The sequence below is a fragment of the Ranitomeya imitator genome, chromosome 3 (genome assembly GCF_032444005.1).
Source record: "Ranitomeya imitator isolate aRanImi1 chromosome 3, aRanImi1.pri, whole genome shotgun sequence".
NCBI classification, from domain to species: Eukaryota; Metazoa; Chordata; class Amphibia; order Anura; family Dendrobatidae; genus Ranitomeya; species Ranitomeya imitator.
This window is the reverse complement of record NC_091284.1, coordinates 233,309,214-233,381,302: the sequence shown is the minus strand read 5'-3', so window position 1 is coordinate 233,381,302 and position 72,089 is coordinate 233,309,214. Positions and strand designations below refer to the sequence as shown.

Genomic DNA, 72,089 nt, shown 5'->3' with positions numbered 1-72,089 from the left:
ATGAGGGGCAGACGCAGTTAGTAGGCCCAAAAAAGTCAGTAGGCTAAATCCAGTTCAAAACTGGTAACAGGAGTAAACTGGCGGCATTGCTTTGTTCAGTGGAGGACAGCTGTATTGTGTGGCACAGAAAGACTTAGTGGACCTAAAATAAAAAAGTAGGCAAAATGCAGTTCAAAATTTGTTAAAGGAGTACACAGGCGGCATTGTTTTGTTCAGCGAAGGACAATTGTAATGAGGGGCAGGCGCAGTTAGTAGGCCCAAAAAAGTCAGTAGGCTAAATCCAGTTCAAAACTGGTAACAGGAGTACACAGGCGGCATAGCTTTGTGCAGTGGAGGACAACTGTAAGGAGTGGCGCAGACAGACACAGGTAGTAGGCCCAAAAGAAAAAGTAGGCTAAATGCAGTTCAAAATTTGCACAGGAGTACACAGGCAGCATTGTTTTGTTCGGTGGAGAACAACTGGAAGGAGTGGCTGACACAGTTAGTAGGCCAAAATAATAAAGTGGGCTAAATGTCTGCTAAAACAATGTTCCTAAATAAACAGGTGGCATAGCTAGGTACAGGGGTGGGCTCCTCTGCTGAGTAGCAGACAGTGGTAGTTCACGGACAGTATTAACTGGTCTAAATGGAGGGCAGGGCCCCTGTATATTTTTACTATCATATATCATTTCAACAAATTTGTATTGGCAGTGCCATTGAAGGATTTAACAGCACAGACTAAACAGTGGTGGAGCAGTGAGAGGTAAGTTTTGCAAGTGGTAGAGCACTGTTTGAGCTGGGGTAGAACACTCTCTCGTGAGCAGCGGTACTGGCACAGGGCCCCTTATATTACGATGGTGTATCTGACGTTGGGTGTGCACCACCACCTTCAGAGACACTGAACACTGCACACCCACCTCTACAGGCAAACGGCACTCACACGGGTGCTTGCGCCAAGTGGTGACCACGGCATTATGGGGGGAGTCAGACCATTTAGAGAGGTATAAAAATGGCCTATGGTGGACATTCAGCTGTGGCAAATGGAGGAATTGTAGCAGTCCTTAAGAGGAGGGCAAAAGCAAGACATTTTTCAGGCAAACTACATGTCAGCAGGGGAAGGTGGGGCAAAATAATTTGAAATCCATGATTGGTTCATTTTAATGAAGGTTAGATCATCAACATTTCGGGTAGCCAGACGAGTCCTTTTTTCGGTCAGTATTGAACCAGCAGCACTGAAGACTCTTTCTGATAGCACACTAGCAGCTAGGCAAGCGAGCTCCTGTAATGCATATTCTGCCAATTCAGGCCAGGTGTCTATTTTAGATGCCCAGTAATCAAAGGTGAATGACCTGTGAGGGAGAACATCGATAAGGGAGGAAAAATAGTTCGTAACCATACTGGACAAATGCAGTCTCCTGTCACTTTGAATCGATGCTGCAGTACCTGTCGTGTCTGCGGTCATTGCAAAATCACTCCACAACCTGGTCATAAAACCCCACTGTCCAAAGCCACTTCTGATTTGTGCACCTCTAACACCTCTGCCAATTCTCCCCCTACATCTCGTGTGAGAACCATCACTGCCGCTGTGTGCTGGGAATGCCTGAACCAAACGGTCTACAAGAGTTGCTTGTTTGGTTGCCAATATTTGCTCAAGGTTCTCATGTGGCATGATATTTTGTAATTTTCCTTTATATCATGATCCAGGAGGCAGGCCAACCAGTAATCGTCATCGGTCATCATTTTGATAATGCGGGGGTCCCTTTTTAGGATACGCAAGGCATACTCAGCCATGTGGGCCAATGTTCCAGGTGTTAATTCACTGCTTGTGCTGGGTTGAGGAGCACTTTCTTGCAAATCAACATCACTTGTGTACCGCAAAAAGTCTGTACTGACCTTGCAACGCCACCAGTTTCTATTGCCCCCTGAGAATCATCCTCATCCCACAAATATTCCTCCCCATCATCGTCCTCCTAATCCTCCTCTTCATCCACCACCTCGTCCAGGAGAGTTCCCTGAGCAGACAATGGCTGACCGTCATCAAGGCTTCCCCCCTCCTCGGCTGCGGACGCCTGCTCCTTAATGTACATCAAACTTTGCATCAGCAAATGCATTAGGGGGATGCTCATGCTTATGATGGCGTCGTCTGCACTTACCAGCCGTGTGTTAGGAGTCGAGTTTCCTCTGCTGCACAGGGAGAATCTCGATCCGTGTCTGCTGCGGTCTCCCATTCTGCTTCGGCCGCAGTGGGCTCTGCTCAGCGGAGGCGTCGCTCCCAGCGTCTTCCTGGGACTGATTCTGTGCAAAGGGTTACTGCTGCCTTTTCTGGCTCTCCTGTTGTACCCTGCACTGATCTGCGGCGAGCGGGCTTCTCTGGGACTAAGTCCTTATTTGCACACACTGAGCATGCCCAGGGCAAGATCTCCCGTTGGAGATCGAGGGTCACATGCTCAGGTACTGCAGCACATCCCATTGGTCCTTTTGGCAGGTCCTGAAAGGGCAAAACTTCTGTAGCTGTTTCCTGTGCTGCAGCTATATAAACTGCACATGACCGCACGGCCATGCGCTAGTATTGTCTTGATATTATGTGTGTGTGTAGATGGATGTATGTCGATGGATGAAAGCTCCTAAGTATCCCACCCTAGAGTTGTTGACTGCTCGCGGATGATGGTAGCTATCTAGCGCCCGACTAGCCATCTGCATGTAACACACATCACAGCGTCCTGTTGCTGTGCCTGCCAGTACGGCGCCGTGCGCTTCCTCTGCGCTTTCCTTACACAAGCCTGGGTGGTTAGTGGCGTCCGTCAGTGCGGCACCGCACGCATTCTCGTGCCTATAGATTATATTGTATAAGTTTCCTTACACACCCAGTTGCGGTGTTGTGCCAGCAAGTGTCTAATCGGACTTCAATCCTGTGTAGGGGTTGAGTTCGCTGACTTCTTGCTCGCGCTCTATGTGCGGTACTGCGGTCCTGTGACGCAACAGGATCGCTTCCTTCACGCAGGGTGAAGTTAACCCATGTGTGTATACTTAGTACCGCCATATAGTCCGTCTTACTAGCAGCAGGGTCTTTTACCTGCACGGTGGACCTCGGACTGCGAACGCACCTAGTTTCATATTATCTATACTTGGTGCGTTCCGCCGGTCCTTAACATAATACTAGCGCCAAGGTCTGGCTAGTAATGACGGACGATCAGCGTTTACAGCGGTACATCCAGCAGCTGGAGGGAAGGTTGGCGGCTCTTGAGCATTCAACCTCAGCTGTGGATGTTACTGCTGTCGCTGTTCAGGCTGCAAGTGTGGCTGCAGCTACCTTGTCCACTGCCGCCCCTGTACCGACGCTATCTCGCCTCCCGCTACAAGAGAAATTTTCTGGTGACAGTAAGTCCTGTAGGGGTTTCGTGAGTCAGTGCTCAATACATCTCGAGCTTCTGGCCTCTCGTTTCCCTACAGAGCGGGCTAAGGTGGGCTTTATCGTATCTTTACTGTCGGACAGGGCGTTGCAGTGGGCTACGCCGCTGTGGGAGCGTGGCGATCATGTGGTGCAGAGTGCTCCGTTATTCCTGAGCACTCTGAAACAGGTCTTTTTAGGACCTCGTGTCACCCATGATACGGCGCTCCAACTGTTGGCATTGACTCAGGGCTCGTCCTTGGTCAGCCATTTTGCCGTCCGCTTCCGCACTCTAGCATCTGAGCTGGAGTGGTCGGATAAACCTCTTATTCCAAAATTTTGGAGGGGGCTGGCTGACCACGTTAAGGACGCCCTGGCCACTAGGGAGATTCCTGCCACACTGGAAGAATTAATAACAGTGTCTACTCGTATTGACCTCCGTTTTCACGAGCGGAGGTTAGAGCGAGCCCAGTGTAGGCAGAGGTTTCGGCTGGCTCCCACCTTCGCCAAACCTTTGGAATCTCCAGTCCAGGCTCCTGAGTCCCATGAACCTAAGGTAGTGTCTCGAGCGGGATCTAAGTCCCGGACCGCTCGTGCACTCCAGGTTTGCCATGTTTGCCAACAGTCAGGACATCTTGCCACCAGATGTCACCAGCGGTTGAGGAAACGTCAACGTCTAGTGGTAGTAGGTGGAGGTGCACTAGAAATGGCGACGTTTGCCTCCAAATTGTCCTTTAAGGGGACAATAACTTTTGGCTCATCCTCCCACTCGGTAGAGCTCTGCGTGGATTCTGGGGCGGAAGGCAATTTCATGTCTTCTGCCGTCGCCCAGCGTCACGCAATACCCCTGGTTATGCTGTCTCAACCAGTAACGGTACGAGTGGTGAATGGGTCGACACTCCCCGCACAGATAACACATCAGACCATCCCTTTTACTCTGTCCATGTCACCATCCCATCAGGAGATTATATCTCTGCTCATCATTCCCGAGGGGATTGATGAGGTCCTGTTGGGGATACCTTGGTTACGGTTCCACTCTCCTCACATCGAGTGGTCCTCAGGCAGAATTCTGGGATGGGGTGAATCATGTGGGGGTAGGTGTTACCGAGAGTGTGTTCAGGTTGCTACTACTGAGGTACCTGCAGATCTTTCCTCTCTCCTCAAGCAATACTGGTCTTATGCAGACGTGTTCTTTAAAAAGGCGGCGGAGACCCTTCCGCCCCATCGCCCTTATGACTGTCCTATCGATCTCTTGCCTGGTGCAGAGCCTCCCCGGGGTCGAGTTTATCCATTATCTCTCCCGGAGACGGAGGCCATGTCTCAGTACATTCAAGAGAATCTGGCAAGAGGGTTCATCAGGAAGTCAGTGTCACCTGCTGGGGCAGGGTTCTTCTTCGTGCAGAAGAAGAATGGGGAACTATGTCCATGCATAGACTACAGGGGTCTTAACGCTATCACCGTTAAGAACAAGTATCCTTTGCCCTTGATATCCGAGCTCTTTGATAGGCTTCGGGGAGCTAGAGTGTTTACTAAATTAGATCTGCGGGGTGCTTACAACCTGATTCGCATCCATGAGGGGGACGAATGGAAAACGGCGTTTAACACCAGAGATGGGCATTATGAGTATCTGGTGATGCCCTTCGGGCTCTGTAATGCCCCAGCCGTTTTCCAAGACTTTGTCAACGACATCTTCCGGGATATGCTTTCCACCTCGGTTGTAGTCTATTTGGATGATATTCTCATCTTTTCTCCAGATATTGACTCCCACCGGATAGATGTTGGCAGAGTCTTCAACCTCTTACGGGCAAACTCTCTCTATGCAAAGTTGGAGAAGTGTATGTTTGAGCAGGAGTCTTTACCGTTCCTGGGCTATATCATCTCCGCCCAGGGATTGGCTATGGATCCTGCCAAACTACAGGCTGTGATGGACTGGCAAGAGCCCCATTCTCTTAAGGCGGTGCAGCGCTTTATGGGGTTCATTAATTATTACCGCCAGTTCATTCCCCACTTCTCAACTCTGGTAGCTCCCTTGGTGGCCCTCACCAAGAAGGGAGCGAATCCCAAATTGTGGTCGGAAGAGGTCTCCAAGGCCTTCCCTTCTGTTAAGTCTCATTTTGCTAGCGCTCCCATCTTACATCGCCCCGATGTGGATAAGCCATTCCTAATGGAGGTGGATGCCTCATCGGTTGGTGCTGGAGCAGTCCTCTATCAAAAGGACACTCAAGGTCGTAAGCATCCATGCTTCTTCTTCTCTAAGACCTTCACATCAGCGGAGAGAAATTACTCCATCGGGGATAGGGAGTTGCTAGCAATGAAGTTGGCCTTTTCAGAGTGGAGACATCTTCTGGAAGGTGCACGGTTTCCCTTCCAGGTTTTCACGGACCACAAAAATTTGGTGTATTTACACACAGCCCAGCGGCTGAATTCTCGTCAGGCCAGATGGTCCTTATTTTTCTCCCAGTTCCATTTTACTCTGCATTATCTCGCCGGGGAGAAGAATATTCGTGCCAACGCTCTCTCTCGCTCCCTTATGTCAACTGAGGAGGAGGAAGAGGAGCATCGGCTTATTGTCCCTTCTGAGAGCCTGAGAACCGTCGCGCCGGTTTTGCTAGAGTCTGTGCCTCAGGGCAAGACATTTGTGCCCATTAATTTGCGACCGGAGGTTCTCTCTTGGGCTCATTCGTCCAGGGTGGGTGGACACTTTGGGACAAAAAGGACATCTGAGCTACTGGCGAGGACGTACTGGTGGCCGCATATGGTCCGGGATGTCAGGGATTATATTCTGGCGTGTGTCTCCTGTGCCAAAAATAAATATCCGCGTCAAAGGCCAGCTGGGTTGCTCTATCCCTTGCCGGTGGCAGATAGACCCTGGGAGATGGTCGGGATGGACTTTGTCGTGGGTTTACCCAAGTTTCGCGGCTGTACCATCATTTGGGTCATCACCGATCATTTCTCAAAAATGGTGCATTTGGTGCCGCTACCACGGTTACCTTCTGCATGGGCCTTGGCAGCGTTGTTCATTAAACACATCTTCCGCCTACATGGTATGCCTGACAAAATTGTCAGTGACCGGGGTCCCCAGTTTGCGTCTCGGTTCTGGAGAGAGCTTTGTCGTCTTCTCAGTATCGAGTTGAATCTCTCTTCCGCTTATCATCCCAAGACGAATGGGTTGGTAGAGAGGGCCAACCAGACCTTGGTCACATACCTGCGACATTTTGTTTCAGCCAGGCAGGATGACTGGGCATCCTTGCTATCATGGGCAGAGTTTGCGCTGAACAACGCTGTAGCTGACTCCACTGGACAAACCCCATTCCTTCTCAACTATGGTCAGCATCCACGGGTACCTGTGCCTATGCCCGTGTCTTCCGCAGACTCCAGGGTGGCAGACTGGGCTGTGGAGGCACGGGATATTTGAGACCGCACTCAGGATGCCATTCGGGCCTCTAAGCAGGGAATGAGGTCCTCCGCTGATGCTCATCGGCGCCCCGCTCCGACCTTTGCTCCTGGCGACTTGGTGTGGCTCTCCGCCCGTAACATCAGGCTGCGAGTTGAGTCCACTAAGTTTGCTCCTCGCTACTTGGGCCCCTTCAAGGTCCTCGAACAGGTTAATCCTGTGGTCTACCGTCTGGCCCTTCCTCCACGCCTTGGTATCACCGACACCTTTCATGTGTCCCTCCTTAAGCCCGTATACATGTCCCGGTTTTCTGAGTCATCTGCCGAGACATCGGGTTCGTCTACGGACGATTTCGAGGTGAACGCTATCTTGGGGTGCAAGGTGGTACGTGGCAAAAAAATTTTTTGGGTGGACTGGAAGGGTTACGGTCCTGAGGATAGGTCCTGGGAGCCTGCTGAGCACATTCGGGCTCCGCAGCTTATTGCTGCCTTCGAACGTAGCGAGGCCCAAGGGGGGGGGGGCCCTAGGAGGGGGGGTAATGTTAGGAGTCGAGTTTCCTCTGCTGCACAGGGGGAATCTCGATCCGTGTCTGCTGCGGTCTCCCATTCTGCTTCGGCCGCAGTGGGCTCTGCTCAGCGGAGGCGTCGCTCCCAGCGTCTTGCTGGGACTGATTCTGTGCAAAGGGTTACTGCTGCCTTTTCTGGCTCTCCTGTTGTACCCTGCACTGATCTGCGGCGAGCGGGCTTCTCTGGGACTAAGTCCTTATTTGCACACACTGAGCATGCCCAGGGCAAGATCTCCCGTTGGAGATCGAGGGTCACATGCTCGGGTACTGCAGCACATCCCATTGGTCCTTTTGGCAGGTCCTGAAAGGGCAAAACTTCTGTAGCTGTTTCCTGTGCTGCAGCTATATAAACTGCGCATGACCGCACGGCCATGCGCTAGTATTGTCTTGATATTATGTGTGTGTGTAGATGGATGTATGTCGATGGATGAAAGCTCCTAAGTATCCCTCCCTAGAGTTGTTGACTGCTCGCGGATGATGGTAGCTATCTAGCGCCCGACTAGCCATCTGCATGTAACACACATCACAGCGTCCTGTTGCTGTGCCCGCCAGTACGGCGCCGTGCGCTTCCTCTGCGCTTTCCTTACCCAAGCCTGGGTGGTTAGTGGCGTCCGTCAGTGCGGCACCGCACGCACTCTCGTGCCTATAGATTCTATTGTATAAGTTTCCTTACACACCCAGTTGCGGTGTTGTGCCAGCAAGTGTCTAATCGGACTTCAATCCTGTGTAGGGGTTGAGTTCGCTGACTTCTTGCTCGCGCTCTATGTGTGGTACTGCGGTCCTGTGACGCAACAGGATCGCTTCCTTCACGCAGGGTGAAGTTAACCCATGTGTGTATAATTAGTACCGCCATATAGTCCGTCTTACTAGCAGCAGGGTCTTTTACCTGCACGGTGGACCTCGGACTGCGAACGCACCTAGTTTCATATTATCTATACTTGGTGCGTTCCGCCGGTCCTTAACACCGTGTGCATTCCTCAAAACACTGAAGGACTTAACAGAGGTCTTGTAGCTTCGACCACTGCACACCAGACAACTCCATGTCTGCCATCCAACTGCCTGCCCGTGTATGTGTATCCTCCCACAAATACATTACAGCACGCCTCTGTTCGCACAGCCTCTGAAGCATATGCAGTGTTGAGTTCCACCTTGTTGCAACGTCGATTATTAGGCGGTGCTGGGGAAGATTCTGCGATCGCTGATGGTTCAGCATACGGCTGGAGTGTACGGGCGACCGGCGGATGTACGAGTAAAGTCTTCGCACCTTCAGGAGCAGGGCTGGTAACCCCGGATAATTTTTCAAGAAGCACTGCATCACCAGGTTCAAGGTGTGAGCCAGGCAAGGTATGTGTTTCAGTTCTGAAAGGCTATGGCAGTCATAAAATTCCTTCCATTGTCACTGACTACCTTGCCTGCATCAAGATGTACACTGCCCAGCCATGACTGAGTTTCTTGCTGCAAGTACTCGGCCAGACCTTCTGCGGTGTGTCTGTTGTCGCCCAAACACTTCATTTCCAACACAACCTGCTGACGCCTACCACTCGCTGTTCCATAATGGGACACCTCATGTGCAACACTGGCAGCTGCGGATGGAGTTTTCGTGTGACTGCGCTCTGTGGACGAGCTTTTGCTTTTGGAGGAGGAGGAAGCGGGGCAAATGCCTACAGCCAACTGTTTCCTAGACCGTGGGCTAGGCAGAACTGTCCTACTATGGCTGTCCCCTGTGGACCCTGCATCCACCACATTAACCCAGTGTGCTGTGATGGACACGTAATGTCCCTGGCCATGCCTACTGGTCCATGCATCTGTTGTGAGGTGCACCTTTCTACTGACTAATTGCCTCAGTGCATGGACAATGCGGTCTTTGACATGCTGGTGGAGGGCTGGGATAGCTTTTCTCGCAAAGAAGTGTCGACTGGGTAGGTCATAGCGGGGTACTGCGTAGGCCATCAAGGCTTTGAAAGCTTCGCTTTCAACCAACCGGTAGGGCATCATCTCTAACGAGATTAGTCTAGCAATGTGGGTGCGGATGAGAGGATGAGTAGTTTCTTTTCCTAACAATAGTCTCTTGTAGGGTGAGCTGTACTGGAGGGGTGCATATGGTGGAACTAGCGGTGGTGGTGGTGGTGACCATGGCAGATTGAGAGAGGGTTGGTGATGGTTTTCTTGATGTTGACCTACATACAGTGTTTCCTACCAAAAACCTTGTGATTCCCTGACTGCTTTGGCCTTGCGACGATACCTCCACATTAGCTGCTGGTGGTGTCCTAACTGGTGGGCTTACAGTGAGTGAAGCAATGTAGCTTTGCTGACTACCTTCATTCTAAGCAGGTGCACCAACGGTACGGGACGTTTGGTAGTTAGTCCAGGCTTGCAAGTGCATTCTGCTTAAATGTCTACGCATGCACGTTGTATTTAAATTTAGGGGATTCTTCCCTCTGCTAAAGGTCTTTGAGCATTTCTTACAGATAACTTTGCACTGATCATTCGGATCTTGGTTAAATAATTGCCACCCTCCACTCTTCCTACTATGCAATACCTTTTCGGGCATTGCATGCTGTGCTACTTTCACCGGATGGCCACGCTGTCCCAAAACTGTTTTTGTTTTTGACAAACGTTTTTGGCCAGATATGGGCCTGCCAGATGAAAGCTGTTGTGATGTTGATGGCTGCTGAGGATCATCCTCCTCTGCTTCTGAGCTACGGTCAGCGGCACCCTCTTCCCCCAATGGCTGCCAATCTGGGTCAACAACTGAGTCATCTATCACCTCCTCTTCAATGTCATGTGCCCCTTCCTCTGTGTCACCATGTAAGGTACTATAGCGTTTGGGACGGGGCACCATAGTCTCAACAGGGTCAGTTTCTGGCTCAGTACAATGCGAGGGAAATGTAGTAATCTGAGTCAATGGAACAGCATGATAATCTAGCCGTGGCTGTGCATCAGTGCACTCCATGTCCGATTCATCTTGTAATGGGCTGTTGACTATTTCCCTTTCTAACCCAGGCACGGTAGGTGTAAAGAGCTTCATGGAGTAACCTGTAGTGTCACCTAACGCATCCTTCACTTTTGGTTTGATTGAAGGACACAAGGAAGCGACTTGTTCCTGGCCAGGAGCATCCACTGATGACTTCCTGCTTTTATATTTGGAACTTTCTGAAGAGGAGGCGAAAGCAAGGAAATCCAAAACTTTTTCCTGCTGCTCCGGCTTTAAAAGCGGTTTTCCTACTAACAGATAAGGGAGCCTTCGAGGCCTTGTGTAGCCAGATGATGATGCTGGCTCAGCAACTCGAGCCTTAGGTGCTATTTTGCTTTTCCCACGACCACCAGCTGCTCCACCACCACCACCACCATCATTACCAGCTGGAAACGGCCACCCACGGCCTCTTCCACCAGACTTCCTCATTTTTGGGAAAATGTAACCAAACTAACAACCGTTATATGATACTGTAAAACAAGGTAGAAGGTGTATATAAACTTATTGAGAATTTAAATCTCCCTTTTATGAGGGCAGAGACTGCAGCAAAACTCAGGCCCAGTGTATTTTACTATGCAATGTGAGTGGCAGCAAGTGGCTGGCTGATACACCACAAACTAAGAGGACTGACGTATATCCACTTTGTGAGAATTTCAATCTAACTTTTTTTGGGGGGGACACAGAACCCAAACTCAGGCCCAGTGTATTTTACTACGCAATGTGAGTGGCAGCAAGTGGCTGGCTGATACACCACAAACAAAGAGGACTGAGGTATGTCCACTTTGTGAGAATTTCAATCTCACTTTATTTTGGGGGACACAGAACCCAAACTCAGGCCCAGTGTATTTTACTACGCAATGTGAGTCGCAGCAAGTGGCTGGCTGATACACCACAAACAAAGATGACTGAGGTATATCCACTTTGTGAGAATTTCAATCTCACTTTTTTTGGGGGGAGACAGCACCACAACTCAGGCACAGTGTGTAACACAACGCAATGTAAGTGGCAGCAAGTGGCTGGAAGATATCTGAAAAAATCCAAGGACTGTAGTACTATTTCTATCTCCCTGCAATGATCTCAGGACAAGTATGACAGCAACAAAAAGGACTGCTGCACACAAAAGTGTGGACCAATAAACAAGATAACTGCAGAAAGGAGCAACAGGATTTTTGCTTTTAAAAAATCAGTTGGTTTGCACAGCGGCGTACAAACAGCAATGCAGCTATCAGGGAGCCTTATAAGGCAGCCTAATAAGCTACAGAGCTGATGCACAAAAATATAAACTCCACTGTCCTTGCAAAACAAAGGTGGTGTTGGACAGTGGAAATCGCTACAGCACAAGCGGTTTGGGGGTTAATCTTCCCTCCCTTACTATATCCCTGCTTCTGTCGAAGCTGCAGCAACCTCTCCCTATGCTGAGATCGGCAGAAGTAAGATGGTGGTCGGCGTGCACGCCCCTTTATAGCCCCTGTGACACTGCAAAAAGCAAGCCAATCACTGTCCCGCCCTTCTCTAAGATGGTGGGGACCGAGACCTATGTCATCACGCTGCCCACACTCTGCGTCCTCCTTCATTGGCTGAAAAATGACGCTGAAAGCGTCATACGAAACGTAACTTTGGCGCAAAGATAGCCGACCGCATGGCCGATCCCACAGTGGGATCGGTTCGGGTTTCACAAAACCCCGACTTTGCCGAAAGTCAGCGATTTTTGAATTTGTTCGATCCGTTTCGCTCAACCCTAGTTGAAAGCAATGTTAAAGTTGAAAAATGCATCAAAAACGCTACGTGTGAACATAGCCAAAGTGGTGGAGGAAAATTTTTGTTTTTGGTTAATTATTTTGCCTTGTATATAATTCATTACCCTGGAAAAGATGTTCATTAACATACTGTATTTTCCAGGAAAATCCATTTTGGTTTCATTTTTTTTATGTTTTTGGTGTGCCTGTAAAAATGGCATAAGACTCTGCCAACATTGATGAAAGCTGTGACCTGGGAGTCAGAAATGCTTCCAGGGGCATTCCCCATAATGTTCCCATGTCATTTGAGCACTGTTTCCATCATTGCCAGACTTTTTTAGACCTTAAAAGGACCCTTGGGGGGAATCACGGGTTTACCATAGACTTACATTGGCCCAAATGTTCTGCCCGAGTACCCGAGTACTACAAATTGCTCCACCCAAGCAACGAGCTCCCGAGCATTTTAGTGCTCGCTGATCTCTACTGACAGTCTTCCTTGCTAAAGTGTGCATACACAGAAAGCTAAATATTTAGAATTGAGAGTCCTCAGTGGTTGATACCAACTGAAAAGATGCTAACTGAAAAGATGCTAACAAATTGCAAGCTTTTGAGACTACTCAGGTCTAGTGTTGAGCGAATATACTCGATACTCGAGATTTCTCAAGCACTCTCGGGTGTCCTCCTAGTACTTGGAGATTTAGTTTTCTGCATCGTAGCTGAATGATTTACATCTGTTAGCCAGCATAAGTACATGTGGGGCTTGCCTTGTTGCTAGGGAATCCCAACATGTAATCAAGCTGACTAACAGATGTAAATCATTCAGCTGCAGTGCTGAAAACTAAATCTCCGAGTACTTACAAATACTGGGAGGACACCCGAGTGTGCTCGGGAAATCTCGAGTACCGAGTATATTCACTGATCACTACTCAGGTCTCTTCATCAGGTTCAGACTAAAGCAAATTCTGAAGAATCACATATTTATACACAACACAGCACAGAACTGTCATTATGGGAGAGTGTTACGTGATAAACAGTTGTGTACATAAATATTGGAAAGTTCCTAGATTAGGAGTGAATGTTTTGTTGTCCTCTGATTGGGGTCTGGTCCTGTTATGATTAGTGATGAGCGAATATACTCATTATTCGAGATTTCCCGAGCACGCTCGGGTGTCCTCTGAGTATTTTTTAGTGCTTGGAGATTTAGTTTTTATCACCGCATCTGAAGGATTTACATCTGTTAGCCAGCATAAGTACATGTGGGGGTTGCCTGGTTGCTAAGGAATCCCCACATGTAATCAAGCTGGCCAAGAGATGTAAATCATTCAGCTGCGGTGAGGAAAACTAAATCTCCGAGCACTAATAAACACTCAGAGGACACCCGAGCGTGCTCGGTAAATCTCGAGTAACGAGTGTATTCGCTTATCACTAATTATGATGACCCAACATGGTTTGAAGTGCAAATTCCTTAATTGATGTAAAAAGACATACATCTATGCGACACATTCATTCCTGCACTAAGTGTGTCGAAGGTTGCCAGAAAAATATTTAGAATTGAGAGTCCTCAGTGGTTGATACCTTTTAATGGCTAACTGAAAAGATGGTAACAAATTGCAAGCTTCCGAGACTACTCAGGTCTCTTCATCAGGCATAGACTAAAAGAAATTCTGGAGAATCACATATTTATGCACAAAACATCACAGAAATAAAAACATGGATAAGACAGGTGACATGAAGCAGAATTCCCATGAGTGATAAATAAGTTATGTCCATAAATATTGGACCAGTTCTTAGATAATTAATGTTTTATTGTCCTCTGGTTTATATCTCCCTTGTTTTTATGGTTGTCATAAATTTATAATCCCAAATTCTCCTGTCTCTCTTAGATTTGAAGTTACCTTTCAATGCAAGTAATTTCAGGTCCATGGTGCTATGATCAGGCATCCAAAAATGTTTGGCCACAGGTAGATCCATTCTTTTTTCTCTTATTGTATGGCGGTGAGAAATTTATCCTTGTTCTCAGTTTTTGCCATGTCTCCCCCACATACAGACCCCCAGTTGGACATTTAATAGAAATAAGTAAGTACACGACATCAGATGTGATGCAGCTGAAGGTACAGATACAGTCTCTTAAAACCAACAAAGAAATCATCATCAAACCTGCTGACAAGGGAGGTGCAATAGTCATGATGAACACACCAGACTATATGAAGGAAGCAAACAGACAACTTATGGACACACGCTACTACAAAAAATTGGAGTCAGATCCTACAAAGGACTATTACAAGGAACTAAACAAGTTGGTATGTTGTCTGCCTGACAAATCCACAAGAGCCGATGACCTGATACCAGAAAATCCAAGAACAGAGATATTCTACATGCTTCCAAAAATCCACAAATCTGGAAATCCAGGAAGACCAATTATTTCATGTGTGGGCACCCTTACTGAGCAGGTATCTGAATGGGTAGAGGGTATTCTTAAACCCCTGGTAAAGGATACACCCAGCTTCATTCAGGACACAAGTGACCTATTGAATAAACTATCAGCAATAGGTCCTCTACCAGAAGGAACCATTCTAGCCACCATGGATGTGGAATCTTTGCACTCCAATATCCTATACCAGGATGGATTAAATGCCTGCAAATTCTTCCTGGAAAACACAGGGACTGATGCAGATTCTGTGCTGAAACTTATAAAATTCATCCTCACCCACAATTAAGGTACCTTCACACTGAACGATATCGCTAGCGATCTGTGACGTTGCAGCGTCCTGGCTAGCGATATCGTTCAGTTTGACACGCAGCAGCGATCAGGATCCTGCTGTGATGTCGTTGGTCGCTGCAGAAAGTCCAGCACTTTATTTCGTCGCTGGACTCCCTGCATACATCGCTGAATCGGCGTGTGTGACGCCGATTCAGCGATGTCTTCACTGGTAACCAGGGTAAACATTGGGTTACTAAGCGCTTAGTAACCCGATGTTTACCCTGGTTACCAGCGTAAAAGATAAAAAAAACAAACATTACATACTTACCTTCCGCTGTCTGTCCCCGGCGCTCTGCTTCCTGCACTGGCTGTGAGCGCCGGCCAGCCGGAAAGCACAGCGGTGACGTCACCGCTCTGCTTTCCGGCCGCTGTGCTCATAGTCAGTGCAGGAAAGCACAGCGCCGGGGACAGACAGCGGGAGGTAAGTATGTAGTGTTTTTTTTTTTTTTTTACTTTTACGCTGGTAACCAGGGTAAACATCAGGTTACTAAGCGCGGCCCTGCGCTTAGTAACCCGATGTTTACCCTGGTTACCGGCATCGTTGGTCGCTGGAGAGCTGTCTGTGTGACAGCTCTCCAGCGACCAAACAGCGACGCTGCAGCGATCGATGTCGGTATCGCTGCAGCGTCGCTGAGTGTGAAGGTACCTTTACTTTGAATTTGACAACAAGATCTATCAACAGGAGACTGGCACAGCAATGGGAAGTAAAATGGCCCCACAGTATGCAAATCTTTTCATGACCAAGCTTGAAAGTGACTTTTTGTCCTCATGTCCCATCAAGCCTCTGACCTATTACCACTACATTGATGACATTTTAATCATCTGGACGGAGTCTGAGCCACAGCTAAAGACGGTTCCATTAACAGTTTAATCAATTTCATCCCACCATCAATTTAACACTCAACTACTCCTGTACTGAAATTAACTTTTTTGGACACCATCATTAAGTTGCAGAACAATAAAATAGAGACATACCTGTTTCAGAAGCCAATCGACCGCCCAATTTACCTTAAATGGGACAGTTTCCATCCAAAACACATAGAAAACTCTATTGTCTACAGCCAAGCCATCAGATACAATCGTATATGTTTTAACCCAATGGATAGAGATGAACACCTGGGTCACCTCAGAAAGACCTTTTTGAATCAGGGCTTCTATCCAAGAACAATTGAAAACAAGATTACAAGAGCAACCAGAATATCAAGGAATCACCTGCTACATTGCAAAGCTAAAGAAGAAAATATCTGGGTACCTCTAGTAGTTACCTACAATCCATATCTGGAGGTGCTAAGGGGAGCTGCACAGAAATTACAACCTTTACTACAAAAAGATGGCGGCTTACAATCCATTTTTCCAGACCCCCCACTACTGTGTTTTAGGCAGCCCCCAAATCTAAGAAACATCGTTGTCAGAAGCTCCCTGTCCTCTCCAACAGCTGCAGGATCCTTTCCACTTCACATCAGGACTACAAGATACCAGGTACCTTTAGCTGCATCACATCTAATGTGGTGTACTTAATTATTTGTACTAAATGTCCAACTGGGCATCTGTATGTAGGGGAGACAGGGTAAAAACTGAGAACAAGGAAAAATTCTCACCGCCATACAATAAGAGAAAAAGAATGGATCTGCCTGTGGCCAAACATTTTTGTATGCCTGATCATACACCATGGGCCTGAAATTACTTGTATTGAAAGGTAACTTCAAATCTAAGAGAGACAGGAGAATTTGGGAGTATAAATTTATGGCAACCTTTGACACAGTGCAGGAATGAATGTGTCACATGGATTTATGTCTTTTTACATCAATTAAGGAATTTGTACTTCAGACCAAATGGGATCATCACAACAGAACCAGACCCCAATCAGAGGACAACAAAACATTCACTCCTAATCTAGGAACTTTCCAATATTCATGGACACAACTGTTTATCACTTATCACTCTCCCATAATGACAGTTCTGTGCTGTGCTGTGTATAATATGTGATTCTTCAGAATTTGCTTTAGTCTTGCCTGATGAAGGGACCTGAGTAGTCTCGAAAGCTTGCAATTTGCTACCTTCTTTTCAGTTAGCTAATAAAAGGTATTAACAACTGATGACTCTCAATTCTAAATATTGTTCTATCAACTGGCTAACACGGTACCAAGATATATATCTTTCCTGTATACAGAAAGCTGTAAGTCATAGAGTTGGATCGGCTACGTGACAGAAAAGTCTAGAATAAATAGGGATCTAAATGAATAAATCACTGGCTATACTAAACCTTTTACTGATAAATTATATATTGATATGTTCCGCTTTTCACGCACTTTACCATGTTGCCTAGAAATGGGGCTGCATTCTAAAGGTGACAGGTTTGCTTTAAAGGGAACCTGTCATGTACAAAAAATGCTATTCACCTGCAGCTATAAGGTTAATAGTGTTCTGAAGCCATGCAACTGCCGCATTGAGAGCTCTGCTGCTGGGAGGAAACAAGCTTTGTTCCTCCTGGCAGCCTTGGACTTTCAGTCATAGGGATGTGGCCTATGCGCCACTCAGTGTATAGTGAGTGGCAGCTTTAACTACACCATGAACACTGATTGAGAGCCAGCTCTGTACTGATGCAATACTGAGTCAGGTGTCAGTCAAAGCCAGGAGCTGCCACTCATAATGGACAGTTGGGCTCTCAGTGTGGCGGCCGCAGAGCTGCAGTATGCTTTTAACCTACATATTAACCTCATATCTGCAGGTTAATAGTATTTTTTAATGAAAGCTTCTTTTTAAGGTTTGATACTGTGGCACCCCTAGGGGTATTTGCCACAAAAATAGTTACTGACAGTAAATACAAATACTAAATTAGCAAGACTGCACTACCACCTCCGGCCAGAAGGGGGAGCTCCAGAGACTCCCCTTGATCCATTCTGGTCTGAGAGAAGAAATGGCAGTTGGGCTAAGGAGCTGATAGTGAGAGGTCATACAGCTGAATTTCTAACAGCCTTATGACGGTTTCCAGGCCCAAATCACCGGCCTGAGGAGAAAAGGGACAGAGAAAAAGGACATTGTGAGAACCGGGTAGCATTAATCACTACCCAGAACAGGCGCAAAGACGGCTACCGGATCCGTGGCTGTATTCATGATATATAATACAGCAACCGGAAAAACGTGAGGTGATATCAGCTTCACTAGGGCCGGACGCAGCAACAGACACAGAGTTCAGCGGTACTCCTGGAGGGGGTAAGCCGATAAAAGGACTCGGGTTGCCCGTCGAACCAGGGCCCAGAGGGGACAGATTGGGCCGGCAGCCAGTTCACATACAGCAGCAGGGCCACACAGAAATTGCGCACAATAAGAGGCGAAGACCCCGGCAGGGTCAAAGTAACTCAGAGTTCCCATACAGACTCCGGTGACAGGACTGGTTGTAAATCCTTTTATGTTAAAGTAAACTGGTTAAACGTTTCAGTGCCTCAGTCTTTCATTTGGACAATAGCCATCTATCCAGGATCGGGATCGTCACCGCTGGGAGAACCTGCTGCTGATCAAGTAAGTGCCTGTCCCCTCACGATACCCCTTACACTGTGCATTGCCTGAGGCCACAGCACCGGGTCAAGCCACCCGTGACATCCCCCTCAAGAGACAGACCCCATTGGTCCGGTGCTGGGTATCCCGGTCTCTTGGGCGTCACAATTGGCGTCACGAACAGGATCTAGCCAGCCCGTATACCGGGTATTGTGTGCCGTGATTGGAGCCCAAAACTGTGAAAACTTGGATGAAAAATCTTGAAAATTGACTTTATTAAAGAAAAATCCATTCCCCATTGAAAACTATTGAAAGTGACTTTTCCCCATTGGTTATAATGGAGTAAAGATGGCCGCCATCCCCTGAGGTAATCACTTCATAACCGTTAGGCACGAGACTGTTAATTGAGCTACGCCATCACCTGAGCCCCAGTCTAACTGAAAAACTTGAGAATCCGCCGTTACAGAGCGCAGTGGGTGGGGCGTGTCATTGTGGGCGGCACCAAGCTGAGCGCTCTGACATCAGAGCAAGGGGAAAATCGATCCTGCTGCACAGCGGAACGAATCTACACTATCCCGACGGAAGCGGAGGACCGGAAGGGTCCGGATTAACTAAGGGGGCACAGTATGTCGCAGCACGGAGACGCCGCAGCACCCGGCGACGCTAATGCAGCTGAAAGACAGAGTGTCGATAGAGAGTCCGGTAGCGCAGCGGTGCAAGGAGTGGCGCCCATCATGCCGGTGCTGATGCCATATACCCCAGGTGGCCCGTGGCTTCCAATGTATGAAGGTGAGCCTAATACCCTTGACGATTTCAGAGAAAAGATGCTGGCCCATTTTGACATGTTCCGCGTGGGTGAAGTTCAGCGTGTTAGTCTCCTGATGATGCAGTTAAGTGGCCATGCTAAGCGAGAAGTCACAGCATGGGCAGCTGATCTAAAAGGCACTGTTGAACGCATATTTGCTGGATTAAAAGCTACATTTGAAACCACTGCCAGCAGCAAAGCTAAAGTACGATTCTTTAATTGCAAACAAAAAGTTAATGAGGGCGTGAGAGACTTTGCCTTAAACCTGCAGGAAGCCCTTAAATCACTTACACTGGCTGAACCCATTTTTAACACCGGAGCGGATAAACTGCTAAGAGATCAATTTATTGAGGGACTCTACACCCCTTCTCACCGGGGGCATGTGAGCATGCTTGTTTTTAAGAACCCTGAATTGACATTTGCCCAATTAAAGGAGAGCGTTATACGTCTCCAGCTGGCAGAGGCACCTCGGGATCAGGAGCCTGCGCAACTCATGGCAGAGGCACCTCAACAACATGGAGTACCAGTGACATCAGCTATGTCCGGGGCCATTGCTAAGCCCCTGGGGCCCAGTACTAATGAGGCTCTTCAACAAAAGCTTGACTCTTTAACTGATATTGTTGCATCAATGGCTAAAACCATGCAGGAGATGAGAGGACCCAAGATGGAGTTGTCAAACCGTAGAGAAGGTGTTCCATGGATGAGACCCCGGAGATACCCGACATGGAGAGGACGACCCCGCGACCGCTACCAACCGGATGGACAGCCCATTTGCCGCCGTTGCCAGCAGCCAGGCCACTTTGCACGAGATTGTGATTTAAACGGGAATCCCCTGGGCTTCGCAGGAATGAACTTTCAAGGCCCAACACCCTGGCACGACAGGTACATAGGAGGACGACCCATTATCCCTATCGTGCTTGACGGAATGTCCCTCAACGCTTTGCTGGACACAGGTTCCCGAATTTCATCTATACCGTATATCCTTTATCAGAGGTACTGGGCTGATGCAGATATTGATAAAGGGCCCTCTGATGTTGAACTAGATATATGGGCCAGTAATGGTAAGTTGGTACCGAAACTAGGATTCAGGGAGATGACCATAAAGATTGGTAAAGTAGAATTGAAGAAACAGGGTATAATTGTTGTTGATGTTGACGGACGGAACTGTGAACCAACTGTATTGATAGGAATGAATGTGTTAGAGAACTGCTTTTCCGAAGTCATTTCTGTCTTACAGCAAATTGCTGAAACTGCCCAATCCTGCCAGCAGAGAGTTCTTCGGAGGGAAATAAAAGTATTGATGTTAAGGCAACAGGTAGAAGTTGCAGGTGGAGAAATCGGCAGTGTGAGGGTAAGTGATTCAACGTCTATTGTAATCCCACCAAAAACAGAAATGCTGGTATGGTGTAGAGCAGCCATTGGTACTAAGGGACGAGATTATCAAGCCTTAATAGAACCAGTGTACACCGACAGCAGGCCCACTATACTCACAGCACGAGGGATAGTCGAGGTACACCGGGGACGAGTGCCAGTACGACTTTTGAACTGTGGAGAGGAAGAGGTCACTTTGCCAAGGTATGCTACAATGGCAAAGCTATATACTGTTGACAACAATGCCATCACAACCATTGAGCCCTTAGAACCAACCTGTCAGGTGGAAGGCAATGGCTCAGATGGAGAAATGGAGGATTGGTGCCAACAGCTACACGTGGGCATAAATTCAACACCTACCCATCAAAAACGAGGGGTGTATAGGCTAGTGACGGAATATGAACAAGTCTTCAGTAAACACCCATTGGACTTCGGACGGATAGAAGGGGTAGAACACACAATCCCCACAGGTGACCATCCCCCAATAAAAGAAAGATATAGACCCATACCGCCCTCTCACTATCAATGTGCAAAAGATATGCTGAGGGAAATGAAACAGGCCGGGGTAATAAGAGACAGCTGTAGCCCCTGGGCGGCCCCTCTAGTGATTGTCAAAAAAAAGGACGGAACCATGAGAATGTGCGTAGACTACCGGAAGATTAATAACATCACCCATAAAGACGCCTACCCCTTGCCTAGGATAGAAGAGTCCTTAACTGCTTTGAAATCTGCTAATTATTTTTCCACCTTAGACTTAACTAGCGGGTATTGGCAAGTCCCTGTGGCTGAGAGAGATAAGGAAAAGACGGCATTCACCACACCAATGGGTCTATGTGAATTTAATCGCATGCCGTTCGGACTCTGCAACGCATCCGGTACCTTCCAGCGGCTGATGGAATGCTGCCTCGGACACAAGAACTTCGAGACCGTCCTCCTGTACCTAGATGATGTGATCGTCTACTCAAAGACTTACGAACAACACTTAATAGACCTGGCAGAAGTGTTCGAAGCCTTATCCAGGTATGGCATGAAAGTCAAGCCATCCAAATGTCACCTTCTCAAGCCAAAGGTACAGTACCTGGGACACATCGTGAGTTCGGAGGGAGTAGCACCAGATCCCGAGAAAATAAGCGCCATAAGGGATTGGCCAAGACCTACCAGCGCAAAAGAAGTGAGACAATTCCTGGGATTGGTGGGTTACTATCGCAGATTTATAAAAGGATTTACCAAGTTGGCAGCACCCTTGCAAGACACCTTGGTAGGGCAGACGAAGAAACCTTCAAACCGAAACCCTCCTTTTCAGTGGAACGATGAAAGGGAAGACTCCTTTGAACAACTAAAGAAGGCACTAACCGGAGAAGAGGTTCTGGCATACCCAGATTACCATCAACCTTTCATCCTCTACACCGATGCCAGTAATGTGGGACTAGGAGCGGTGCTGTCACAAAAGCAAGAAGGTCGGGAGAAAGTTATCGCCTTTGCAAGTAGAAAGCTCCGGCCTACTGAAAGAAATTCAGAAAATTACAGCTCCTTCAAATTGGAACTACTGGCAGTAGTTTGGGCTGTGACTGAACGTTTCAAACACTATCTGGCCGCTGCAGAATTTATTGTCTATACTGACAACAATCCGTTGACCCACCTGGACACAGCCAAATTAGGTGCGTTAGAACAGCGATGGATAGCCCGGTTATCTAATTACAACTTCATAATCAAGTATCGAGCAGGTCGCAAGAATGGAAATGCCGATGCCCTATCCCGGATGCCACACTTGAGAGATGTAGAAGAAGAAACGGGGGAGCTTGAAGAAATTGAACTACCAGCCTTCCATCATCCCAAGGCGAAACATCATCAGTCAAGTACCTATCAGAAACAACAAGAGGTGAATTTTAATCCGTTAGCACACCATAGATGGGCTGACACCCAAGACAGCAATCAGGCTGTGAAGTTGGTGAAGGAACTGTTAACTGAGCAAAGTGCATATCCCGATGAGGATGCCCCAGAAGAGACGCATCAACTCTGGAAAGAGAGAGGCAAAATGTTCCTGTATCAAGGGAAGCTCTGTAGAAGGTACACCAATCCGAAAACACATGAATTGGTTTGGCAGATTATCGTGCCTAAACAAGATGTGAAGATGGTCCTCGAAGCTTACCATAATGGTGCTGGTCACTTCGGTTGGAAAAAGTTAGAAGTACTTCTAAGAGAAAGATTTTATTGGGTCGGGATGAGAAAATCAATCGAACAGTGGTGCAGAAATTGTGGCCCGTGCAACCTCAGAAGAAACGATCAAAAGAACCAAAGAGCACCACTGCAGCCCATAATCACCAAACAACCACTTGAACTTGTAGCCATAGACCACGTGAAGTTAATACCAAGCCGGTCCGGCTATGTCTATGCCTTGACCATCGTGGACCATTATTCACGCTTCTTGGTAGTAGTACCCGTAAAAGATCTGACAGCAAAAACAGCAGCCAAAGCGTTCCAAACGTACTTTTGTAGACCCCATGGATATCCGGAACAGGTTCTCACCGACCAAGGTACAGCCTTTGAATCAGAGATCTTCAGAGAATTCTGTAATATGTATGGTTGCAAAAAGATCAGGACGACGGCCTATCATCCACAAACAAACGGCTTATGCGAGAAGATGAACCATATTGTAATAGACCTACTAAAGACTTTACCTGAGACCGAAAGGAATTAATGGCCAGAGAAATTGCCTGACTTGGTGGATCTGTATAATCATGTCCCGGTGAGCTCCACCAACTGCACCCCAGCTTATCTTATGCGTGCAAGACCCGGCCAATTACCAATCGATCTAGAAATGGGAATTCTGAAACCAGACGCAGAAGTTCAAGACTCCAATTGGGATATCATACGGCAAAAGCAGTATCGCCAAGTGCAAGAGAGTGTGGAAAGAAGCCTTCAGCAAACTAGAGAAAGACAAGAGCGAACTTTCAACCAGAATGCTCTAGCGACCCCATTAAGACCGGGTGATCAAGTGCTCAAGAGAAACCGTCGAACCAATAAACTAGACAATCAGTGGGAAGCCGTACCCTACACAGTTTTACCAACAAGAATGGATAATCCTAAAATGTGTCTCATTAGCAAAAACGGAGGCTTAACATCTGTATTAGTGTCAAGAGACAATCTTAAATTGTGTCCGGAAGCATTGAAAGAGCCAGAAGTTGTCCAGCCAGAATCAGAAGTTATTCAACCCATACAGGTTCAACCAGTAAAGGAAAAAGAAGAGGAAATGTATCACACCTGTATAGGAGACTTTCCCAAAACCCTACTAACATACCATGGTGCAGTAGTGGTTCCCATGGTGGCCTTTTACCCAACACCGAACCCAATACCAGAAGTCCCAAGACAGGAAGAGGCTGACCCAGTACTACAGGAGGTTCCAGGCCAGGAAGAACAGATTCCTGATCAGAGTAATCCCATTCACGGTGGACTTGCCAACTCCTTAGTTATGGAATTTTCTTTAGCAGAGCGGGCAGATACTACATCCGCAGTAGACAGTAGTACTCCACATGAAGAGATACCGCTATTACGTAGATCACAGCGTAGTACCCAGGGTCAATTACCGGCCAGGTATGCAGATTACCAACTATAAATCTCATAATGTGAATTGTATATATGTTATGTCGTATATAGTTAAACAGAAAATGTAGTATAGTCATTGTTATCAGTCTGCAACGTTTAAGCCCAGTACCTACAGAGACTTGTCTGTATGAACTTCTTGCATATTCTTGAACTTGTTATCAGCCCGGAGGCACTAAATCAAAGCTCCGGAAAGACTGCTTTTTGAACTTTGCTTTTTGCTCTTTTTGAACTTTCTTTAGACTTTATATTGACAACTTCGTTGGAAAAATGGAACTAAATTCCTGGACACAAAGTGCAGTGCCTTTCCTAGTACCTTCAAGGATAGGACTGTATTAATGGACGCTATTTGAAGTGACTTTTTACAGAACTCTATTTTTGTTTCCTTGAGTGGTTTTTGTAACTTTTCATTTTTAAGACTCTGTACATATTAATTGTTATTTCAAAATGTTATCGTCCCACAGTCCCGGAGTACTGTTCTTAACTAAGGGGGAATGTGGCACCCCTAGGGGTATTTGCCACAAAAATAGTTACTGACAGTAAATACAAATACTAAATTAGCAAGACTGCACTACCACCTCCGGCCAGAAGGGGGAGCTCCAGAGACTCCCCTTGATCCATTCTGGTCTGAGAGAAGAAATGGCAGTTGGGCTAAGGAGCTGATAGTGAGAGGTCATACAGCTGAATTTCTAACAGCCTTATGACGGTTTCCAGGCCCAAATCACCGGCCTGAGGAGAAAAGGGACAGAGAAAAAGGACATTGTGAGAACCGGGTAGCATTAATCACTACCCAGAACAGGCGCAAAGACGGATACCGGATCCGTGGCTGTATTCATGATATATAATACAGCAACCGGAAAAACGTGAGGTGATATCAGCTTCACTAGGGCCGGACGCAGCAACAGACACAGAGTTCAGCGGTACTCCTGGAGGGGGTAAGCCGATAAAAGGACTCGGGTTGCCCGTCGAACCAGGGCCCAGAGGGGACAGATTGGGCCGGCAGCCAGTTCACATACAGCAGCAGGGCCACAGAGAAATTGCGCACAATAAGAGGTGAAGACCCCGGCAGGGTCAAAGTAACTCAGAGTTCCCATACAGACTCCGGTGACAGGACTGGTTGTAAATCCTTTTATGTTAAAGTAAACTGGTTAAACGTTTCAGTGCCTCAGTCTTTCATTTGGACAATAGCCATCTATCCAGGATCGGGATCGTCACTGCTGGGAGAACCTGCTGCTGATCAAGTAAGTGCCTGTCCCCTCACGATACCCCTTACACTGTGCATTGCCTGAGGCCACAGCACCGGGTCAAGCCACCCGTGACATCCCCCTCAAGAGACAGACCCCATTGGTCCGGTGCTGGGTATCCCGGTCTCTTGGGCGTCACAATACATAGTTAACACATAAATGATATGACCTAGGCATATAGATTCCTAAGATCTCTTTAGGATACAATGACTTTTACAATCTTTTTCTGCTCATCTATGTCCAAATGATAGCTAACATTTCTGATAGGTTTACTGCTCTAAGTATCATACTCCCCCATATTTTAATAAAAGAAGAAATCTTTTAATTTGCATATTTTTAACACATTTATTTTGTTTTAATGTAGCAAATGCTGAAGACCATTGACAGTTTTATTGAAATACAGTTGATAGTCTAGATAAATCTTTACTTTTAAAAAAGATTCATTTTTATTAAACAAAAAGTCAACAAAAAATAAAAACATATAATATTTAGCAACGTCCATCTAAGTTTCAAAACCATTTCAGTTCAAGCCAATAGCATAAATCTTTATAAATATAAAAAAAATAATTTTATATAAATAGAACAAATTGTACTAATTCAATAATCAATTATTGTCGACTTAAATAACTAAATAAATCAGTTTGTTTTAAATAAATAAATAAATACTAAATAAATATCACTTTTCTTATATCAAATTGGCAGTAATAAGTTAAAAGGGTTGTCCAATATTTTTGTTGTTTTTCAGAGGGTAGCAAATCATACTTATCATGGATGTGTTTTTTTTTACGTTTCAACTTAAATACTTGCAAGATTGAAAATTGTATGATTTCCTATTCTATAAACAAATTAAAAAATAAAGAATGGAATTATTCCTTAATAAATATTTAGTTTAGCGCTTTAGTTTTTAAAGTTCTTCTCTATCCAATGGAACAGAACATTCAGCTCTCCAATAGCTTTAACGGCAGCATCCTGTGTTTTCATCTGTAAAAAGAGGAATTGCAATTAATCAAGAGAAAATTAAATCTTGATACATTTTTAGACTTTTTTCTAAATATAATTATAATGTTTTAACAATTAAAACATTTGTGGAAAGGTCATCATTATAAGCAATATATTCATGAGAGTATGGAAAAGCTGTGCCATGGATGCCAGAAGGTAAGAGATTAACGGGCCTCCCATATAGCTGTCAGACACCACCGACCTGGACACTAGACCCGAGATGTGCAAATCGATCTACTCATTTCTAGTCATCTTCAAATCTTGTTACTCTAACACCTCTTATCCATTCCTCACCCCCCAAAAAAATATTTTATAGAAAAGTTCAAAATATTTTTTAGAGCAGACTGTCATGGTTCTAGCATAATGGTGCCATGTTTCAGCTATTCTTTGCCATTTTTCTCTACTGACAGTGATAATGGATTGGTCTATTAGTAAGGCCAGCAAAGAAATAACACACAATTGCCAATTCCAGCATGTCATCCAATCATAATTCCAGAAAATGCTTTGATAGTAATAAGGCAGTATTTCTAAATCCAAAAAACCAGCAAATAAACTACTGTTAAACCAGTAAACATGCTTAACCTCTTAACAACCAGAGGTATTTTTGGTTTTGCATTTTAATTTTTTGCTCCCCTTCTTCCCAGAGCCATAATGTTTTTATTTTTTTGGTCAAAATGGACATGTGAGGGCTTATTGTTTGCAGTTGTACTTTTGAACAACATCCTTGGTTTTACCATATTGTGTACTCGAGAACAGGAAAAAAATTCCAGGTATGGTGAAATTGCAAAAAAAGTGCAACCCCATTGTTTTTTTACCATGTTCACTAAATGCTAAGTCTGACCTGCCATTATGATTCCCCAGGTCATTACAAGTTTATAGACACCAAACCTGTATAGGTCCTTTTTTATTTAAGTGGTAAAAAAAAGTCAAAGTTTGCTAAAAAAAAATGGTGCCATTTTCCGATAATCGTAGCGTCTCCATTTTTTGTGATCTAGGGTTGGTGAGGGCTTATTTTGTGAAATCCAAGCTGATGTTTTTATTGATACCATTTTGGTGCAGATACAATCTTTTGATTGCCCATTATTGCATTACATTTCAATGCAATGCTGCGGCAGCCAAAAAAAAGTAATTCTGGCGTTTTGACTTTTTTTTTTATCACTACACCGTTTAATGATCGGGTTAATTATTTATTTATATTGCTAGATTGGGTGATTCTGAACTCAGCGATACCAAATATGTGTATGTTTGTTTTTTTATTGTTTTATTTTGAATGGAGCGTATGGTGGATGATTTGAACTTTTATACATAAATATATTTTTTTAAAGCATTATTTTTTACTTTTGACATGCTTCATTAGTCTCCACCGGAGACTAGAAGCTGCGATAATCCGATCGCTTCTGCTACATATAAGCGATGATCAGATTGCCTGTGTTTAGCAGAATTGCTCACTTGCCATGAGTGCCGACCTCCGGTTGGCGCTCATAGCAATCCGTTAGTGACAACCATAGAGGACTGCTGGAGACCTCTGGTTGTCATGCTGACTCATCAGTGACCTGCAATTATGTGACGGAGTCACCAATGGGTGGGATTTCCGATGCGCTTGCCGGAAGTGCATGTTAAATGCCGCTGTCAGAAATTGACAGCAGCATTTAACTACCATATATACTTGAGTATAAGCCGACCCGAGTATAAGCCGAGACCCCTAATTTTGCCACAAAAAACTGGGAAAACTTATTGACTCGAGTATGAGCCTAGGGTAGGAAATGTAGCAGCTACTAGTAAATTTCAAAAATAAAAATAGATACCAATAAAAGTAAAATTGATTGAGACATCAGTAGGTTAAGTGTTAAAATGTGCCACATATAGTGCTCCATACAGTTCATTATGGCCCAATAAGATGCTCCATATAAAAATGTGCCACATATAATGCTCCATACAGTTCATTATGGCCCAATAAGATGCTACATATAAAAATGTGCCACATATAATGCTCCATACAGTTTATTATGGCCCCATTAGATGCTCCATATAAAAATGTGCCACGTGTAATGCTCCATACAGTTCATTATGGCCACATAAGATGCTCCATATAAAAATGTGCCACATATAATGCTCCATACAGTGTATTATGGCCCCATTAGATGCTCCATATAAAAATGTGCCACGTGTAATGCTCCATACAGTTCATTATGGCCCCATAAGATGCTCCATATAAAAATGTGCCACATATAATGCTCCATGCAGTTCATTATGGCCCCATAAGATGCTCCATACAGTTCATTATGGCCACATAAAATGCTCCATATAAAAATGTGCCACATACAATGTTAGGAGTCGAGTTTCCTCTGCTGCACAGGGGGAATCTCGATCCGTGTCTGCTGCGGTCTCCCATTCTGCTTCGGCCGCAATGGGCTCCGCTCAGCGGAGGCGTCGCTCCCAGCGTCTTGCTGGGACTGATTCTGTGCAAAGGGTTACTGCTGCCTTTTCTGGCTCTCCTGTTGTACCCTGCACTGATCTGCGGCGAGCGGGCTTCTCTGGGACTAAGTCCTTATTTGCACACACTGAGCATGCCCAGGGCAAGATCTCCCATTGGAGATCGAGGGTCACATGCTCAGGTATTGCAGCACATCTCATTGGTCCTCTTGGCAGGTCCTGAAAGGGCAAAACTTCTGTAGCTGCTTCCTGTGCTGCAACTATATAAACTGCGCATGACCGCACGGCCATGCGCTAGTATTGTCTTGATATAATGTGTGTGTGTAGATGGATGTATGTCGATGGATGAAAGCTCCTAAGTATCCCTCCCTAGTGTTGTTGACTGCTCGCGGATGATGGTAGCTAACTAGCGCCCGACTAGCCATCTGCACGTAACACACATCACAGCGTCCAGTTGCTGTGTCCGCCAGTACGGCGCCGTGCGCTTCCTCTGCGCTTTCCTTACCCAAGCCTGGGTGGTTAGTGGCATCCGTCAGTGCGGCACCGCATGCACTCTCGTGCCTTTATACACTATTTTTATAGTTTCCTTACACACCCAGTTGCGGTGTTGTGCCAGCAAGTGGTCTAATTGGACTTCAATCCTGTGTTGGGGTTGTGTTCGCTGACTTCTTGCTCGCGCTCTATGTGCGGTACCGCGGTCCTGTGACACAACAGGATCGCTTCCTTCACGCAGGGTGAAATTAACCCGTGCGTGTATACTTATAGTACCGCCATATAGTCCGTCTTACTAGCAGCAGGGTTTTTACCTGCACAGTGGACCTCGGACTGCGAACGCACCTTGTTTCATATCATCTATACTTGGTGCGTTCCGCCAGTCCTTAACATAATACTAGCGCCAATGTCTGGCTAGTAATGACGGACGATCAGCATCTACAGCGGTACATCCAGCAGCTGGAGGGAAGGTTGGCGGCTCTAGAGCATTCAACCTCAGCTGTGGACGTTACTGCTGTCGCTGTTCAGGCTGCAAGTGTGGCTGCAGCTACCTTGTCCACTGCCGCCCCTGTACCGACGCTATCTCGCCTCCCGCTACCAGAGAAATTTTCTGGTGACAGTAAGTCCTGTAGGGGTTTCGTGAGTCAGTGCTCAATACAACTTGAGCTTCTGGCCTCTCGTTTCCCTACAGAGTGGGCTAAGGTGGCTTTTATCATATCCTTATTGTCGGACAGAGCGTTGCAGTGGGCTACGCCGCTGTGGGAGCGTGGCGATCATGTGGTGCAGAGTGCTCCGTTATTCCTGAGCACTCTGAAACAGGTTTTCTTAGGACCTCGTGTCACCCATGATAAAACGCTCCTACTGTGGGCATTGACTCAGGGCTCGTCCTTGGTCAGCCTTTTTGCCGTCCACTTCCGCACTCTAGCATCTGAGCTGGAGTGGTCGGATAAAGCCCTTATCCCTATATTTTGGAGGGGGCTGGCTGACCACATTAAGGACGCCCTGGCCACTAGGGAGATTCCCGCCACACTGGAAGAATTAATAACAGTATCTACTCGTATTGACCTCCGTTTTCACGAGCAGAGGTTAGAGCGAGCCCAGTGTAGGCAGAGGTTTCGGCTGGCTCCCACCTTCGCCAAACCTCTGGAATCTCCAGTCCAGGCTCCAGAGTCCCATGAACCTAAGGTAGTGTCACGAGCAGGATCTAAGTCCCGGACTGCTCATGCACTCCAGGTTTGCCATGTATGCCAACAGTCAGGACATCTTGCCACCAGATGTCATCAGCGGTCGAGGAAACGTCAGCGTCTAGTGGTAGTAGGTGGAGGTACACTAGACACTGCGACGTTTGCCTCCAAATTGTCCTTTAAGGGGACAATTACTTTTGGCTCATCCTCTCACTCGGTAGAGCTCTGCGTGGATTCTGGGGCGGAGGGCAATTTTATGTCTTCTGCCTTCGCCCAACGTCACGCAATACCCCTGGTAATGCTACCTCAACCAGTAACGGTACGAGTGGTGAATGGGTCGACACTCCCCGCACAGATAACACATCAGACCATTCCTTTTACTCTGTCCATGTCTCCATCCCATCAGGAGATTATATCTCTGCTCATCACTCCTGAGGGGATTGATGAGGTCCTGTTGGGGATACCTTGGTTACGGTACCACTCTCCTCACATCGAGTGGTCCTCAGGCAGAATTCTGGGATGGGGTGAATCATGTGGGGGTAGGTGTCACCGAGAGTGCGTTCAGGTTGCTACTACTGAGGTACCCGCAGATCTATCCTCTCTCCCCAAGCAATATTGGTCTTACGCAGATGTGTTCTCCAAAAAGGCGGCGGAGACCCTTCCGCCCCATCGCCCCTATGACTGTCCTATCGATCTCTTGCCTGGTGCGGAGCCTCCCCGGGGTCGAGTTTATCCATTATCTCTCCCGGAGACGGAGGCAATGTCTCAGTACATTCAAGAGAATCTGGCAAGAGGGTTTATCAGGAAGTCAGTGTCACCTGCTGGGGCAGGGCTCTTCTTCGTGCAGAAGAAGAATGGGGAACTACGTCCATGCATAGACTACAGGGGTCTTAACGCTATCACCGTTAAGAACAAGTATCCTTTGCCCTTGATATCCGAGCTCTTCGATAGGCTTCGGGGAGCTAGAGTGTTTAATAAATTAGATCTGCGGGGTGCTTATAACCTGATTCGCATCCGTGAGGGGGACAAATGGAAAACGGCGTTTAACACCAGAGATGGGCACTATGAGTATCTGGTGATGCCCTTCGGGCTCTGTAATGCCCCAGCCGTTTTCCAAGACTTTGTCAACGACATCTTCCGGGATATGCTTTCCACCTCAGTTGTAGTCTATCTGGATGATATTCTCATCTTTTCTCCAGATATTGACTCCCACCGGAGAGATGTTGGCAGAGTCTTCGACCTCCTACGGGCAAACTCTCTTTATGCTAAGTTGGAGAAGTGTATGTTTGAGCAGGAGTCTTTACCGATCCTGGGCTATATCATCTCCGCCCAGGGATTGGCTATGGATCCTGCCAAACTATAGGCTGTGATGGACTGGCAAGAGCCCCATTCTCTTAAAGCGGTGCAGCGCTTTATGGGGTTCATTAACTATTACCGCCAGTTCATTCCCCACTTCTCAACTCTGGTAGCTCCCTTGGTAGCCCTCACCAAGAAGGGAGCGAATCCCAAATTGTGGTCGGAAGAGGTCTCCAAGGCCTTCACTTCTATTAAGTCCCACTTTGCTAGCGCTCCCATCTTACATCGTCCCGATGTGGATAAGCCATTCCTAATGGAGGTGGATGCCTCATCCGTTGGTGCTGGAGCAGTCCTCTATCAAAAGGATGCTCAAGGTCGGAAGCATCCATGCTTCTTCTTCTCTAAGACCTTCTCGCCAGCGGAGAGAAACTACTCCATCGGGGATAGGGAGTTGCTAGCAATGAAGTTGGCCTTTTCAGAGTGGAGACACCTTCTGGAAGGTGCGCGGTTTCCCTTCCAAGTTTACACGGACCACAAAAATTTGGTCTACTTGCAAACAGCCCAGCGGCTAAATTCTCGCCAAGCCAGATGGTCCTTGTTCTTTTCCCGGTTCCACTTTTCTCTTCATTTTCTCCCCGGGGAGAAAAATATTCGTGCTGACGCTCTCTCTCGCTCCCTTATGTCAACTGAAGAGGAGGAAGAGGAGCCTCGGCTTATTGTCCCTTCTGAGAGCCTGAGAACCGTAGCGCCGGTTTCGCTGGAGTCTGTGCCACCGGGCAAGACTTTTGTGCCCATTAATTTGCGACCGGAGGTTCTCTCTTGGGCTCATTCGTCCAGGGTGGGTGGACACTTTGGGACAAAGAGGACATCTGAGCTACTGGCGAGGACGTACTGGTGGCCGCATATGGTCCGGGATGTCAGGGATTATATTCTGGCGTGTGTCTCCTGCGCCAAAAATAAATCTCCGCGTCAAAGGCCAGCTGGGTTGCTCTATCCCTTGCCGGTGGCAGATAGGCCCTGGGAGATGGTCGGGATGGACTTTGTCGTGGGTTTACCCAAGTTTCGCGGCTGTACCATCATTTGGGTCATCACCGATCATTTCTCAAAAATTGTGCATTTGGTGCCGCTACCACGGTTACCTTCTGCACGGGCCTTGGCAGCATTGTTCATTAAACACATCTTCTGCCTACATGGTATGCCTGACAAAATTGTCAGTGACCGGGGTCCCCAGTTTGCGTCTTGGTTCTGGAGAGAGCTTTGTCGTCTTCTCAGTATTGAGTTGAATCTCTCTTCCGCTTATCATCCCAAGATGAATAGGTTGGTAGAGAGGGCCAACCAGACCTTGGTCACATACCTGCGACATTTTGTTTCAGCCAGGCAGGATGACTGGGCATCCTTGCTATCATGGGCAGAGTTTGTGCTGAACAACGCCGTAGCCGACTCCACTGGACAAACCCCATTCCTCCTCAATTATGGTCAGCATCCACGGGTACCTGTGCCTATGCCCGTGTCTTCCGCAGACTCCAGGGTGGCAGACTGGGCTGTGGAGGCACGGGATATTTGGAACCGCACTCAGGATGCCATTCGGGCCTCTAAGGAGAGAATGAGGTCCTCCGCCGATGCTCATCGGCGCCCCGCTCCAACCTTTGCTCCGGGCGACTTAGTGTGGCTCTCCGCCCGTAACATCAGGCTGCGTGTTGAGTCCACTAAGTTTGCTCCTCGCTACTTGGGTCCCTTCAAGGTCTTCGAACAGGTTAATCCTGTGGTCTACCGTCTGGCCCTTCCTCCACGCCTTGGTATCACCGACACCTTTCATGTGTCCCTTCTTAAGCCCGTATACATGTCCCGGTTTTCTGAGTCATCTGCCGAGACATCGGGTTCGTCTACGGACGATTTCGAGGTGAACGCTATCTTGGGGTGCAAGGTGGTACGTGGCAAAAAAATTTTTTGGGTGGACTGGAAGTGTTACGGTCCTGAGGATAGGTCCTGGGAGCCTGCTGAGCACATTCGGGCTCCGCAGCTTATTGCTGCCTTTGAACGTAGCGAGGCCCAAGGAGGGGGGGCCCTAGGAGGGGGGGTAATGTTAGGACTCTAGTCTCCTCTGCTGCACAGGGGGAATCTCGATCCGTGTCTGCTGCGGTCTCCCATTCTGCTTCGGCCGCAGTGGGCTCTGCTCAGCGGAGGCGTCGCTCCCAGCGTCTTGCTGGGACTGATTCTGTGCAAAGGGTTACTGCTGCCTTTTCTGGCTCTCCTGTTGTACCCTGCACTGATCTGCGGCGAGCGGGCTTCTCTGGGACTAAGTCCTTATTTGCACACACTGAGCATGCCCAGGGCAAGATCTCCCGTTGGAGATCGAGGGTCACATGCTCAGGTACTGCAGCACATCCCATTGGTCCTCTTGGCAGGTCCTGAAAGGGCAAAACTTCTGTAGCTGCTTCCTGTGCTGCAACTATATAAACTGCGCATGACCGCACGGCCATGCGCTAGTATTGTCTTGATATAATGTGTGTGTGTAGATGGATGTATGTCGATGGATGAAAGCTCCTAAGTATCCCTCCCTAGTGTTGTTGACTGCTCGCGGATGATGGTAGCTATCTAGCGCCCGACTAGCCATCTGCACGTAACACACATCACAGCGTCCAGTTGCTGTGTCCGCCAGTACGGCGCCGTGCGCTTCCTCTGCGCTTTCCTTACCCAAGCCTGGGTGGTTAGTGCCTTTATACACTATTTTTATAGTTTCCTTACACACCCAGTTGCGGTGTTGTGCCAGCAAGTGGTCTAATCGGACTTCAATCCTGTGTTGGGGTTGTGTTCGCTGACTTCTTGCTCGCGCTCTATGTGCGGTACCGCGGTCCTGTGACACAACAGGATCGCTTCCTTCACGCAGGGTGAAGTTAACCCGTGCGTGTATACTTATAGTACCGCCATATAGTCCGTCTTACTAGCAGCAGGGTTTTTACCTGCACGGTGGACCTTGGACTGCGAACGCACCTTGTATCATATCATCTATACTTGGTGCGTTCCGCCAGTCCTTAACATACAATGCTCCATACAGTTCATTATGGCCCCATAAGATGCTCCATATAAAAATGTGCCACATATAATGCTCCATACAGTTCATTATGGCCCCATAAGATGCTCCATATAAAAATGTGCCACATATAATGCTCCATACAGTTCATTATGGCCCCATTAGATGCTCCATATAAAAATGTGCCACATATAATGCTCCATACAGTTCATTATGGCCCCATAAGATGCTCCATATAAAAATGTGTCACATATAATGCTCCATACAGTTCATTGTGGCCCCATAAGATGCTCCATATAAATATGTGCCACATGTAATGCTCCATACAGTTCATTATGGCCCCATAAGTTGCTCCATATAAAAATGTGCCACATGTAATGCTCCGTACAGTTCATTATGGCGCCATAAGATGCTCCATATGAAAATGTGCCACATATAATGCTCCATACAGTTCCTTATGGCCCCATAACATGCTCCACATAAAAAATGTGCCACATGTAATTCTCCATACAGTTCATTATGGCCCCATAAGATGCTCCATATAAAAATGTGCCACATACAGTGCTCCATACAGTTCATTATGGCCCCATAACATGCTCCATATAAAATGTGCCACATATAATGCTCCATACAGTTCATTATGGCCCCATGAGATGCTCCATATAAAAATGTGCCACATATAGTGCTCCATACAGTTCATTATGGCCCATAAGATGCTCCATATAAAAATGTGCCACATATAATGCTCCATACAGTTCATTATGGCCCCATAAGATGCTCCATATAAAAATGTGCCAAATATAATGCTCTATACAGTTCATTATGGCCCCATAAGATGCTCCATATAAAAATGTGACACATGTAATGCTGCATTAAAGTCCATTATGGCCCTGTAAGATGCTCCATATAAAAATGTGTCACATATAATGTTGCTGCAATAAAAAAAAATGACATACTCACCTCTCATTGCTGACCTCTGCTCCTCAGCGTCCCGTCTCTCCACGGTGACTGTTCAGGTAGAGGGCGGTGCGCACACTAATACGTCATAGCGCCCTCTGACCTGAACAGTCACTGCAGATGACGCGGAAGATGGAGCGGCGGTGGAATGGGGAAAGGTGAATATAAAATACTCACCTGCTCCCGGCGTGGTTCCTGGCAGCTTCTCCCAGACAGATGGTCTCCGGGAGCCGGCAGCTTCTTCCTCTGTTCAGCGGTCACTGGTACCACTGATTACAGTAATGAATATGCGGCTCCACCCCTATGGGAGTGGAGTCCATATTCATTACTTTAATGAGCGGTACCAGTGACCGCTGAACAGAGGAAGAGCTGTGGGGGACAGAGATCATGGAACATGCAGGGACCGCACCAGGAGTGCCAGGAGCTGGTGAGTATGTGACAGTTGTCGCTCCCCCTCACCCGCCGACCATGACTCAAATATAAGCCGAGAGGGGCACTTTCAGACCAAAAAAATAGGCTGAAAATCTCGGCTTATACTCAAGTATATACGGTAGTTAAAACCGTGGGTGGATCGCGATTCCACCCGCAGCTGTTAGAGGCTGTTCATGTGCCGAAAAGATGTGGACTCAGCGCAGGAGTCTGCAAAGGGAGTCAAATGGAGGGAGTCTGACTTTGGCGTTCCATTACGACTGATGTTGGAAAGGGGTTAAACCAAAGCATCCATGTTTATACAAATGTCCTAACCCTAAATGCTCATATTTTGCCTTTGTAATGCAATACTTTTATAATTTCTATATCACTTCTACTTAAACCTCTAAAATAAACTGACTGGATATAGCAATCTTTGCCTCTGCCTATCTGTCACAGATCTGGACATTAATGTGTTTCTTGGACGCCTGTTTGGCTCCTAGTTAAGTACTCAGGAGACTGCGAGCTGCACTTGGCCTTTTAGACTTTGCTTTAGATGGTTGTCTCACTATTTTTTTTGTAATGTTTTAAAATCTTATGTAGTAAGTAGCATATTACCCTTCACAGAAGAACCTTACAGAAAACAAAAACAAGTGTACTGTTTATTAAAACACCGAGGTTAATGAAAAAAAAGAACTAGGGTATTATGAAAATATAAGTTTTTAAAACATCACATACCTTGTAATAGTCATTCTTGAATTCTTCCATCATTATTTGGGTTTGCTCCCCACATGGGCACCTCATTGTAGCATGCTATAAATGAAAGAAAAACATCAATAATTCTACCTAAAACCTGTTAAGATTCTGCATTCATTGCATTTGATAATAATACATTTACAATATTTTTTAAAAATTAGCTGCTTGATGTATGTATAAACAAGTACTGTAATTTTCAGATCATAAGATGCACTTTTTTCTTCCAAATTTGGGAGGAAAATAGGGGTGTGTTTTAAAATACGAAATTAGACTGCCAGGGAACGGCATCAGTGTAGCAGGATTACAGTAGGCAGGTTCGCTGCCTCAGGGTACAGGCGGCAGCAGAAGCACTTGATGCTACGGTGGCTGAGATCACAGAGGGTGTCGGCGCCGGTGAGCGGAGTCCATTGTCCCTAGGATTGCCCTGCAATGGTCTTCAGAAAAATGTCTGCCTCCGGCTGCTTATGTGTAGATAGAGATTTCGGGAGATGAGATCTAGTCTTTCAAGATCTCAATATGCACATGTGCTGCCTCCGGCAGCCATTTTCCTGAAGCCCGCTGCAGTAACATTATAGGGAAAATGTACTCTGCTCACCAACACCGATGCCTTCGGAGGTCCCAGGCACCAAAGCATCGTGCCACTACTGCTGCTGCCAGTCTCCTGAAGCAGCAACCCTGAATCCTGTGACCTCACTTTACTAAGTTAACATTAAAAGGAAATATCATCTTCCTAAATTTCCAATAATGATGGAAATAAATGCAAATACATACACAATGCTTGAGTTCTATCTTCAAACCAAGCATAGAATTGGCTAGATGGCTGAATTCTCTGTGTTTCTTGCTGATGTTGAACTCAAGCTGAGGGAAAATGTTGGTCACATAAAATGTTCCAATTTTAAGAAGAAAGCAACATTTTTCAAATACCTAAAAGCAAAGACCAAAAAAAAAGAAAATTAGTGCAAAGTTTAAGAACTTCAAATTCAAGCATAATCAATCACAAGTGCAGACTAGTGTATGCACAAAAGAAAATGTTCAAAATGTAATCAAACCTGTCTGGTAAGTTTTGGGCAACATCGCTGCATTGTTTTCATATGCTCTTATATGCTACATTTTGCATAAACCATTTTGCTTTTGAAGGCATTGTCTTTTCCAAGGTAAAATTACGTTACATAACAATTTTGTTTGAAGCTGTTACTTATTGCAACTATTAGATCATATCTTTTTGAAGAGATATTAGTGGAAGACCATCATGTTTTATTAGAGATTGTAAAATCAAGATATTAAAGTGGTTTCCAGCCATAGACATTTATAGCATAAGTTATTAGTAAATGCTCTTGGGTAACTCAACCTTCTATGACCCCTTAAGATCTATGTCTAAATGAGGTGTGACCAAAACATTGTGGGTGGCTCTCTACTGAAGTCTATTGAAGTTACAGAAACAGAAAAATTCACATAGAATTCATATCAGAAATGTATGATATGGATATGCCATAAATGTCTATGGCAGGATAACATTAGGTTAGCATGGCTACTGGGAGAGAATGAAATTTCTACCTCCTCGAAACTGCCGGTATTCAATCATAGAGTCATGTCACTGCTCAGTATATAGTGAGGGCAGTAGTAATTTTGGCATTCTCTGGCACTTTGACAGCTCTCTTTGCAACTCGTCTGTGCAAAGTGAGCTGTGAAAGTGCCAGGGAATGCTTACAGCCACATCTCACTGTATGCTGAGCACTTGCTTAATCCGCTCCTGTCACAACTCTATGACTGAATGCCAGCAGCCAGTTGCATAACTAGAGTCCCAAGGGCCTCCTAGCAACATTTGAACCAAGGCCCCCATCTACATGTTGGTCAGATATATTTGCTTTTATAGCATTCTAAATCCTATAAAAATGTGTTCAACCTCCATGTACTATTGTCCTCCATCCTAGGACCCTCTGTGTAATAATGTCCCCCATCATAACACCTTTCTGTAACAATGTCCCCCATAATGGGCTCTTTCCTGCTATAATGTCCTCCATCCTGGGTCCTTTCCTGGTATAATGTCACCCTTTTTGGCATAATGTCCCCCATCATGCATCATGTGCCCCTTCCTGCTGTAATGTCACTTTTCTGGGCATAATGTTCCCCATCATGGGCCCTTTCCTGGTATAACGTTACCCTTCCTGGCATAATGTCCTCCTTTATGGGCCCCTTCCTGGTATAATGTATCTGATCCTATAACAATGTTCCCTATCCTGAGCCCCTATCTGGTGTACTGTCTGTCCATCCTATAACATTGTTCCCCATTTTGGGCTCCTTCCTGATATAATGTCCGCTATCCTATAACAATGCCCCTGATCCTGGTATAATGACCCCCATCCTGGGCCCTTCCTGGTGTTATGTCCCCCATGTTGGGTTCATTCCTAGTGTAATCACCTCCATCCATACTCAGATGGAGAAACACAAGCATGGTAAAAAAATCCCTTTAAGGTGCTCATTCAGGATGGATAGCTGTATTTGGCCTGACTAGTCAACACACATGAACACTTGGCTTGGCTAAGCATTCACTGTATTCAACAGGTAGAGAGGAGAAAAACTCCACCAAGCTCCACTGGCAGTGGCTTATCTCCAGGAAACCGAAAAGTTTTTGGCATTTGAATTTAAATTGTCTAACCCTTTTCTCTTCCAACTTCATTTGTCCTGGAAGAATGCCAAATGTATTAGATGTTTGGCCAGCCCTAACATCAGACTGCTATTTATGCATACCTTTAGGCTAATGGTTACAATACTGACTGTATGTGGCACTACATCATTTATCTGTAGTTATACTGCACATAATGATTTGTATGTTTATAATGTTCTTATTAAATTTATATATTGTACATAGTATGGTTAGTATTAAGTATCATTAACCCCTTTCCAACATCGGGCGTAATAGTACATCGATATCGCTCTCGCCCTGTATGGTGTGGGCACCTTTCTGGGCACATAAAAGCTCATATATACAGCTGAAATGAATCACGATCCACCAGCGGCTGCTAACCTGTTAAATGCCACTGTCAATCTCTGACAGCAGCATTTAACTTGCTCTTCCGGGAAGCACGACGGAAATCTCGCCCATCTGTGATCCCGTCACGTGATTGTGGGTCACCGATGGAATGTCATGACAGCTAGAGGTCCCTAGCAGACCTCTATGGTTGTCATTGCCAGAATGATACAGCAAGTAAGCATTTCTGCTACATATAGGCGATCTGATCATCACCTGTATGTAGCAGAGCCGATCAGACAACTGCAAGTTCTAGTCTCCAATGGAGAATATTGAAGCATGCAAAAACAAAAAAAATGGTTTTAAAAATCTAAAAATTAAAAAATATATAAAAGTTCAAATCACCCCCCCGTGTGCCCCATTCAAAAACGATAAAAAAGTCAAATATACACATATTTGGCATTGCTGCTTTCAGATTAGCCCAATCTGTCAATATAAATAAAGCATTAACCCAACTGTTAAACGGCATAACGAGAAAAAAGTCAAGAATGTAATTTTTATGGTTGCCACAATATTGCATTAAAATGCAATAACAGGTGATAACAAGATCCCATCTGCACCAAAATGGTATCATTAACAACATCAGCTTGGTATGCAAAAAATAAGTCCTCACCCAACCTGAGATCACGAAAAATGGAGACGCTACAGGTATTGGAAAATGTGCATTGATTTTTTTTAACAAAATTGGAATAATTTTTTACCACTTAAATAAAAAAGAACCTAGACATGTTTGGTGTCTATGAAATCGTAATGACCTGGAGAATCATAATGGCAGGTCAGTTTTAGCATTTAGCGAACATGGTAAAAAAAACAACTGTGGGGTTGCACTTTTTTTTGCAATTTCACAGCACTTGGGATTTCTTTCCCATTTTTCAGTACTCAATATGTTAAAACCAATGGTATCCTTCAAAAGTACAACTCATTTTACAAAAAACAAGCCCTCGCATGGTCATTTTGACCAAAAAAGAAGGGGGGCAAAAAACGAAAATGCAAAAACAAAAATACCTCTGGTCATTAAGATGTTAAGTTGGCAAGATATTTCAATACAGATACATTTAACCTTTATGTTTATCCACAAAAAAGGTGTTTCGCATAAAAACAAATTTTAGAGAAATTTACAAAGAATTCATTTTAAAAAAAATATTCAGCACTGAATGAATCTGGATTATGGCATTTAATTAGGTGCAAGCTGTTGAAATCGGTCATTTAAACAAAGACTTGTTACTTACATGTATTTTATTCAGTGCACTTCCGCTTAGTAGGTTTATATCTGTGATTTTGTCATTGTCATGCTACAGAAAATGAAAGCAACAATTAAAATGTCAAGTTAAAAATACAATTTAGTATTTCATAAGTATTTTCATAAGTATTAGTATAAGGGTATTAGGGCACCTATAATGTTCATGAAGCTTTGGGTCTTCAAAATAATTTGAAATATAATGCCAGGGGACTCCTCTAGAAGTTTAAGCACTACTTGAGTTAAGGTAGCCACTTGGTGCCCGATTGTGCCTCAACAACAGCACTGCCTCCTATTCCAGCTCCATGCTATTAGATCTTTTTTGTTGGGATAAGAACACCAGCTACTTTAAAGGTGTCCTTTAAAAGAGTATTCACTGAGACTAAAGGTACCTTCACACATAACGATATCGTTAACGATATCATTGCTTTTTGTGATGTAGCAACGATATCGTTAAGGAAATCGTTATGTGTGACAGCGACCAACGATCAGGCCCCTGCTGGGAGATCGTTGGTCGCTGAACAAAGTCCAGAACTTTATTTCGTCGCTGGATCTCCCGTGGACATCGCTGGATCGGCGTGTGTGACACCGATCCAGCGATGTCTTCACTGGTAACCAGGGTAAACAACATCGGGTAACTAAGCGCAGGGCCGCGCTTAGTAACCCGATGTTTACCCTGGTTACCAGCGTAAAAGTAAAAAAAAAAAACCACTACATACTTACCTACCGCTGTCTGTCCCCGGCGCTGTGCTCTGCACTCCTCCTGTACTGGCTGTGAGCGTCGGTCAGCCGGAAAGCAGAGCAGTGACGTCACCGCTCTGCTTTCCGGCCGCTGTGCTCACAGCCAGTACAGGAGGAGTGCAGAGAAGCAGAGCGCCGGGGACAGACAGCGGTAGGTAAGTATGTAGTGTTTTTTTTTTTTTTACTTTTACGCTGGTAACCAGGGTAAACATCGGGTTACTAAGCGCGGCCCTGCGCTTAGTAACCCGATGTTTACCCTGGTTACCCAGGGACTTCGGGATCGTTGGTCGCTGGAGAGCTGTCTGTGTGACAGCTCTGCAGCGACCAAACAGCGACGCTGCAGCGATCCGGATCGTTGTCGGTATCGCTGCAGTGTCGCTTAATGTGAAGGGGCCTTAACTAATAAAATGCACAGTGAAACTTATTTAATCTGAAATTTAATAATCTAGGAAGTTTGCCAATCAGGCATCCCATAGAATTGCAAAAGAAGGTTGACCAAAAGTAAAGGATCAAACTCAGAAATCAATTTGGGAGCTTCTCTGAATGGAGCAAAAGCTAATATTGTCTCAAAGGGGTTGTCTAGCCTTGGTGTACAAGTCTGCAGTCAGTGTATGTGACTACAGACTTATGAATCCTCACAGCATGCGCATTGCGGCAGGCATGTGACCACAAGTATGCGATTTACAAACATCATGTGCCGACTAGACGTGTGCATCCTCACTCAGTGCAAGTGTATTAAGCAAGACTGGACACATCTAGTCAGAATGTGGCCAGAAGTATGCAAATCACATACTTGAGGTCACATGATCGCCGGCTGCTGGTTCTGTCACTGGAGAATCTTCACAGCGAGCAGGGAGCGCACTGAGAGCATTCACAAGACTTATACCTCAAGGTAAGACAACTTCTTTAATTAGTTTTAACCTCTCTTTTGTAGACATTTTCTGATAATAATTCATAATATGTGATAACAATCCAGTACCAAATTGTGTGTCAAAAAAATCAATGAATTCTACTTTATTTGCTTCTATATAAAGTGCCAAAAAGTTTACGATTTGCATTTTTTTTTTGCATTTCAGTCGCCAACACATCTTGGAGTCTGTGCTAAATATCTTCTCTTTCAAAATCAAGCCTATGGATAAACTGTGTACACAAACTGTCACACGCGTGACAAATGTTAAAAGCAGAAAATGCCTAAACTCACTTGCATCACAGTAGGCATTGCATCATTGTGAACAAAAAAAATTCCAGCACAAAACTAAATCAAATTAGGCTATATATTTCATGCAAATTGTTTCATTTATATAAAAAAAAAAAAACCTAGCCATCATTTACATATTCACAATCAGGTCACAATCAGTAGACACTTTTTTTTATCATAATATTCAAGTCCATGTGTCAAATCCACTGAAAGTTCTCGAGAAAGAGAGTCCAAATTTTTGGCATCTCTGAAAAATTGGCTACTGTTGTCTTTGTGTGCCGGAAGTGGATACATTGTATACAATTACTGTGAATTTTTATAAATCAAGAAAAGTCTTGAATCAAATAGTTTCCTTGCAGTGCTGGGGTCCTGGGTACAAATCCCCCCAAGGACAACACCTGCAAACAATTTGTTTGTTCTTCCCATGTTTTTATGGGTTTCCTCTGGATACTCCATTCATACTGCAAAAAAACTTACTAATATTGAACTTAGATTGTGAGCCCCAATGGGGACAGTGATAATAATATATGGAAGGCGCTGTGATAATTAATGACTCTATATAACAGAGCAAAATAAATAAATGACAAATGTACACAAATATGGATATTGAAAAAAAAAATCTATACAACTCACCAAAATATCCTTAATAACCTCAAAATATTTTTTGATTTCAAACATATCTTGAGATATCGCACAACTCTTCTTATCTTCAAAAGATGCCATGTCCATTGCCATTATTCCAACCGTGATGATACAGAGACGGATGTATGCGGATTGCATGATGCAAGCAAGTCCTAATCAAATAATATATACAAGAGGAATAGACAAAGTCACGTTTCTACTATATTTGACAGTAACATTGTCCAGTAATTTAGCATTAAAGGGACTCTGTCACCTGAATTTGGCGGGACTGGTTTTGGGTCATATGGGCGGAGTTTTCGGGTGTTTGATTCACCCTTTCCTTACCCGCTGGCTGCATGCTGGCTGCAATATTGGATTGAAGTTCATTCTCTGTCCTCCATAGTACACGCCTGCACAAGGCAAGATTGCTTTGCGCAGGCATATACTATGGAGGACAGAGAATGAACTTCAATCCAATATTGCAGCCAGCATGCAGCCAGCAGGTAAGGAAAGGGTGAATCAAACACCCGAAAACTCCACCCATATGACCCAAAACCGGTCCCGCCAAATTCAGGTGACAGAGTCCCTTTAAGCACAGTCTGCTACAAATTTACTTAATTCAAATTATTCACAGATTGGTGCAGTACTCGGTAACAAATATAAGTATGCAGAAACATTTTCTGGAATACATTTGATATACTATATATTAAAGGGAATCTTTCACCATGAAAATGCAGTCCATTCTGCAGGAAGCATGTTTTAGAGCAGGATGAGATGAGCAGATTGATATACAGTTTTGTGGGAAATGATTCAGTATAACTTGTGTTTTAGTCATTTAATCCTCTGATCTTTCTGGGATTTTTGGTCCAGAGGGAGGTCCTATCAGTGACTGAGAGCTCCGACGTACAGTATAAGTAATCATACAGATATAGCTGTCAGTCACTGATAGGACCGCCCTCTGGACCAAAAATCCCAGAAAGATCAGAGGATTAAATGACTAAAACACAAGTTATACTGAATAGTTTCTCACAAAGCTATGTATCACTCTACTCAGCTCCTTCTGCTCTAGAACATGATGCCTATAGATTGGACTGCATTTTCACGGTGACAGGTTCCATTTAAATAAAACCTGTCATGTTGCAGCTTGATCTTCAGGCAGTATGTTGTAAAGTAAATGGAGCTGCTAAGTTTGAAAAATATTTTTGTAACGAAAAAGATTCAGAATAGCTTATAAATAATTTACATTCTTGCTCAGTTTGGTTTTCAGAGTCCAATGGGAGGAGATGCTAAGCACTATCCCAATAAGAACACTTATACATGCCATCTACTAAAAAGGACGGTAATTATTAATTAACTGAAAATGAACAAGGGTCTACATGAATAAAACACATAACCAGATCTTAATAGAATCACATCTATGGTAAGTACATATGAACAGATTAAAGCTTTATATATAACTGTTAGTGCAATATTCTATTATTGCATTTAGCTTTTGGTAGCATATTTAGATGGGTTCCAAAACATTGCAGATTACAAAGGGATTTGGTTGTTTCACCCCCAGCAGTTCGCTCCCAGAAGTTTGCCCCAGCAGTTCGCCCCCAGCAGTTCGCCCCCGGGTACATTTACTTGACCTGTTGGAAAGTAGAAGAAAACACGGCACTCAATAGAAAAAAGTTTTTGTAGGTGCTCAAGTAGGGTCTCCAACCCATAGAACAATAATAGAAAAAACTTGGCACTCAGTAGTGAGGAAAATTACTTTGCTTCTTTTTATTATTACTGCATCCAGACAAAATTAACGAATAAACGTCTCTCCTGCTGCACGGCATGTTGCCACGCTTCCTCCTCACTGATCCGGACACAGCGCTTTGCCTTTGCAACTGTTGTTGCCACATACCCCGGCGCTTTATCCTCTCTGTGTGTTCGGTGTTCCATATTTCAGATCATACCTATTGCAGCAGATTATACCTATTGCAGCTGACTGTTATATAATCTATATAATCTGTGGACGCTCCGTATACCTTCTTAGATTGCTTCTACATCCAGTTCACACTAAAGAATTGTCTGATGAAGGTCATTTGCCGGACCAAAAACGTTTATTGCTTAATTTTGTCTGGATGCATTAATAATAAAAAGAAGCAAAATAATTTTCCTCACTACTGAGTGCCAAGTTTTTTCTATTATTATTCACCTGTGGGAAGTTATACTATCCAGCTGCCATACCAGAGGACCCGTTTAAGCAGTGTTGGTCCCTACTGACCGAATACCACAGGTGGCGTCACAAACAAAATTTCTTCTTAAACTCCCTTTAAAGACCTTTCCCTTTACCGTGACATCCCCTTCAAATACAGGACCCGGTACCGAGTACTCCACTGCCCTGGTGGGCAACTCAACTTGGCATCATGAACAGGATGTACCCGGGGTGAACTGCTGCGGGCGAACTGCTGGGAGCGAAACATCCTACCACCACTCCCAAGGACCACAATAAATTAAAAAAGTAATTTGGTTAAAAAGAATAGATTTCAGTATTTCTAGCATATGACATGGGAATACAATAATAACCAAACAAATAATTTATGTATTAGGCGCCACCCCACACTATTAATGACCACAATGCCACTCCACACTATTAATGACCACAATGCCACCCCACACTATTAACATCCACAGTGCCACCCCACACTATTAATGACCACAATGCCACCCCACACTAACATCCACAGTGCCACCCCACACTATTAATGACCACAATGCCACCCCACACTAACATCCACAGTGCCACCCCACACTATTAATGACCACAATGCCACCCCACACTATTAATGACCACAATGCGACCCCACACTATTAATGACCACAATGCCACTCTACACTTTTAACATCCACAGTGCCACCCCACACTATTAATGACCACAATGCCACTCTACACTTTTAACATCCACAGTGCCACCCCACACTATTAATGACCACAATGCCACTCCACACTTTTAACATCTACAGTGCCACCCCACACCATTAATGACCACAGTGCCACCCCACACTATTAATGACCACAATGCCACTCCACACTATTAATGACCACAGTGTCACCCACAATGTCAGTATTCCTATAACAGTGGAAGGCACGGTGAACCCCATAAATGTAACAATTACCATTCCAATAATAGTAATAGTCACATCATCCCTAAGATTCGCACTTCTATCAAATCAATGTCATGCTCTTCAAAAGAGACAGCAATAGACTCCAAATTACATTAACAACTAAGATTTTCATGATTAGTAATAGCCACAATACATCCAATTCATAGTAGTACCTATCAATGCCTGAGTTACAGATATTTTGGATAATTAGTGGTACAATGCTTCTGACCCCCATGGAAAATCTGTAACAGCATCGCCTAACTATCATATTATCAAGTTATTATCACTTTAATTTTCATTTATTCAAATAATTGTTATTATTTAATAAATTAAATAATTATTATAATAATAATAATTACTCTGAAAATAACAGATATTTTAAGGTACAACACTATAATCCCTACTAATACACATTTAAATAATAATAATAAATAAATAAATAATACTATAATATTTACTATATATGTACTATAATATTTTAGGCTAACATTGAAATAGTCTTTGGATACAAAAAATAGACTTTTGCTCACCTAGGCTTCAATTTACTAAACACAGTCTTTCTTGTAATGAAATGCATAGGATCTGACATTCCCCATCTCTTATATACCTTTATGATCATGACTAAACATTTGTCAGATCAGTTTTTTACCAGTTTCCAAAACTTTTTTCCTTGTTAGCAAACAGCTTAAATTTGCCAACTTTATGTATGGAAAGTTTCAAAAATTGCATCATTCAGAAGCTGCAATAGTCTTGGATTCTATAATCTAATCGTATGTAAAGTATGAGTCGTATGTATTAATCTACATGTATCTTGGATGATAGTATTACATTATAAAAATGTAGCATTTAACACCCCCCCAAATTATGAAACTTAAACAATAAGGGCAAATACTTCAAATCTGGTGTCACATGAAGTCCAAAATGTCCGTTCCCCAGAACCAGAAATATATACCAGATATGAACTGGCGTAGATTTCTTCTACAATTTACTGTACTTTCTGGCAAAACTTATTGAGAAATTGGCAAGTCCTAGTTGGCCACATCTCTCTCAATTCTAAAAACAATCAGCAGGGATGGTGTAGAAAATTCATAAAATTTTGGAAAAATATTTTAACTGAAAATCCACTTTTAACTTTTTATGTGTCGTAAATATGGGTAAAAACAATCTTTTGAATTCCTTAGAAAATTTAAGAAGTTTAAGATACTCTGAGGTCGCTACAACTCTGCCCAACCCCTTTCAAGTACCTTTAATGCAAACACAGAATTAAGTTCAAATAAATCATAGCATATATAGCTATGGATAAATGGTAACTGTTCTTCACTGCTATGCAATGCTGTGCTGTCACACACTATTTGTACAGTTGCTTAAATGTTTTATGGCTTTCTCTCCCTATATGTATGGCTAAGCTATGAAATCCTTTTTTTATCCAGATTCAACACAAAATGGCTGCTGCATTTCCTGCTTTTGCTTTTATACAGACTTTTATAGTTCCACCTAATTGACTATACTATACCATGTGATGAGAAAAAATCTTTTTGGGAAACTCTGCTTACCCATGCCCAAGATCATGTGTAAATTGGCAGCAACCAGTTTAGTTGATTTTCACAAAATGATTTTCAAATTGATTGAATTCACCGAGTTCAGTAAATTAATAAAACTTCTGTAAAAAAATTATTTGAATCTATTCAATTTGCTTTTCTCTAGCCATAAAGAATTTCCACCAATGTGTTCAAACTCTTTGAACAATTTTCCATTCATTGGAAATTGGAACTGTTTGCTTATAGTACCATATATGTAACATTTATTTTTAACCATTAAAAACCAATTATGTTAATGATGCATGCTATGTCCAATGTTAAAGATGTCTAATATAACAAACAATAACCATGATGAACCATTGCCTAAAATTAATATTGTTCAACCTCTGGCAAGCAAAATCATATCAGCCTGTTGAAAGGGCATGTGTTAAAGGGAATCTGTCAGCTGATTTTTGCTATCTGAAAGCAGCAAATATAGGCAAAGAGACCCTAAATCGAATGATGAATCATTTTTAGATTTAGAATGAAGCAAAGCTAAGAAAGCAAACACCACCCACACCAGGCTCTCCATGCACAAAGTCCATAGACTAGTGAGATGCTTAGCACAGGGGGAGGAGGTGCTGCCAGACTAATGTAGTACAGCAATTTCAATATCTTAGTGATACATCTTTTTACATTTAGTAAACAACAGTACATACTTTTACAAGTTACACATCTCTGAATTCTGTATTTCAGCTTCCATCACCTGCCATCTTCAGATTACATGTCAAAGACTTTCTAATAGATTCCCTTTATATACCATTCTATTGCTTTATGTTTCATCTGCCACCACAATTGGTGTGTAAAGATAACTCAACAAAAAATATAGCACCATTATCATAATGATAGAATCTACTATATAATTGTCTAAGGGTCACTTCCGTCTGTCCTTCTTTCTTTCTTTCTTTCTTTCTTTCTCTTTCTTTCTTTCTTTCTTTTTGTTTCTTTCTTTCTGTCACGGTCATTCATTCGCTGATTGGTCTCGCCAGCTGCCTGTCATGGCTGCCGCGACCAATCAGCGACGGGCACAGTCCGGAAGAAAATGGCCGCCCCTTCCTCCCCGCAGTCAGTGCCTGTCGCCCGCATACTCCCTTCCGGTCACCGCTAACACAGGGTTAATGCCGGCGGTAACGGACCGCGTGATGCCACTGGTAACGCACTCCGTTACCGCCGCTATTAACCCTGTGTGTCCCCAACTTTTTACTATTGACGCTGCCTATGCGGCATCAATAATAAAAAATATAATGTTAAAAATAATAAATAAAAATGCCATACTCACCCTCCGTAGCTGCTCACGCCGGCCGCCATCTTCCGTTCCAGGTTCCGGTGGCAGAAGGACCTGCCATGATGTCACGGTCATGTGACCGCGACGTCATCACAGGCCCTGCGCGCGTGTGCTACAAAGACCTGCCATGACGTAACGGTCATGTGACCGCGACGTCATCACAGGTCCTGCGCTCATACCAACCCTGGGACCGGAAGCTGCCGTCGACTACAAGGGCTCCTCGGAAAGGTGAGTATATGTTTATTTTTTATTTTTTAACCTGTGACAAACCTGGCTGGGCAATATGCTACGTAGCTGGGCAATATACTACGTGACTGGCCAATATACTACATAGCTGGGCATTATACTACGTGGCTCTGTGCTGTATACTACTTCGCTGTGCAATATACTACATGGCTCTGTGCCATATACTACATCACTGGGAAATATACTACATCACTGGGCAATATACTACGTAACTGGGCAATATACTACATGGCTCTGTGCTGTATACTACATCACTGGGCAATATACTACGTGGCTATCCTACGTCAGTGGGCAATATACTATGTCACTGGGCAATATACTATGTCGCTGGGAAATATACTACGTGACTGTGCAATATACCACGTGGCTGGACAATATATGACGTGTCTGGGCAATATACTACGTGGCTGGACAATATACTATTTGACTGGGCAATATACTACATCGCTGGGAAATATACTACGTGACTGTGCAATATACTACGTGGCTGGACAATATACTACGTGACTGTGCAATATACTACGTGGCTGGGCAATATACTACGTGGCTGGGCAATATACTACTTGACTGTGCAATATACTACGTGGCTGGGCAATATACTACGTGGCTGGGCAATATACTGCGTGGACATGCATATTCTAGAATACCCGATGCGTTAGAATCGGGCCACCATCTAGTACATTCCATAATCATATTATTTATTATAATGCTCATATGAGGGACTCATAGGCGAACCGATCGCCAGAACAGAAAAAAATACAATCAAACAGATCCAAAGTAAAAGGATGTAGATACTATATTAATTAATATGGGCAATGGGTCTTTATTTTGAGTTTTGAATTAATGGCTATTTGCTAATTATAGTGTGTGTGTTATATGACCTTAAGGGCGCACTCTGCATCCCAGCTTTGTTTATAGCAGGTATGCACCTTTTTCTGCTACATTCTATCTGCCCCTTGACTTATAATATCCAATAAAATATTTATAGTCTTTTGCTTTGGACCTGTTTGATCATATTTTTTTCTGTTTTGGTCACAATTGGTGTGTGATGCCTTTGCCATACCTCAATTTTTAATTTAGCCTGTATATTTTTCAGCCTGTCTGTGTGCCTCTCTCTGTCTTTTCCCTTAAATATTGCCTTCAACTTTACTTCTCTTGTTTGATCTCTAGCTTGGACTTTCGACTCTGTCTCCTTCCCAGCCTCCTTTTCATCCTCTCTAAAGGTACTGTTACACTAAACGACTTACCAACGATCACGACCAGCGATACGACCTGGCCGTGATCGTTGGTAAGTCGTTGTGTGGTCGCTGGGGTGCTGTCACACAGACAGCTCTCTCCAGCGACCAACAATCAGGGGAACGACTTTTCAACGATGCCAAAGTCCCCGGGTAACCAGGGTAAATATCGGGTTACTAAGTGCAGGGCCGTGCTTAGTAACCCGATATTTACCCTGGTTACCATTGTAAAAGTAAAAAAAAAAAAAAAACAGTACCACTGTGCTCTGCTTTACGGCCGGCGCTGACAGTCAGTGCAGGGAAGCTGACGGCGGGGAATGTGACAGACATCGGAATGTGAGTATGTACTGTTTTTTTTTTAACTTTTACAATGGTAACCAGGGTAAATATCAGGTTACTAAGCGCGGCCCTGAGCTCAGTAACCCGTTATTTACCCTGGTTACAAGTGAACACATCGCTGGATCGGCATCACACATGCCGAACCAGCGATGACAGTGGGTGATCAGCGACCAAAAAAAGGTCCTGATCATTCCCCAGCGACCAATGATCTCCCAGCAGGGGCCTGATCGTTGGTCGCTGTCACACATAACGAGATCATTAGCGGGATCGTTGCTACGTCACAAAAAGCGTTATGTGTGAAGGTACCTTAACTCTGCTTTGACACTTTCTTCTGCCTCTGCCGGACTATAATTTAGAGATCTAACTGATTAGGGCCATATTTCCTTGCCCAGGAGGGTGAAGACCAGCAGCAGAATGAGACTCCATAAGGTTCCTTCAAAGTAAATCTGCCTGCTAGTTTACATATGCTATGAAAATAACAGAGGCATTCCAAGGGCGGATCAAGTGAAACAATAAAAAAAAAAGGTTTAACACTAGAGATAAGTATGACTTTTACAATTTGAATTTGCCCACTTTGCCAATTGTTTATTTGTCACACTACTAGAAAAGACACAGCAATACTTAAAAATTATTTCTTTGACTTACAAATGGCAAAAATACGGCTGATGCAATATATTTATTTGCTAAACTACTACAAAACACACAGCGGTTCTGAAAAATTATTTCTTTGACCGACAAATAGGAATGAGACAGCTGATGCCAATTACTTATTTGCAATACTACTAGAAAAGACACAGCAGTACTGATTATTATTTATTTGGCCTACTAATGACAACAAGATGACTGGTATTTATTTCCCAGACCACTAAAAAACTCACAGTAGTCCAGAAAAAGGTTTGGGGCCTAAAATGGCAACGAGACGGTTGATGCCACTTAATTATTTCCCAGACTACTAAAAAACACACAGTAGTCCAGAAAAATTATTTTTGGGTCTAGAAATGGCAACGAGACAGTTGATGCCAATTAGTTATTTCCTAGACTACTGAAAAACACACACTAGTCCAGAATAATTATTTTTGAGGCCTAGAAATGGCAACAAGATGGTTGGTGTCAACTATTTATTTGCCACACTACTAGAAAAGACACAGCAGTACTAAAAAAATAATTATTTTATTTAATTGACTTACAAATGGCAACTATAAGGCTGATGCAATATATTTATTTGCTAAACTACTAGAAAACACTCAGTGGTTCTAAAAAATAATTTCCTTGGCCTACAAATGTCAATGAGATGGCTGATGCCAATGATTTATTTCTGAGACTACTAAAAAACACACACCAGTCCATAAAAATTATTTTTTGGACCTACCCTGTGTGCAGAATTATTAGGCAAGTTGTATATTAGAGGATTATTTTTATTATTGATCAACAACTATGTTCTCAATCAATCCAAAAGACTCATAAATATCAAAGCTTAATATTTTTGGAAGTTGGAGTGTTTTTTTTTAGGTTTGGCTATCTTAGGAGGATATCTGTTTGTGCAGGTAACTATTACTGTGAAGAATTATTAGGTAACTTAATAAAAAACAAATATATTCCCATCTCATTTGTTTATTTTCACCATGTGAACCAATATAACTGCACAAAATTTAGAAACAAACATTTCTGATATGCAAAAACAAAACCCAAAAATTTAGTGACCAATATAGCCACCTTTCTTTATGATGACACTCAACAGCCTTCCTTCCATAGATTCTGTCAGTTGCTTGATCTGTTTCCGATCAACATTGCATGCAGCAGCCACCATAGCCTCCCAGACACTGTTCCGAGAGGTGTACTGTTTTCCCTCCCTGTAGATCTCACATTTTATGAGAGACCACAGGTTCTCTATGGGGTTCAGATCAGGCAAACAAGGGGGGCCTTGTCATTATTTTTTCTTCTTTGAGACCTTTACTGGCCAGCCACGCTGTGGAGTAGTTGGAGGCATGTGATGGAGCATTGTCCTGCATGAAAATCATGTTTTTCTTGAACGATACCGACTTCTTCCTGTACCACTGCTTGAAGAACGTGTCTTCCAGAAACTGGCAGTAGGACTTGGAGTTGAGCTTCACTCCATTCTCAACCCACAAAGGTCCCACAAGTTCATCTTTGATAATACCAGCCCATACCAGGACTCCACCTCCACCTTGCTGGTGTCTGAGTCGAAGTAGAGCTCTCTGCCCTTTACTGATCCAGCCTTTGGCCCATCCATCTGGCCCATCAGAGTCACACCTTGTGCTTTTTGTTACTCCAGTAACATTGCAGCTCTGAAATATGGCTAAACTGGTGGCAAATGGCATCTTGTCAGCTTCACGTTTGATTTTCCTCAATTCATGGGCAGTTATTTTGCGCCTTTGTTGCCCAACACGCTTCTTGCGACCCTGTTGGCTATTTGCCATGAAACGCTTGATTGTTTGGTGATCACGCTTTAAATGTGTGGCAATTTCAAGACTGCTGCATCCCTCTGCATGACATCTCACAATTTTGGACTTTTCAGAGCCCGTCAAATCTCTCTTCTGACCCATTTTGCCAAAGGAAAGGAAGTTGCCTAATAATTAAGCACACCTTATATAGGGTTTTGATGTCATTAGACAACACCCCTCCTCATTACAGAGATGCACATCACCTGATTTACTTAATTGGTAGTTGGCTTTCAAGCCTGAATAGCTTGGAGTAGGGCAACATGTATAAAAAGTATCATGTGATCAAAATACAACTTGCCTAACAATTCTGCACACAGTGTAGAAATGGCAAGGAGACAGCTGATTCAATTATTTATTTGCTATACTGCTAGAAAAGACAGCAGTACTGAAAAATTATTTCTTTGGCCTACAAATGTCAACGAGATGGCTGATGCAAATTATTAATTTGCCACACTACTAGAAAAGTCACAGTGGTAATGAAAAATTATTTATTTGGCTTACAAATGGCAAGTAAATGGTCAATAATTTATTTCACAGACTTGTAAAAAATGTAATTTTTGGGGCCTAGAGACGGCTGATGGCCATTACTTATTTCACAGACTTGTAAAAAATCACATAACTGTCAAGAAAAAAATATTTTTGGGGTCTAGAAATGGTAATGAAATGGCTGATGCAATTTATTTCTTTGCAAGACTATTAGAAAACAGCAGTCCTGAAAAATACTTTCTTTGGCCTACTAATGGCAATGAAATGGCTGATGAAAATTATTTATTTCTTAGACTACTAGAAAACACACGGCTGCTTCACAGCGTATTTTAGCATAGTACTCTAACAGATGGGTTGCAGAGTACACACAGCGGCTGAAAGAATGGTACTCCCGCAGGCAGGGGGGTGCAGGGTGCACACAGCGGATTTTGGCACAGTTAACAGATCGGTTTGCAGAGTACACACTTCAGCTTAAAAGATAGTTTGGGAGTTGATTTTTAGCCCAATCGAAAAGGTCCAACTGACTCACTTTTAATAATACCAGCACATAGCAGTACCTCACCTGATCCTTGCTTGTGTCTGAGTTAATGTGGGGGTCTGTGCCTGTTCCTGATCCAGCAACGGGCCCAACTATCTGGTCTGTCAAGAGTCACTCTTATCTAATCAGTCCATAAAACCTTTCAGAAATCTGTCTACACCATATTTTTTGGCCTAATCTTGAGGAAAACAAGCTGCCTACAAATTCTGTACACCTTGATAAAGCATGTTGATATCCTTAGGCCGCATCCTTTACAAAAATACACATCACCTGATCTGCTTCATCCAGTAAGCATTCAAGTTTATACAGCTTAGAGTTGGAAAATTTTAATAAAAATGGTGATATGGTAAAAATACTCACTTGCCTAATAAATGTGCTCACAATGTACTATTAAAATGTTCCCTTTTCTAAAGGAATCATTTTTGAGCTGGTTTGTAAAGGGAATCTATCACCATGTTTTGGTTACCTCATGTGAGAGCAGTATAAGAAACTCTGATTCCAGGAATCTATGGCTTAGTTTACTGGGTACAGCAGCTGTGAGATTTTAGATGTAGCATGTAACTGAGGTTAGAAAGCTAACACCGCCCACACCCCTGATTAACAGCTTTCTATAAACATTAACCGAAAAAAATGAACTAGAGTTTAGGACCATCCCAAATGTGGTGGGATGGTTTTTACGCTTTTATTTATCACAATCGGTGTTTGCCAAGTACCCTGCGATATTTATATGCAGCATTGCTTTTACTTATTTACTTACAGCAGTGAATATGTTCATTTTGTTTCTGTCTTGTTTTTTTCTATAAACATTATATATTGACGGTAAGCTGCTAATCAGTGGTGGGGGAGGAGTTGGACCAGGATGAACACGGACACCTAGTCCGGCAGTGATAATTTCCTGCTGATAAAACACTTATTGTGATGAAATACCAGCACACAACCTAATAAGTGACACATCACTGAAATCATTACCCCAGCCCCTACCTCGTGCTGCTCTCGGATTACATAGCAAAACCTGCTGACAGTTTCATTTTATACTAGCTTCAAATAATTTGTTCCTATCATATGTTGTTGTCCACCTCGCATAAAGATGATTTAACATTTTTTATAAGGTATGTAATTGCTTTGTCTTGTGTGGTGCACCATACGCAGTAAAGGGGCAGGGACCCAAGTTCAAGCACAAAAGTCTCTTTAATCTGTTTACACACAGCATTAAAGTCCAATTCACACAAGTGCAAATCATATCAGTGTTCACTTCACACCCGTTCACAGAGCTTCATAGTACATGGCTTCGAATCACAGTCCCTAAACACGCCAGACTTCCCTGTGTCTAGTTTCCGTGGGCGACTGCACGCCATGACAAAGTCTCTTACACACAGCTTCACTTCATTAGTTTGCAGCCCCCAAAGATGCTGGACCTCTTTTTGTCCAATTACCGTGGGCGAACGCACACCATGTCAATGTCTCTTTCACTCACAGCTTTTACTCACAACTTCTCCATTAGTTTGTGGCCACTAAACACACTGGACCTCCTTTTATCCAGTTCCCGTGGGTGGCGGCAGAGCTGTGTTAGCTGTGGATGCCAGGCATCTCAGCTCCCCTTGCTGCTTGGCTCTGCTCTTTCCTGTGTCACTGCACACCAACAAAGCTCTGCAGAGAATCTTGGTCTGCCCTCCTCCAAACACCAGCCTGACACTGACTCTGACCCTGACACACCTGACTCTACACTACAGGGCTTTTAACATAGAAACCTGTGGCCTCAAGCCACATGGAAAACCCGGACCGGAAATGAAACGGACTACAAGACTAACATACTGCAGTCAGTTTCAAAACACACATTCCAGAGCAGATTTTCCCTACATCTGTCTTGGACATTACCATGTCCAAGACTACACTTCTTTAAAATTTCACTCTGCTTTGCAGTCACAGCAACACCCATGACTGCCAAGCACGCCTATGGACTTCATACGCTTCTGTGCGCATCCTAGGGAGAACACACAATGACCTCTAATTGTGACATCAGTCACTGCTTCACCATTGTAATCACAGCTACACCCGTGACTGCAATATCCCCTCATAACCTCACTACGCCTATGTGCGCATCCTGGAGAGCACAAACAGCGACCCCTACCTGTGACACGAGTCACTGCCTCACACAGGACAAATTTTAATTTGCATTAGTGAAACGCTGTTCTTACAGTAAAGAAAGCAGCAATAAAAAATACGGATATATAATTTGGATCTTTTCTTCAATTTCAGGGTTTCTTAATTCTTATCACTTCAGTAAAGTTCAGGTCCTTATATAATGATAAAAGTTTTATTTTTCTTCATCAGCTTCATGTTTCTAAAAAGTACAGACACTCAAAGAAATTATGTAAGACAGTAGTTTAGGGGCAGAGAGGGCAGAGGGTGTGGTTGCCCTGGGCCCCATGCTGACATCACTTGTATGTTCTGTAGGACCACTATATGTCACTATTTGGCTGTAATATCAGTGTGCCACCATAGTTAATCAGGGTTACCGGTTAGGGGCCCACTCAGATGTTTCTGTAAGGGGGTTGACTAAAGTCATAAAATATGTTATGTTTATTTATGTTTTTAAATATTGTATTGTTTCTAATATTTATTAGGGAGAGAGTAGTACCCTAGATGACCCACTAGATGGGGTAGAGTGAAACTCAGCTTGTGCATAGTTAAGTGGGAGGAGCTAACGGCCGCAAACCTGGGAAACATCTGGAATTTGAATCAGTTGGGTGGGAGCGCCCTGACAGGGCAGTTAGCTCCGTAACGTTTTAAGACAGGAGCCGAGCCATCCTTAGCCACAGGCCAGGACAACGACAGGATAGAGCTACAGTGGGAAATGGCAGTGTGGTGCAGAAGCTGAAGGAAATCCCAGGAGAGTACAGGGATGCAGAAGACTCCATGATGTGGCGACTTGTCGCACGGGCTTATGCTGCATTACCGTTAAAGGCGATAGGTCCCCGCAATGTACTGGAGGCCATAAGAAGTACCACAGGAAAAGCTATGGCAGTACAGATGAGCAGGTCAATCGCCATGTGGCAACTGACTTCAGGTACAGATGATCTGACATCTGGGGCAAAACAGGTGGAAGAGTGTATAACCGTGGCAGAGGCAAACAGGAAGGATGATAAGAGACCATCTGAGATGGTCCGTCCCGGGTACGTGCTGTGTAACCATGAGAGAAGCACAGGGAAAGATGAAGATAACTGTATTGTGCAACCTGTGCTAAAAGCTGTGAAGTACAAGGATGTGCTGTGTAAAGGAGCCAGTAAAGAGGTTATTGTTAAAGTTGCAATGGACTGTGCCTCAGTTTGTGTGAAATTGCCTGAAGAGAGCCCCTGCAAAAGAGAGGAGACTCTGAAGGAGTTGGACCTGGAGACCCAAGTACACTTACTAATGGACACTATGTTTATGTGAGGGGAGGCCAGGGTATGATGGAGCAAAATTCCTCAGCCACGACTATCACCCTGGCCCACCCTTACATTTCCCCCAACCACGAGTTGAACCCCAAGCTATGACTCTGATGTGAGATAAAATATGGTGCTTAACCCAGTATAATTACTTCATAAGCAAATGAAAAGAAGACAGATTGTAAAGTATACTACATCTTACAGAGAAACTAGATCTAATTTCAAATGTTCAAAACAACTGTTATCTCACCAGTAGCAATAATTCTCTAAAATACGACCTCATTATTTTACTTTAGCTATTGGCATACAGTATGTATATTTTATCTCTAATGTAATACAACAGTGATAATCTTAGAAAATCAAAGATTGTGAAATTTTTAATAACATAATAACGTATTATTATACAGATTTCAGAACATCGTACAGCATTCAGGAAAGCCTCAGGCAAGTCAAGTTTTTTGTTTCCTATTTTATATATACTGATGACTGAGATGAATGGAAACGTAACTGTGACATAGTAATACTGTATATATAACTACATTGTTCTGTTAATCTCTTTATGATCTTAATTCAATGGTCTTTCCATTCTGATGACAAAGCTTTCCATAATTCCATATTTTACTGGAGCACTTCCTTTAATAATATTTTATTTATTTATTTCCTTTAAGGAAATAGTTTTTAGAAAATTACTTCTGCTCCTTTCAAAAATTATGAAGTTGTGTAATCTTATTTGTGTGAACTTTCTTTTACTAAAGGGAATCATCAGTTGGACTGCATTTCATACTTCAATGAAAATGTCCTATATGGTGACAATTTTGTTTTTTGGGGGCTTTTATTTAGCAAACACTGCTCTGTTTTAAGAATATAGTAATGTGATATAAGGACATAATCAACTTGAGGGTGCTGCTCTAGACCCAGCAGATAGAAGATTCATTTAAAAGTTGGCAGAGTAGTAAAATATATATTTTCTTCATTTTACTGACGTGTTTCCAGGAGTAATTTCCCTTAATCAAACTGTAAATATAGTTTGTATAGCATACATATACACTCCCTGACAGAAGTTATGTCGCTTATCCATGTTATGTAATTAAAAGCTTATAACCTGAAGTTAAATTCATTCATTGGTTGTATAAATTATTCTTTTGAAAGCTGAAACCTTCCGAAATGTGGTTAAGGTTAAGAAAATAAATTGGAATCAATGCAGAAATATTGATCAGTTAATGGACACAGAATGGTCAGATTTTGGCAAGACAAATGTTTTGTTGCCAGGTCATATAATGCACCCAATCCTAGTTTACATCCTCACCTGTGCTCAGTAAATGATCGGTTAATTAGTGTGTGTGTATAAAAAGAAAGCCAGCACCCCAGACCTTGACTTGACTGCAACTTGAGCTCTGACAACATGCCAAAAATCCACCCTGCGACCAAAGCCTGGATTATCAAGAGGCTGAAGACCAGATCCACGGTGGCTGGCACCTTTAATGTGTCTCAGCGTCAATTAAAAAAAGATTTGAAGAGACTGGAGATGTGTTTAACAAGCCCAGGTCCGGATTTCTCTGATGAATCTTCAGTAGCATTACACCATAGCTGCTGCAAATACTGCAGGAGACCTACTGGAGCCCATATGGATCTAAAATACACCCAGAAAACAGTTCAATTTGGTGGAGGGAAGATCATGGTCTGGGGTTATATTCAGTATGGGGGTGTGCGAAACATTTGCAAGGTGGAAAACAATATCAATAGCCTAAAATATCAAGAAGTTTATCTACCTCTTATATTCCAAATCATAAAAGTGGTCAAATTCTGCAGCAGCATGGTGCTTCATGTTAGGACTTGCGAAATGCATCGAATAATAATTAGAGAGGATATGAGGTGCGTTCGCAGTCCGGGGTCCACCGTGCACAAAAGACACCTGCTGCTCGGTAATGGCCGACTAGATGGCGGTATAATGTGAATACACACACTGGTTAGCTTCACTCGGTATGAAGGAAGCGAACCCTGTTGCGTTACAGGGCCACGATACCGCAGAGAGAGCGCAAGTAAAGGGTCACAGAACTCTGTCCCAAGACACAGGGAAAGAGTTCCTCTAGACTTCTTACACTCGACACCGTTAATGTGGTGTTGGATAGAACTGAAGAGTGCATACAACGCCGCTCTAGCGGATGCCACTAACCACTCTAAACAGGGCCAGGAAAGCACACTAATAGCATGGTGCAGTACTGGCGGTTGCTGCTGAGAGATGCTTAATTGTGTGCTGGATATGCAGAGTTGCACTGTCTGGCGCTAGGTAGCTTGCATCATTCGCGAGCTGGCAACAACACTAGGGATGGGAATGATTTGGAGCTTTCATCCATCGACAGGCATTTATCTACACACACAAGTAAATAAGTTTACATGAACCTTTTATAGCAGTAGCGCTCCGGGACCTTCCTGATGGTCCAATAGGAGCCGCAACAGCTCTCCTATTGTGAGCCTCGACCTCCAGTGGGAGGTCATCCCGTGGGCATGCACAGTATGGGGAAAGCAGGACCAGAAAGGCCTGCTTGCTGCTTAACAGTGCTGGCTACAAAACAGAGCCTGGAAAGGCAGCAGTAACCATTCGCACATTATCAGCTTGAGCCAGATGCTGGGACCTACGTCTCTGCTGAGCAGGTTCCATTGTAGCTGGAGGAGAATGGGAGACCGCAGCGGACATGGTTCGAGACTCCCCCTGTGCAGCGGTGGGAACTTGACACCTAACATGGCCCCCTCCTCCTTGGGCCTCGCTACTGTCAGGACTCTGGATTCCCTGTTTCATTTGTGGTACTTTTTGCCCTTTTCCAAGATAGTGTCTGCTGCCTCGCTTCTGCTCATGTGATCCGCCTTACTGTCTTTACGCCAGGGTAAATGTTCAGTAATTGAATATGCCACTGATTTTAGAAGGTTAGCTGTTGATACTAATTGGGATTTTTATGCACAGTTGCCTATTTTCAGGAGAGGTCTGTCTAGTGTTATAAAGGATGAGCTAGCTCGTTCTCAGTCACCACAAGAACTTGAAACATTTATTCAACATTGCGTACGCATTTATATTTGCCTTACTGAGCGTAGACAGGATAAAATGGCAGTATTTAGTCGCATGTCTAACTATTCCCTTTCTCCCAAGGAACCTGCAGGTAAAGCCACTCGGGAGTCTGAGGTGGTGCCTATGCAAATTGGCTCAGTGCAGAAGCATGAGAGTAATGAACACCGGGAGCACCGCTTCCGGGAGAGTCTATGCTTCTATTGCGGAAAATCTGACCATTTCCTGTTCAATTGTCCCAAGTAGCCTAACAAGGCGTTAGCAGCAGTAGGGGAATATGATAACTGTGATGCTGAGTCAGATGTCTCTGAATTTAGTCTACCAGTGAATGCTGTTTTCCATGCACTCTCAATGACTACTTCTTCTACTGAGCAGAAGGAGAGGAGTTCTCACAGTTCACTCCCTATAAAAGTTTTATGCTCTGGACAGTGGATCTCTAGTGCAGCCTTGATTGACTCTGGTGTAGGGGGTAATTTCATGGACACTGCTTTTGCCAAGAAACACGGGAAAGATATTCTGCATAGAGCTTCCCCAATTGCCATGGAGACAGTGGATGGGTCACCTTTAATGTCTGGGCCTGTCGATCAGGAGACCGTACCTCTTACCATTGTATAGGAGCCAGATCATCAGGCGCAGCTCTCTTTCTTATTAATCTCTTCTCCTCATTTTCCTGTGATTCTAGGCATTCCCTGGCTGTGTTCACAGAATCCAACGATCAACTGGGAGACCAGAGAGATTACATTTCCAACATGGAGTGATTCAACATTATCGGAAGCGGTACCAAAGTCATTTAAGTCAAAACCTCCGGAATCGGTATTCACGTTACCTTCTATGTATAAGGAATTCTCCGATATTTGTGATAAGAAGAAGGCAGATCAACTTCCACCACATAGGTCTTATGATTGTCCTATTGATCTGCTTCCAGGGGCAGCCATTCCTTTCAGTAATGTATATCCATTAATGGCTCCTGAACTCCAAGCTTTGAAGGAGTGTATAGATGAGAATTTGGCCAAGGGCTTTATACGTCCTTCTTCCTCAGCAGCAGGGGCGCCTATTTTTTTATGAAGAAGAAAGATGGGACTCTGAGACCCTGTATCGACTATCGGGAACTCAACAAGGTGACCATCCGGAATAGATATCCCTTGCCTTTGATTCCAGAACTATTGGAAAGAATCCGTCATGCCAAGGTATTTTCTAAATTGGATCTTCACGGGGCATATAATCTGGTACGTATCCGTCCTGGTGATGAAAGGAAGACTGCTTTCAGATGTCGGTATGGACACTTTGAATACTTGGTGATGCCTTTTGGGCTGTGCAATGCCCTGCAACCTTTAAACATCTTGCCAATGATATCTTTAGAGATTTACTGGACCAGTTTGTTGTAATCTATCTGGATGACATCCTAATTTTTTCTGATTCTCTACAGAAACATCAAGAACATGTCAAAGTGGTTTTAAAACCTTTGCAAGAAAACCATCTTTATATCAAGCCAGAGAAGTGTGATTTCTATCCTTCTGAAATACAATTCTTGGGGTATGTCATCTCTCCTCAAGGGATAAACATGGAATCTGGTAAGATTCAAGCAATCCTTGCTTGGTCAACACCCAAAAATGTTAAAGAAGTTCAACGTTTTATCAGCTTTGCAAATTTCTATAGACGTTTTGTCTGACATTTTTCAGAGATTGTCCGTCCCATCACTTCTCTGACTAAGAAGGAGAAATCCTTTAAATGGTCTTCACAGGCTCAGGAAGCCTTTGAATGGCTTAAGTCATGTTTCCCTTCAGCTCCGCTCTTGATTAATCCGGATCCAGCACTCCCTTTCATCATGAAGGTGAACGCTTCTGATTGGGCGTTGGGGGCCATTCTCTCAAATAACTGGAGAGAAGGCCCTGTTATTTCTTTTCCCATAGGCTTACCCCTGCAGAGAGGAACTACGATGTGGGAGATGAGGAAATTCTAGTGATTATTGCGGCCTTTAAGGAATGGAGGCACCACCTGCAAGGGGCTGCACAACAGATCACAGTGCTGACCGATCATCGCAATTTAGAGTTCCTTAGATCTGCTAAATGTCTGTCTCCACATCAGGCTCGGTGGAATTTATTTTTAAATCAATTTAATTTAGTGAAATCGAACTATCCAGGTTCATGTAATGGAAGGCTGATGCTTTGTCCCGAATCCATTCTCTGGATTCCGTGCCTGGAGCCCCACCCAAGACCATTTTATTGGATGCCAGCTTCGTCGGAGTAATCCATGATTCGGACCTGTGGACAGAGATCAAGGAGGCCTATGATGGTGATGTATGCCTTGCTAACCCGCCTGTGGATCTCAATCTTGTCCTTAAAGGAGGCTATTGGTTCCGTGGCCAGCGTATCTACATACCTGAAGCCGTACGTTTGCAGATTCTCAAGCTGGTACATGATTCCAAGTTGGCTGGTCATAGGGGGGTACAGAAGACACAAGAATTCTTGAGCCAATTCTTCTGGTGGCCAGCTTGCCTGAAGGACACTAAGGACTATCTTCTTTCTTGCGAGGTATGTGCTCGTTATAAGACTCCTCGTGCTTCTCCTACGGGTCTACATCAACCACTACCAGTTCTATCTCGTCCATGGAGCTCAATTTCTATGGACTTCATTGTGGATCTTCCTACTTCTGGTGGAATGAATACAATCCTAGTGGTGGTTGATCGTCTGACTAAGGCTGCTCATTTTGTTCCTTGTGCCGGCCTCCCCTCAGCGAAAGAGACTGTGAACTTAGTGATTCAGAATATTTTTCAGGTGCATGGGGTCCCAGATGAAGTCATCTCTGACCATGGAGTACAATCCACCTCAAGATTCTGGAAGGAGTTTTTTGCTGCACTTAATATTATTGTTCGTCTTTCTTCTGCATATCATCCTCAGACGAATGGTCAGACCGAACGAACCAATCAGACTTTGGAGAAATATCTGCGATGCTACATCTGCCATCTTCAGGATAATTGGTTGGAGTTTCTTCCTTTAGCAGAATTCTCCTACAACAATTCTCAGAATGCCTCCACTATGGTAACTTGTGAATTCTGTGATCAAGCTCCCTCCTGTGGTCACGAGTGGTACTGCGGCTTCTGAGTTTCCTTCCTCAGGTGATGAGGTTAAGTCGTTAGGTACTGCTCTATTTAACTCCACCTAGTGCTTTGATCCTGGCCTCCAGTCAATGTTCTAGTATTGGTCTTGCTCCCTCCTGGATTGTTCCTGTGGCCTGTCTGCTCAGCATAAGCTAAGTTCTGCTTGTGTTACTTTTGTTGCTATATTTTCTGTCCAGCTTGCTTTTTTGGTTTTGCTTGCTTGCTGAAAGCTCTGAGACGCAGAGGGAGCACCTCCGTACCATTAGTCGGTGCGGAGGGTCTTTTTGCCCCTCTGCGTGGTTGTTGGTAGGTTTTTGTGTTGACCGCAAAGCTATCTTTCCTATCCTCGGTCTATTCAGTAAGTCGGGCCTCACTTTGCTAAATCTATTTCATCTCTGTGTTTGTATTTTCTTCTTTACTCACAGTCATTATATGTGGGGGGCTGCCTTTTCCTTTGGGGAATTTCTCTGAGGCAAGGTAGGCTTATTTTTCTATCTTCAGGGATAGCTAGTTTCTCAGGCTGTGCCGAGTTGCATAGGGAGCGTTAGGCGCAATCCACGGCTACCTCTAGTGTGGTTTGATAGGTTTAGGGATTGCGGTCAGCAGAGTTCCCACGTCTCAGAGCTCGTCCTATGTTTTGTGGTTTTTGTCAGGTCACTTGTGTGCTCTGAACTTCAAGGTCCATTGTGGTTCTGAATTACCTATTCATAACAGTACTGGAGGCCCAAAGTACTATGCTTCTCAATAGAGGGAAAAAAGAAGTTCTGAGACCATTTTTTTTTCTTTGCACTGTGTTTTGCCTTTTTTTTCCCCTAGACATTTGGGTGGTTCAGGACACAGGTGTGGTGATGGACATTAAAGGTCTGTCTTCATGTGTGGATCTTCTCACTGCAAGAGTACAAAATATTCAAGACTTTGTGGCTCAGAATTCTATGTTAGAACCAAGAATTCCTATTCCTGATTTGTTTTCTGGAGATAGAGCTAAATTTCTTAGTTTCAAAAATAATTGCAAACTGTTTCTGGTGTTGCAACCTCGCTCCTCTGGTGACCCAGTTCAACAAGTTAAGATCATTATTTCTTTATTACGTGGCGACCCTCAAGACTGGGCATTTTCCCTTGCGCCAGGAGATCCTGCATTATGTAATATTGATGCGTTTTTTCTGGCACTCGGATTACTGTACGATGAACCTAATTCAGTGGATCAGGCAGAGAAAAATTTGCTGGCTCTGTGTCAGGGTCAGGATGAGATAGAAATTTATTGTCAGAAGTTTAGAAAGTGGTCTGTGCTCACTCAATGGAATGAATGTGCTTTGGCAGCAATCTTCAGAAAGGGTCTCTCTGAAGCCCTTAAGGATGTCATGGTGGGATTTCCTATGCCTGCTGGTCTGAATGAGTCTATGTCTTTGGCCATTCAGATCGGTCGACGCTTGCGTGAGCGTAAATCTGTGCACCATTTGGCGGTATTTTCTGAGCATAAACCTGAGCCTATGCAGTGCGATAGGACTTTGACCAGAGCTGAACGGCAAGAACACAGACGTCGGAATGGGCTGTGTGTCTACTGTGGTGATTCCACTCATGCTATCTCCAATTGTCCTAAGCGCACTAAGCGGTTCGCTAAGTCTGCCACCATTGGTTCGGTACAGTCGAAATTTCTTTTGTCCGTTACTTTGATCTGCTCTTTGTCTTCCTATTCTGTCATGGCATTTGTGGATTCAGGCGCTGCCCTGAATTTGATGGACTTGGAGTTTGCTAGGCGCTGTGGGTTTGTCTTGGAGCCCTTGCAGTGTCTTATTCCATTGAGAGGAATTGATGCTACGCCTTTGGCCAAGAATAAGCCTCAGTATTGGACCCAGCTGACCATGTGCATGGCTCCTGCGCACCAGGAGGATATTCGCTTTCTGGTGTTGCAAAATCTGCATGATGTGGTCGTGTTGGGGTTGCCATGGCTACAAGTCCATAACCCAGTATTAGATTGGAAATCAATGTCTGTGTCCAGCTGGGGTTGTCAGGGGGTACATGGTGATGTTCCATTTCTGTCTATCTCATCATCCACCCCTTCTGAGGTCCCAGAGTTCTTGTCTGATTACCGGGATGTATTCGATGAGCCCAAGTCCAATGCCCTACCTCCGCATAGGGATTGTGATTGTGCTATCGAGTTGATTCCTGGTAGTAAGTTTCCTAAGAGTCGACTGTTTAATTTATCTGTACCTGAGCACGCCGCTATGCGGAGTTACGTAAAAGAATCCCTGGAGAAGGGTCATATTCGGCCGTCGTCATCGCCATTGGGAGCAGGGTTCTTTTTTGTGGCCAAGAAGGATGGTTCGCTGAGACCTTGTATTGATTACCGCCTTCTAAATAAAATCACGGTCAAATTTCAGTACCCCTTGCCGCTGCTATCTGATTTGTTTGCTCGGATTAAGGGGGCTAGTTGGTTCACCAAGATAGATCTTTGTGGTGCATATAATCTTGTGCGTATTAAAAGGGGCGATGAATGGAAAACTGCATTTAATACGCCCGAGGGCTATTTTGAGTACCTAGTTATGCCATTCGGACTTGCCAATGCTCCATCAGTATTTCAGTCCTTTATGCATGACATCTTCCGAGAGTACCTGGATAAATTCCTGGTTGTATACTTGGATGATATTTTGGTCTTCTCGGATGATTGGGAGACTCTTGTGAAGCAGGTCAGAATGGTGTTCCAGGTCCTGCGTGCTAATTCTTTGTTTGTGAAGGGATCAAAATGTCTTTTTGGTGTTCAGAAGGTTTCATTTTTGGGGTTCATTTTTTCCACTTATACCATCGAGATGGACCCTGTTAAGGTCCAGGCCATTTATGATTGGACTCAGCCGACATCTCTGAAGAGTCTGCAAAAGTTCCTTGGCTTTGCTAATTTTTATCGTTGCTTCATCTGTAATTTTTCTTGTATTGCTAAACCATTGACCGATTTGACCAAGAAGGGTGCTGATGTGGTCAATTGGTCTTCTGCTGCTGTGGAAGCTTTTCAAGAGTTAAAGCGTCGTTTTTCTTCTGCCTCTGTGTTGTGTCAACCAGATGTTTCGCTTCCGTTCCAGGTTGAGGTTGATGCTTCTGAAATTGGAGCGGGGGCTGTTTTGTCGCAAAGAGGTGCTGATTGCTCGGTGATGAAGCCATGCGCCTTCTTTTCCAGGAAGTTTTCGCCTGCTGAGTGAAATTATGATGTTGGCAATCGAGAGTTGCTGGCCATGAAGTGGGCATTCGAGGAGTGGCGTCATTGGCTTGAAGGAGCTAAGCATCGCGTGGTGGTCTTGACTGATCACAAGAACTCACAAGAATCTCGAGTCTGCCAAACGGTTGAATCTTAGACAGGCTCGTTGGTCGCTGTTTTTCTCCCGTTTTGACTTTGTGGTTTCGTACCTTCCGGGCTCTAAAAATGTGAAGGCGGATGCCCTGTCTAGGAGTTTTGTGCCCGAATCTCCGGGTTTGCCTGAACCGGCGGGTATTCTCAAAGAGGGAGTAATTGTGTCTGCCATCTCCCCTGATTTGCGGCGGGTGCTGCAAAAATTTCAGGCTAATAAACCTGATCGTTGCCCAGCAGAGAAACTGTTTGTCCCTGATAGGTGGACGAATAAAGTTATCTCTGAGGTTCATTGTTTGGTGTTGGCTGGTCATCCTGGAATCTTTGGTACCAGAGATTTGGTGGCTAGATCCTTTTGGTGGCCGTCTCTGTCGCGGGATGTGCGTTCTTTTGTGCAGTCCTGTGGGATTTGTGCTCGGGCTAAGCCCTGCTGTTCTCGTGCCAGTGGGTTGCTTTTGCCCTTGCCGATCCCGAAGAGGCCTTGGACACATATCTCTATGGATTTTATTTTGGATCTCCCCGTCTCTCAAAAGATGTCGGTCATTTGGGTAGTTTGTGATCGCTTCTCTAAGATAATCCATTTGGTACCCTTGTCTAAATTACCTTCCTCCTCTGATTTGGTGCCATTGTTCTTCCAGCATGTGGTTCGTTTACATGGCATTCCAGAGAACATCGTTTCTGACAGAGGTTCCCAGTTTGTTTCGAGGTTTTGGCGAGCTTTTGTGCTAGGATGGGCATTGATTTGTCTTTTTCCTCGGCTTTCCATCCTCAGGCAAATGGCCAGACTGAACAAACCAATCAGGCCTTGGAAACATATCTGAGATGTTTTGTTTCTGCTGATCAGGATGATTGGGTGTCCTTTTTGCCGTTGGCTGAGTTCGCTCTTTATAATCGGGCCAGCTCGGCTACCTTGGTTTCACCGTTTTTCTGCAATTCTGGGTTCCATCCTCGTTTCTCTTCAGGGCAGGTTGAGTCTTCGGACTGTCCTGTTGTGGATACTGTGGTGGACAGGTTGCAGCGGATTTGGACTCATTTAGTGGACAATTTGACCTTGTCCCAGGAGAAGGCTCAACGTTTCGCTAATCGCACACGCTGTGTGGGTCCCCGACTTCGTGTTGGGGATTTGGTTTGGTTGTCATCTCGTTATATTCCTATGAAGGTTTCCTCTCCTAAGTTTAAGCCTCGTTTCATTGGTCCGTATAGGATTTCTGAGGTTCTTAATCCTGTGTCTTTTCATTTGACCCTTCCGGATTCTTTTTCCATCCATAACGTATTCCATAGGTCATTGTTGCGGAGATACGTGGCGCCTGTGGTTCCATCTGTTGATCCTCCTGCCCCGGTTTTGGTGGAGGGGGAGTTGGAGTATATAGTGGAGAAGATTTTGGATTCTCGTGTTTCGAGACGGAAACTCCAGTATCTGGTTAAGTGGAAGGGTTATGGTCAGGAAGATAATTCCTGGGTCTTTGCCTCTGATGTCCATGCTGCCGATCTTGTTCGTGCCTTTCATATGGCTCATCCTGGTCGGCCTGGGGGCTCTGGTGAGGGTTCGGTGACCCCTCCTCAAGGGGGGGTACTGTTGTGAATTCTGTGATCAAGCTCCCTCCTGTGGTCACGAGTGGTACTGCGGCTTCTGAGTTTCCTTCCTCAGGTGATGAGGTTAAATCGTTAGGTGCTGCTCTATTTAACTCCACCTAGTGCTTTGATCCTGGCCTCCAGTCAATGTTCTAGTATTGGTCTTGCTTCCTCCTGGATCGTTCCTGTGGCCTGTCTGCTCAGCATAAGCTAAGTTCTGCTTGTGTTACTTTTGTTGCTATATTTTCTGTCCAGCTTGCTTTTTTGGTTTTGCTTGCTTGCTGGAAGCTCTGAGACGCAGAGGGAGCACCTCCGTACCGTTAGTCGGTGCGGAGGGTCTTTTTGCCCCTCTGCGTGGTTGTTTGTAGGTTTTTGTGTTGACCGCAAAGCTATCTTTCCTATCCTCGGTCTATTCAGTAAGTCGGGCCTCACTTTGCTAAATCTATTTCATCTCTGTGTTTGTATTTTCTTCTTTACTCACAGTCATTATATGTGGGGGGCTGCCTTTTCCTTTGGGGAATTTCTCTGAGGCAAGGTAGGCTTATTTTTCTATCTTCAGGGATAGCTAGTTTCTCAGGCTGTGCCGAGTTGCATAGGGAGCGTTAGGCGCAATCCACGGCTACCTCTAGTGTGGTTTGATAGGTTTAGGGATTGCGGTCAGCAGAGTTCCCACGTCTCAGAGCTCGTCCTATGTTTTGTGGTTTTTGTCAGGTCACTTGTGTGCTCTGAACTTCAAGGTCCATTGTGGTTCTGAATTACCTATTCATAACAGGTAACTCTTTTCTTTGCTAATCTAGGTTATCATCCGAGCATCTTTCCTAGATCTCCGATTGATGTTCCAGTTCCGGCAGTGGAGGAGAGGTTGACTGCTATGAGGGAGAATCTAGAAGTCCTTAAGGAATCTTTCACCTCAGCCCAGGAACGTTACAAGAGATCAGCTGACAGATTCCAGAAGCCAGCACCCATGTTTAAGGGAGGAGACTCAGTGTGGTAAGATTCTAAGACTGAACATTCCCTCACAGAAACTGGGACAGAAGTTCATCGGTCCTTTCAAGATCAGCGGTATCGTGAGCTCTGTGGCCTGCCGACTAAAGCTGCCAAGGATTATGAAGGTACACTCAGTATTTCACGTCTCTCTATTGAAACCTGTCTCTCCTAATAAATTCCAGGGATGCAGTGTGCCCCTTCCACAACCCATACTGGTAGACGGGCAGGAATAATTCTCGGTGGAAGAGATCATTGATTCCAGGATCTGCAGGAATTGACTTCAGTATCTAATAAGATGGCAGGCGTATCCACCGGAGGAGGGCTAACATCTGTGCCCCACAGAAGATTGCTCAGTTTCATCAAAGATACCCAGAGATATCAGGTCCAGGATCATCCTGAGGCCGCTATTAAGGAGGAAGTAATGTAAGGACTCTGGATTCTCTGTTTCATTTGTGGTACTTTTTGCCCTTTTCCAAGATGGTGTCTGCTGTCTTGCTTCTGCTCATGTGACCCACCTTCCCTGTCTTTATAACCGTGGCTCACATCCAACTCCTTGTTGTGTATTCTGCTAGAATTCTTGGCTTGTGCTACAAGAGACTTACCTCTTCAGATACTCTGGCCCCGCCTCCTCAGCAAACCTTCCCAGCTCTCAGTGGTGTCTGTGCTGCAAGTTGTTTTTGCCTGTGTTTATCTGCAATCTTCTCCTGTCTGCTAGGACACGTACGCTCTGCCTGCTACAGCCAATCTAGTTTGGTATCCGCTGCCCGTTTATTTTGACTGTTTCTGGACTCAAAGCTCTGCACTGCTTCTGGACTCTTTTCTAGTGACTGCCAACCCCTAGTATGAACTGTGTCTTATGATCTGCTTCACTCCAGAAGGTGCTACACCCATAAGACTTTGCCCGCAGCAGAGCTGCAAATGAACTACTGCTAAGAAGGACCTTTTTTGCTATTTACTTGAACTGTTCACGCCTTGCACCTGTGTCTATTTTGTATAATGCATACTTTACATTGCACTTTGGTTCAGCTGCCTTATTTTTCTCAAGTTAAGAGATTCTTGAGTGTACCACTATAATAGTTACAGCTACGTTCAAAGGCTACAATGAGCAGCGGAGCCAGAAGGTGCTCCACAGGTTCCCAGGTTCTGTCCTCTGGGCCGTATCCCTTCCAGTCCACCAAATAATATTTTTTCCATGCACCACCTGGCACCCCAAGATAGAGTTCACCTTGTACTCATCCGTGGATGAACCCGATGTCCCGGCAGATGACTCGGAAAACCGGGACATATAGACGGACTTTAAGAGGGAAACATGAAAAGTGTCGGTGATACCTAGGCGTGGAGGAAGAGCCAAGCGGTAGTACACAGGGTTAACATGTTCTAGAACCTTGAAGGGGTCTATGTAGCGAGGCACAAACTTAGTGGACTCAACTCTCAGCCTGATGTTACGGGCAGAGAGCCACACTACATCGCCAGGAACAAAGGTCGGAGCGGGGCACCGATGGGCATCGGCAGAAACCCTCATTCTCTTCTTGGAGGCCCGGATGGCATCCTGTGTACAGTCCCAAATGTCACGTGCCTCCACCGCCCAGTCTGTCAACCTAGAATCATTGGTAGAGC

The 72,089-nt window shown here is 44.5% G+C and overlaps 1 protein-coding gene across 1 annotated transcript; it reads right to left on the bottom strand.

Moving 5' to 3' along the window:
* Window positions 1-25,936: 25,936 nt before the first annotated feature.
* Window positions 25,937-58,049, bottom strand: LOC138671587 (interleukin-20-like). Its single transcript, XM_069759765.1, has 6 exons — window positions 57,956-58,049; window positions 43,706-43,866; window positions 41,126-41,188; window positions 37,640-37,792; window positions 36,851-36,925; window positions 25,937-26,293 (listed from the first exon to the last, which is right to left on the bottom strand). Exons 1-6 carry the CDS (start codon window positions 58,047-58,049, stop codon window positions 26,210-26,212), a joined length of 630 nt encoding a protein of 209 aa, XP_069615866.1. The 3' UTR covers window positions 25,937-26,209.
* Window positions 58,050-72,089: the final 14,040 nt, after the last annotated feature.

Bases quoted from the DNA above. Each gene is read 5' to 3' on its own strand.
- LOC138671587 (XM_069759765.1), bottom strand. From the start codon at position 58,049: ATGGCGATTGACCTGCTCATCTGTACTGCCATAGCTTTTCCTGTGGTA. The intron at 37,793-41,125 runs GTAAGTAACAAG...CTTTGCTTTTAG, and splicing joins GTGCACTGAATAAAATACAT to GTATTTGAAAAATGTTGCTT. The intron at 26,294-36,850 runs GTATGTGATGTT...CTCTTTTTACAG, and splicing joins TCAAGAATGACTATTACAAG to ATGAAAACACAGGATGCTGC.